At 37.6% G+C, this 65,103-nt stretch overlaps 4 protein-coding genes and 2 long non-coding RNA genes across 6 annotated transcripts; 3 read left to right on the top strand and 3 right to left on the bottom strand.

The window, feature by feature from the left end:
* The first annotated feature begins 10,543 nt into the window (after positions 1-10,543).
* On the top strand, positions 10,544-26,935 carry LOC131019423 (dynamin-like protein ARC5). The gene is made up of 18 exons (XM_057947965.1): positions 10,544-11,033; positions 11,947-12,111; positions 12,186-12,308; positions 13,447-13,668; positions 16,864-16,997; positions 17,095-17,187; positions 17,587-17,650; positions 17,841-17,889; positions 18,139-18,221; positions 19,191-19,348; positions 19,450-19,510; positions 20,721-20,783; positions 20,915-21,015; positions 21,984-22,041; positions 24,094-24,435; positions 25,297-25,458; positions 25,543-25,618; positions 26,697-26,935. Exons 1-17 carry the CDS (start codon positions 10,686-10,688, stop codon positions 25,597-25,599), a joined length of 2,283 nt encoding a protein of 760 aa, XP_057803948.1. The 5' UTR covers positions 10,544-10,685; the 3' UTR covers positions 25,600-25,618; positions 26,697-26,935.
* Positions 26,936-29,004: 2,069 nt separating this feature from the next.
* On the bottom strand, positions 29,005-31,911 carry LOC131019422 (uncharacterized). Its single transcript, XR_009100257.1, has 3 exons — positions 31,754-31,911; positions 29,834-29,900; positions 29,005-29,230 (listed from the first exon to the last, which is right to left on the bottom strand). It is a non-coding gene; the product is annotated as an uncharacterized LOC131019422 (long non-coding RNA).
* A 6,859-nt stretch (positions 31,912-38,770) lies between these two features.
* On the bottom strand, positions 38,771-41,676 carry LOC131019421 (uncharacterized). Its single transcript, XR_009100256.1, has 3 exons — positions 41,520-41,676; positions 39,600-39,666; positions 38,771-38,996 (listed from the first exon to the last, which is right to left on the bottom strand). It is a non-coding gene; the product is annotated as an uncharacterized LOC131019421 (long non-coding RNA).
* A 14,405-nt stretch (positions 41,677-56,081) lies between these two features.
* Positions 56,082-58,123, bottom strand: LOC131023157 (uncharacterized). The gene is made up of 2 exons (XM_057952701.1): positions 56,944-58,123; positions 56,082-56,899 (listed from the first exon to the last, which is right to left on the bottom strand). Exons 1-2 carry the CDS (start codon positions 58,121-58,123, stop codon positions 56,082-56,084), a joined length of 1,998 nt encoding a protein of 665 aa, XP_057808684.1.
* A 3,555-nt stretch (positions 58,124-61,678) lies between these two features.
* LOC131023156 (uncharacterized) lies at positions 61,679-63,220 on the top strand. The gene has a single exon (XM_057952700.1). The coding sequence runs from the start codon at positions 61,679-61,681 to the stop codon at positions 63,218-63,220; it is 1,542 nt and encodes a 513-aa protein (XP_057808683.1).
* Positions 63,221-63,304: 84 nt separating this feature from the next.
* Positions 63,305-64,529, top strand: LOC131023155 (uncharacterized). Its single transcript, XM_057952699.1, has 2 exons — positions 63,305-63,991; positions 64,041-64,529. Exons 1-2 carry the CDS (start codon positions 63,305-63,307, stop codon positions 64,527-64,529), a joined length of 1,176 nt encoding a protein of 391 aa, XP_057808682.1.
* The last annotated feature ends 574 nt before the right edge of the window (positions 64,530-65,103 follow it).

Here is a 65,103-nt window from a genome sequence, read left to right as displayed (position 1 = left end):
GAGGCATTCATTCTAGCACTTCACTTGTAAAATGTAAACTTTCTCGAGTCATAGTGAAAAACTCCGAAGAACTCCCGTGGATGTAGATCTTATGATCGAACCACGTAAATCTGTGTCTCTTTTACCGTTTTATTTGAGGGTGAAGTTTTTGATTTTATCACTATGTAGAAAAACTCGAGAGCTTATACATGGAGAAATCACTTGCCAACAAGTTATACTCTAAGCAACGATTATATTCTTACAAAATCACATATGATAAGAATATATTAGAGCAGCTTGATGATTTTAACAAAGCAGTTGATGATCTGAAAAATATAGAAGTTGTTATTGGCGATGAAGACAAGACAATTGCATTACTTAATGTCTTGCTTAAGTCGTATGAACACATAAAGGATGCCATGTTATATGGCCGTAAGAAATCAATCACTTTGGATTAGGTGGAGTCTGCAACTAAGGCAAATGAATTGCAGAAGGCAGCATGGATTAAAAGTGAAGCTCTTGCAGAAGGGTTAACGTTAAAGGAAAATTCAAGAAGGACAAGAAATCTAATAAACCACATGAGTCTAGAAAGAAACCATACAAGAAATCCTAGAAAGGCGAGGGAGAGAAAGAAGAAAAAAAAAGTGTTTCTAATAAACCACATGAGTCTGGAAAGAAACCATACAAGAAATCCTAGAAAGGCGAGGGAGAGAAAGAAGAAAAAAAAAAGTGTTTCTATTGTGGTAAACTAGGACATATATTGAAGAATTCTTATTCTTGGAATAAGAAACAACAAAACAACCTAAGGAATCAAATTCGGCAGATGTAGTAGAAAGATGTGAGAATGATGAGATTCTCAACATCATGGAACAAGACATCGGTGATGAATGGATCATGGATAGTGGGTGCACCTTCCACATGTGTCATTTAAAAACGTGGGTCATAAACATACAGTTTGGGGATAGAGGATCTGTAGTATAGGGGAATGATAACTCGTGTCAGATGACAGGAAAATGGATTATAAAATTCAAAACTCATACTAGGCAGATCAAAGTTTTACAGGAGGTAAGATATATTCCCAAATTGAAGAGAAATATGATCTATATAGGTATGCTGGTGAAAAGATGTTAGGTCCGGAGGGTCTCGAATAGGTGATGGGGGGAATACACATATAGGCTATTTTTAATGAAATCAATCAAGATCTCAATACAGAGATCAAAAGCGAAACTTCAAACACAAACTCAGACACCTGTTTACAGAGAAGAGTTTTGACTAAAACATGGTTGACGACTGACACTGAAAGACTCTTCAGTAAGGAGTTATTAGTTAAGTCACAAGTACTTAACTGATGCACGTAAGGCTTCAGTCGAGTTTGATAAACAGAGATGTTATAAATCTTACTGACTATCAGAAGATAGACCAGTCAAACTGATAACACACGCAGCGGAAAACTTTTGTTTCACAATAGCCTAATGGGTTGAGCACGTTGTTAGTCTTAAGTTTCTCTTTGTTGTTAATCAGTTTTCAGTTTATGAAAGGAAGAGCACGCGTAACAAATGAACTACTGAAAGCTGTAAATAACACAAAGATTTTTACGTAGTTCGGAAAACACTTCCTACATCCACGGTCGGTGATCAGACCAACAACTTCACTCTGCAAGTGCTTACGGGTGCACTGCAAAACGATGCTCGTGCTTACGGGTGCATAGAAAACCGAACCGTGTGCTTGCGGGTGCACACAATCAAAACAACTGAAGATCCAATCTTCAGTACCAACACATTTTTTTGGATTTATCACTCCTAGCACGAACTGGCACTAGGATCTCACGGAGTCAGAGTACCTTCCTGAACTCCTTTGCAACTCAAACACTCGATTCTATCGGTCGAATGGAGGTTTGAAATCTTGCCAACTAAACTTCAAAGAACAAGTTCTTTGGAGTTAGTTTGACCTAGGCTTTGGATATACAAGGTTTGCCTAAGGTCTAAGAGAATATATGTAATCAACAGTGACTGATTTTTGGCTTTGGGATTCTCTTCTTCGATTCAAGCTTTGGGGAATTTGAGCTTTGGCTGAGACGCAATTTTGGCAGAGCTTTAGCTTGTGTTGTTGAATCGGTGAAGATTGAAGTGATCCTCGAGCGCTACTTATAGGAGAAGTCTTGAATAGATCCGTTGGCGGAGAAGGTCTTCAATATTTCTTCCGTTAGAGAGTAATTTGAACTTGGGTTGAGGCTTCAATCTTCGAGGTTCCTTGTTTGGTGAGAACGGCTATGTTGAAGAGCAGGAGATGCGACGTCTCTGATAAAGTAGTCACCAAATAGGAATGACCTCTGCAGAGAAAGGACGATCCTGAGATCTCTGCATTTAATGTGGCTGTACTTCTAGAGTATGTGGCTTCCTTTGAACGTTGGAAGTTCAGTCCGAGGAAGAATGTTTAACTAATACTTGACTTTAGTATCAGTCCGTTGATTCCACGTGGCACGCATTAAGTAATCAGTTCCAGACTGATTCTTCGACTGATACTTCAGTCGGCAACTTCATCTTCAGTCCTTCGTTCTTCAGTCTTCAGTCTTCAGTCTTCAGTCTTCAGAACAGCAACTAAACTAGAAAAAGAACTCTAACACTTGAGTTCGAGCAGTTCTAGTCTATTACAAATGAAACCTATGGATTTTGGTATCATCAAAACAAGGATTAGGATATTCCATTAAGTTCCCAACAAAAGAGGATTCAACTTCATGTCAAATGGTAGTTTTCTGTATGTGATGAAAACACAGTGGTGTTGAAAGGTGTAAGAAACAACATAATCTACTAACGGGATATAGAGGTTGACTCATGTTGGGGAAATAAAGGTCAATATCTCAAATGAGGCAGAAATATGGCATAGGAGGTTGGCTCATGTTGTTGAGAAACGGATTAAAGAATTGCATAAGCAAAACCTCGTGCAAATTCCTACTCAGTCAAGATAAAGATATGTGAAGGCTACATTTTGGGAAAGAGCAAGAATGCCTCTTTCCCAACTAGAAAGATAATCTCACAAAGGCCACTAGAATACATTTACAGTGACATATAGGGACCTGCTAAAACTAGCAGTCTAGCACCATGAATGGATGAAGATATTATTTCTCTCTTGTTGATTATTATAGCAAACACAAGTCAGATACATTCTCAAAATTTGAACAGTGGTGTGTAAAAGTAGGAAATGGAACAAGAATGAATGTGAAGTGTTTGAGGACAAACAATGGTCTAGAGTTCTATCTGAAGAATTTGAAAATTTCCATAAGAGGAAAGACATTAAAAGGCATAAATCGTGCCTACTAATTCCCAACGGAATGAGGTTATAGAAAGGATGAACATGACAATTAGAAAGGGTGATATGCATGCTCACAAGTTCTGGTCTGGCAGTGAGGTTTTTTTGTGAAACTGTGAATACTACATGTCATCTCATTAATAAATGTTCATTTTCTACCATTAATTTTAGAGTGCGTAATGAATTATGGAGTGGAAAGACCTCTAAATATGCACATTTAAGGGTGTTTTGCTACCAAGCTTTTGTACATGTCAAACAAGACAAATTACAACCAAGGGCGATAAGAGCTTGGCTGCGCCTACCAATGACGTTAATAATGATTTTCCAGAAAGTCAAGCCTCGCAACAACTAGAAGCCTCACAATAATTGGAAGCCTAAGCTGCGTCAAGAAGAGAGTGATCGTGCTAAGCAAAATCACTTTGCTCTTTTGGATACGGAGGAAGAGACTGATATTCGAGGTCCTGACTTATTGGCTGCAATTACAGTCCTGGTGACTAAGAAATGTTATAAGGAGAATCAGATTTTTGAGGAAGGAGTTGTTGAGGAAGATTCTGATGAGGAGGAGTTGGAAGACGAGTATGAGGAAGCAGTCGTGGTTGATGGTTCACCGAAGTCTTCGGCTGCGAGGGTTTTATGTGGTACTGAAGCTGGTTTGAAAGAGATGGCTGGCGTCGACTCCAGCATTAGAGTTATTCCATAGATTCAGAAGCTGTCGCCTAGCTTGGCGGATCGGATGGTAGATCAGCACGCAGAGGACAACTGCAATGTCGTCGATCAACAGAATATTGGCAGTAGCACGGAAGAGCAGATGCCTTCGGTTGAGGCTGTTGTTCGGAATCCTAAGGCTACAGAACATGCTTTGGAGAAGGCTATGAAGGTGCAACATGCTATGGATTTGGTTAAAGGGAAGAAGGTTGTCCCGTAGGCTAAAACTCATGGAAGACCGCCGAAAATTGAGTCGTCAGGGAAGAAAATTATGACCCGATTGAAAATAGTATTAAGGGAAGGCTCCATAAGACCTCGGAAGCTCTTCTTAGAGCGATTCCTAATCCGGAAGCTTCATCGATCATCCATAAGAAACTAACTCAAGCTTTGGATTTAGGACAGTCCCCTAGAGATTTCATGATTTCTCATGATGGAACGAGTGCTCGTGCTATGTCTAATGTTGCCTCAAAACGGTGGGGGGATGAAGTGGAAGAGGGAGAAGCCCTCTCCACGACATTGAGATAATTCTTATGAATTGTTTAGTTTGGAATGTCTGTGGTCTCAAAGATGAATCTAAATGTGTGTTGAAGGAGCATTGTCTCACCTTCTCGCCTATGTTGGTTGGTATTGTTGAGCAAGTCTACTTTTCACAAGACGTCTGCGGGTTTCTGGAAGTCGCTGAATTTTGTTCCTTGTTTCCAAAATACTAGAACTGATTTGTGTTTTAATATTTGGTTTTTTACTCATCGTGATGTTGCTTCTATTGTGATTTTCTCTTCTGATCATGTGGTGATTGTTGATTGCTCTTGGCGATAATTTCATTGTCGTTTTGCTATGGTTCATGGTGCTAATACTTATTATGATCGTCGTCAGCTTTGGATTGATATTTTGGACCATCTAGTGGATAATTTTGTGGTTATGGGGGATTTTAATGGTGTCAATGGTGCGCTTGAACGGAGTAGTGATTGTCTCTCTAATAATTCTTCTTGCCAAGAGTCGGGTTGTATTGAGTTGCCTTCTGTTGGGCTTCGTTTCACTTGGTCGGGTCGTCCTTTCATGCTTTCTCATGTGGAATCCTTGCTGGATTGTGCTCTTTTTTCTGATGGTTTTGCTTCTCTCTGGCACTCTGTTCATACTCAGGTGCTTCCGAAATTGACCTCGGATCATTCTTATTTGATTTTGATTTGTCGTTCTTCGCCTTCGGAGTTGTCGTTACTTCAGGTTTCTTGATATGTGGACTCTGCATCCGAATTTTTTTAGATATGGTGGAGCATTCTTGGTTGATGTCGACTTTTGTTACCTGTCCCATTTATCTTGTCATGCTGAAGTTGAAACGTTTGAGACAGGATCTTCGAACTTGGAATAAAGACACTTTTGGGAATGTTAATACTTTTATCATGGAAACTCAGCAGGAGTTGCTTGATGTGCAGATGGATATTGCCTCGAATGGTTATTCTGATGAGTTGTTCGATAAAGAGGTTATGGCCCAGGCTAAGATTAATGTGGCGCTTTCCAGGAAGAATGCGTTGTTACAACAGCGTAGTCAGTGTTGCTTGGTTGCAGGATGGTGATAGAAATACTAATTTCTTTCACAATATGTTCAAATATAAGAGAAAGCCTCATTTTATTCCTCAGCTGGAGATTCATGGTACGATAGAGTGTGATCAGGATGTCATTGGTCAGCATATTGTGGATTTTTTTTCCCAATCTTTTTAATGAAAATCAGACGACTCCTATTGGCATTGAGGCGGTGGAGGCGGTTATTATATGGTTTATGAGGAAAGCAATCTCCTGCTTTCTCGTATTCCTGATGAGGAAGAGATTACTGCTGCTATTTTTCAGATGGATGGTCATAGTTCTCCTAGTCCTGATGGTTTTTCGGGAAAATTCTTCCAGACTTGTTGGTCTATTATTAAGTTTGATGTCTGGCATGCGGTGCAGTCTTTTTTCCAGAGCTCTTATCTTATGAATGGTTACAATGCCAGCACCCTCATTCTGATTCCTAAAAAAGAGGTTGTTAATATTGTGGTAGATCTCAAGCCAATCGTGTTATCTAATTTCTTCTTTAAAATCATATCCAAGGTGCTTGCTGTTCGTTTGAGTCCTGTGGCGGCTGCTTATGTTTCTCTTAATCAGTTTGGGTTCATTAGTGGGCGATCGATCCATAATTGCATCATGTTGGGATCTGAGGGGGTTAATTATTTGCGATGCTCTTGTGGTGGTGTGAATATGGCTTGCAAGATTGATATTACTAAAGCCTTTGACACGCTTCGTTGGGATTTTATTATTAATATGTTGAAAGTTGGAGGCTATAGTGAGATTTTCATTTGCTGGATTGAAGTGATCTTGAGCTCGGCCAAGTTGTCTATTCTCTATAATGGACAACTTTGTGGTTATTTTGGTTGTTCCCGTGGTGTGAGGCAAGGTGATCCCTTGTCTCCTATTCTGTTTGGCATTGCGGAGGACGTGCTGAGTATGCTTTTTCATAACTGTATTGATTCGGGTCACCATGTGCCAATGCAATATAGTCGTGGGGTTGCTTTTCCCACACATTTGCTGTATGTTGACGATATTTTGGTTTTTTGCCCGGCTACGGAGGCTAATGCTCGAACCATTCATAATATTTTGGAGTATTATGGATCCATATCTGGTCAGCTGGTTAGTCCAGGGAAGTCTTAGCTCATTTTCTCGGAGAAAGTCTTTGTCTCCTTGAAGAGATCGATTCATCTGGTGCTTCGTTTTGCTATTGGGGCTTTGCCCTTTGTCTATCTGGGTGTTCCCATTTTCTGTGGGAAAGTCAGAGCTCTGCATCTCCGATACATTCATGATAAGATTATTAATAAGTTTGCTCGGTGGAAGGGTCTGCAGCTTTCTATGGCTGGCAGAATTTGTCTGGTGAAGTCTGTTATTCAGAGCTCTATTACTCATTCCATGATGATTTATTGTTGGCTGAGATCCCTTCTGAAAGATCTTGATGCTAAGTGCAGAAATTTTATTTAGTCTGAAGATATCCGCAAAAAAAATGCTTATTGTCCTGTTAGTTGGAGCAGGGTTTGTGCTCTTAAGGAGGAATGTGGGCTTATCATTATTTCGTTTTCAGCTGATGAATAAATGTTTTCTCATGAAGATGGCCTGGAAAATGATTGAAGCTCAGACTTTCGGCTATCCGTTGATTCGTGATCGGTATCTCACGACTACCTGTCAGGTTAAGCAGCAAGCTTTGCCTTCTTCGATTTGGTATGGGGTGAGAGAAGAGATTGGGGATTTGGTTCTCAATTCTTATTGTTACATCGGAGATGGTTCTTCTATGCAGTTTTGGTCGGATGATTGGCTTGGCTATAAACTCTCTGATCGGTGTGGCATTCTTTATTTTATGAGAGAGTATCTTGGGCAGATGGTTGCGGATTATTTCTATGAGGGGATCTGGCATTTCACCCAGGATTTTGTCAATCTTTTCCTATGGTGGTTTGCGATATTGTACTTCATCCGATTGACGATGAGAGCGATGTCCGTTTTTGGAAGCCTTCGCTTCATGGTCAGGTTATTGCGGCTCTAGCTTTTGCTAATCATTGTCATCGCTTTCCCAAGTTGTCTTGGGGGGAATGGGTTTGGGAACCTTTTATTCCTATTCATCATTCTCTTGTTGTGTGTCGGCTGCTTCACAATCGTCTTCCTACTTGCGATAAGCTTATTCGTCATGGTCTTATCACGCCGAATCACTGTCCCATTTGTTTTGGTGATGCGGAGTCTATTGATCATATTTTTTTGGGATTGTGGTTGTGTGAAACCGATCTGGCAGGCTCTGTTTAACTGGTTTAATCTTTCTCAGGCTGTTGATTGCGTCGATATTCACAGTTTTCTTGTTGCTGCCTAGACTTATGAGATGAGTTCGCAACTTAGTTGCTTTTGGAAGGCGGGCGTGATCACCATGATTTGGGCTATTTGGATTCATCGAAATCGTTGTATTTTTTAGGGGGCTGATTTTCAGGTGTTGCAGATCTTACATATTGTTAAAGTTGCTTTTCAGAAGATGGAAAGTAATTTTACAAAGTTGGATCATATGCATAACTCTTAGTCGGATTACTCTGGTCTTAGGGCGATTGGGATCAAGGGTCGGATTGCTCCTCTTCCAGATTTTATTGATGTTCATTAGTGGCCACCGTCGGCTCCTTGGATTAAGGTTAATACTGATGGTTCTGCTCTTGGTGCTCCGAGTTTGATTGCTGCTGGAGGGGGTTTCAGAGATCATTTCAGCTGGGTTAGGGGGTGTTTTCATTTTAAGGGTGGTACTGGGTTTGCGTTTGAGGCTGAGATCTTGGCCGTCACTTACGCTATTTAAATTGCTTATCAGATAGGCTGGATTCGCCTTTTTGGATAGAATCAGATTATTCCTATGTTGTTGGGCTTCTGCAGTCTCGTTTTGTGAAAGTGCCGTAGAGGTTTTTGGCGGCTTGGAAGAGGATTCTTTTCTGTTGTAGAATTTTCAGCTTCATGTCACTCATTTTCCGGGAGGGAAATAAAGTGGCGGATATTATGGCCAATCATGCTAGGACTGAGGGATGGTGGCCTCATGAGATTGTTGAGATTCATGATGCAGCTCGTCTGGACATCACGATTCATAGCCATTTGCATATTGTTTGAGTATGCCTCGCTGCTTGCTTGCTTTTTTCGGTTCCCTGGTTTTGGTTTTTTCGGTTTGGGATTTTCGGCTGGGCATGTTGGTTTGGCGTTCCAATTAACTATTTTTTAGGTTTCGGGTGCGCTCGAGCTTGGAGTTGTTTTGGTCGCACATTTTGGAAGACTCTGCAGCGGTTTGGTACTTCTCCGGTCTTACCGCTGGCATTGGGAGTTGTGGCCATCATTTTTGGTCGCACATTTTTGGAAGACTCTGCTAGTTGGTCTGTCATTGTTGAGCTGGTAACGGGTCTTGTGGCCGTTTTTTTCTTTCAAGAGATGGAGGTCTGTCGAAGGTCTATTTTCTCATGTCGGTGGTTTTTTTTCTAGACGAGCACTCTTTTTTCTTGTTAAGGTTTTTCCCTCTGGGTTTTCCTTAACAAGGTTTTAACGAGACTCAGCCCTTAGTCTGCTTTTCGGTGCTTTCAAGGGTTCTCTTAGGTTTTTTCTTTCTTTTTTGTATAAAATCGTAATTTAATTAACATTCACTATTTTTTTAAAATGTTATATATTTTTATTTTTATGTTGAAATTATTGAAAATTTAATTTACTTATATTTAATATTTATATTTATTTATTAAAAATGTTACTCTATTCGTCCTGCGAAACTTGAATAATATTTCTTTTTGAGTTGTCAAAAGTTTTCCCTTTGATTTACCTTTTTATTTTGTCATCTATCACATTTAATACACAAAGTAGTACTCCCTCCGTCCCAATAAATGTGGCCACTTTGTTTTCGGCACGGAGATTAAGAAAGTGATAGTTAAGTGTTAATCATGTGTGGCCCACTTTTTTAATTAAGTGTTATCTATCAAAATTAAAGAGCTAATTAAGTCTTCTTCTCACTACATCAGTTCCGTATTCTCGCCGGAGGCGACGCCGGCGACGATGACGTCGGAGCCGGCGACGAAATCGCAAACCAAATCCCAAATTGCAAAGCAGATCGCAAATTAACAGATCCAAATCACAAGAAGTGAACTAAATCAGATCGCAAATGAACAGAAATAAATCCCAAATCGCACATCGCAGATCCCAAATTGCAATTGCAAACCAAATCACAAGAAGTTGGGTCGGATTTGTTCGATAGAGATCTGAGCAAGGGAGAAGAGTCGAGCTTCGTGCCAAACCCGGGAAAGGAGAGGAAGCAGAGGTTGCAAGGGAGTCTGGAGAAGAGTGAGGAAGAGAGAGGGCAGTGGCTTGCCTGGAGCGATGGCAACGACGACGGCGGTCGCCGCTCACCCCTCACCTTCACAAGCGAGCCAAGAGAGGGAGGAAGAAGGAGACGCGACCATCCTCAGATCTAGGGCTCGCCATCCTCAGATCTAAGGCTCGCCACCCCCAAATCGCAACCACTCTCAGGGCTAGGGCTCGCTCTCTTGGCGGAATTACAGAGACGCGGTGGCGGCGCGACTCCGAATTCATGAAGACCAGACGTCGGAAGGCAGGAGGCGGCGACAGACATAAAGCTCTTTAGAGAGAGAGAGAAGCGATAGATGAGAAAGAGAGTCAGAGGGTGAAAGAGGGGGAGACAGAGAGAGATGCGAGAGGGTGAGGAGACGGCGGTCGTGGCGCAACGGCGGCGCCGCCGTCGACCGGAGGGTGCAGACGAGAGGGAGAGGGTGCGACGCTGTTTATCTGCGTGATGTGTGTGTGAGTGTGTGTGTTTGTTTATTTAATTAGAGTTTAGGTTTAGATAACTAATTAGGTTAATTAAATTATAAATATTTCTATTTTGGGAAAGTGACCATTTTTAGTGGGACAAACCAAAATGGAAAGGTGGCCACATTTATTGGGACGGAGGGAGTAATTTTTTAAAATTTGTGCCTAAATTTTTTTTCTCAAAATTCGCCGGATGGAGAAAATATTTAATTTCGATAGATAATGTACGTACTAATAGGGTTAGATATCGAAGTTTGGATTTTCGAAAGCGAGCGCGCGAGGTGGAGAGCTCCAAAAATCCAAAAAAAAAAAAGCTCCAAAACCGATTTCAGATAGAAACTCTCACCACAGTCACTCAAAACATGGCCGACTCCCTCACACAATTCACCAATGGCGGCGGCGCCGAAGCCGAAGATGGCAACTGGAAGCTGTACGAGGCCTACAACGAGCTTCACGGCCTCGCCCAGGAGTTCTCGACGCCTTTCGACGCGCCGGCGGTGCTGGTGGTCGGCCACCAGACCGACGGGAAGAGCGCCCTCGTCGAGGCGCTGATGGGCTTCCAGTTCAACCACGTCGGCGGCGGCACCAAGACCCGCCGCCCCATCACCCTCCACATGAAGTTTAACCCCTCCTGCCACGCTCCTCTCTGCCACCTCTTGTCCGACTCCGACCCCTCAATTCCGCAGGATAAATCTCTTCAGGAAATCCAGGTACTAATTCGAAATTTCCCCCTTTGAATAATCGATAATTGGGCATTTTTTTCCCACAGCCAACGGAAGCTGCATTTTGTGAAGTCCATTTATATGTTTGAGCTTTCTGGTGCTAAAAGTTGAATTTCGTTTTCTTGAAAAATGCAAGAACTGTTGCTGAATTTTGGGTGGAAATTTAGGAGGAATCATGCCGCGATGGATTCACGTTGTGAAAGTTGTTAAAATTTGAAGTTGATGCAGTAGAATTTACACTTTAGAGTTTGTTTAAGTGCGATTTACCCTTGAACTGAAGTTGATGTTTAGTGTTTCTATTAATGCAAACTGCATTTTTCATAGATTTTTTTCGGTTAATCATGTTTTCTCAACTTTTTGCCGTTTTCTAGAAAATGTCCTCAACTAACAAATCCTCAACTTTTGAAAGAGTTTGTTGCATGTGATGCTTTATTTCTGATGAGTCACCTTGCTAGATTCTTAGGTGGATATTTTTTCCACTTCACAACATTGTTTCACAAATAAAAATAGAATAAAATTAAAAATTAAACCTAAGACGAGAGAGAGAGCAGAACTCAGCCCAACAAAACTCAGCATATCTTGTTTTGTGGTTTAGTGGGTGAGATGGAAAAAAATGCACCTAAGAATCCGGCGGCAAGGTGACTATAATTCCGTTGCTGGACTCTGCAAAACAAACGAGATGTAAATCAAACTTTTCCAAAAGTTGAGGGTTTTTTAATAGAAAATGTTAGTCCGGGATATTTTCCCAAAAATGCTGAAAGTTACACAAAAATGATTAACCCTTTTATCAGTGGCTGATGCTTGCAAGAATTAACCCTTTTTGTTGAGGGGACAGTTGTTTGAAGCCTAGTTTTGTTCAAAGGTGCAGTGTTTAACAACTGATTTTGGTCCATCCATGTAGGCTTATATTGAAGCTGAAAATATGAGGCTGGAGAGAGAATCTTATCAATTTTCTTCAAAAGAAATAATAATCAGAATAGAGTACAAGTACTGTCCAAACCTTACCATAATAGACACTCCTGGACTTATCGCCCCAGCTCCAGCTCGGAAAAATCGTGCTTTGCAGGTATATTAGTTGGTTCCGGAAATGTTAGTTTTGAAACATTTGCATGATGAATGTTGAGGAGCTTCATGTCGCAGTCTCAAGCGCGAGCGGTGGAGTCACTAGTGCGGGCTAAAATGCAACATAAGGAATTCATCATATTATGCCTTGAAGATTGCAGTGATTGGAGCAACGCCACAACTCGAAGGGTTGTGATGCAAGTATGTTTCTCATTTGTCTAGGTTCAGTAGATACTGCCATTCCTGTTGGTTAACTGAAAGAATATATGTTCGTATATGATGTGTTCATGTCCGTACTCTAGCAATCACACTTGTAGGATATTACTAAAGCTAATGCTCACATTTTCAATCATGGCACTTCATAGGAAGTTTCATCCTATAGTAATACTTGAAAGAGCCCATTAATATAGATTATTTATTAGTCCTTTGAATCTATTGTAATGTAAGTTTATGATGTTCTCATGTTCCCACGAATACTCTATCTCAGGGGTCTTCCAGCTATTTCTGCCTCAAGCTTATGTTAGTGCAATTTTCATTCAACTAGGAAAATACTATCATGTAGTGAGTTCTATGAAAATGCTGTGTGTTGAGCCACCCTGTCTGTCCCATAATGACTTGGTAAAGATCATGTTGTCAATGTACTAAGTTGGATGTTAATATATTAAATTGGACAACTATCTCCCCTTATAAGGCCTTCTAAGGGGGTGATGGGCACAATTCTAATACTGTGTTTCTAAGGATGTAATGTTATTTCATAAACTAATATTACATGCACATCTATGCAATACGGGTTTTTAATGTTTTATAGTCATTTCTACTGGAAGGCTGCTGAAAATTTTATCAAATCTCCTTCCCCAACCTTTCACTTCTTTGTAATGTAACAAGCAAGCACAATGCAAGTGATTTTTTATGCCTGTAACTATTTTACTAGTCTGTTTGCGATAGGCACTTCCAGAAGTTGTGTTACATTGTCCTTCTTAGTAAAGCCCACTGCCCCCCAAACCAATCGCTTCTTCATCCATACAAAGAGAATCCATATGCAGCGCTTCTTTTAGTGTGACATTATGCTATCATTTTGTGCTCTGTTAGGAGAGATGATGCTGCCTTAGCAATACTTTCAAATGTCCTTACACCATTGTTCTGTTTGAAAAGGTGAAACTTTTGGACCAAGGCTGTTGATTACAAAATACAAACTTGAGGAAATAGTGGGTGGTGTTTAGGAGATCGGAACTCTAAAAATAATTTCCATAACTTTACTACTACAAGCTCTTCTCTTCTTTGGATACTTTCTAATGTTTGCAAGTTGTAAAGGACTCCTTTGTTTTGTGCTTCCATCTAGATTGATCCTGAACTGTCAAGGACTGTAGTTGTCTCAACGAAGCTTGACACAAAGATCCCTCAGTTTGCACGTTCTTCAGATGTGGAAGTTTTTCTTTCACCACCTGCAAGCACGCTCGATGGATTCATGTTAGGCGATTCACCTTTCTTCACTTCTGTTCCTTCTGGAAGAGTTGGATCTGGGCATGAGTCAGTTTATAGATCTAATGATGAGTTCAAACAGGTTAGCCTCTTCATTATTTTAAATGCAATAGTTCAGTCGTGTATGCAGTGAAATTTGTTGCTTATGATTTCATCTGATATATTTTGTAATACAAGTATGTTTCTTTGTATATATATATATCTACTTATCTATATAGACTTTATATGGTAAGTAGATTCTTTTAGTTTGAGATTAGATTGTAACCTAGTTTCTACTCTCTCTATATATACGAGTCATGTACTTTCATTATACATAGAATGATAGAATTTATGAACTTCAAGATTACTCTCTTCTATGTGGTATCAGAGAGGCGCGAACCCTTCTGTGACCTAAGTTAAAATCTAGCCACACCTTTCGCAGATCAAACTCGCCTTACTTGGGTTGAGTATTCGGTTCATCTATTGATTTATTGACTCTTCAACCAAACCAAACTAGAATTCCTTTGATAAGTGGAATCGAGCCGAAGAACTACTATGTTTTTGTTTCCAGTCGAGCCAAATTGTTTGGTAGTAGATATCATAAAGGATTGCAGCTGTATTCGCCATCATAGAATCAGTCACCTCACGGAAGTTGACCACAAATCACTTAAAGCAAGAAAGTTATTAAAGAAGGTGAAACACTATTTCATTTAGTAATTTTGACTTTGAATTTAGTGAAGAAATTCGAAGATATCATATTTTCATTCAACAGGTCTAGTCTCACGGTAGCCAGATTTCCACTAACATAATTGTGCACCTGTTCTCTTCAATGAGGAAGAATAAGTGCAAAATCCCACCTCCATTAGATTGAAAAGTAATAGCAATTTAAACAGAAAACTCAATTAGAGATTCTTGACATTGACAAAATGTAGCTTTGATCGATTAACAAAAAATCAGAAAAACTGGAGGGGGCGCACTGTGCTGCTTTTTGGTGATGAAAGAGTCGAGGATGAGGGTGAGGAGCTACCAAGTGAGAGGAAATACGTTTAACCAGGGATTCAGGACTATTGGATGAGAGTGAGGGTGGGGGTGGGTGACCCTAGCATAGGTGAAAAACCTAAATAAATTCTTGATTTCCAGTTTATTTGATTGACTCATGTGAAATTGTTGAGAACCAAAACCAGATTGTGTTAACTTTAATATCAAACTGAATATTCTTCTAAATAACCAAAATATTGTTGTTTTGAATTTCAGTTTATCTGGTTTTTGGTTTCCCTTGCCTTAATCATACTTCATCAAGTTAGCATTCTCTTTATTTAGTTTTCTTTTTTCTTTTAATACCTCTGATAAATGATACTCCCTTCGTCCACGATAAATACGCCACATTGCTTTTGGCACGGGTTTTAATAAAATGTGAGTAGAGTTGGTAGTGGAGTAATGGTCCCACTTTAAATGTGAGTGGAGTGGTGTGGACCCTACTACTAATGATAGAGTGAAGGGTTTGAGATACACAGAAAACAGGAAAGCTGAAAGAGAAATAAATTGAATAAATACTGAACAAGGAAATCAAAGAGTAACCCTCCTCTTGCGAGGCCTACAGCGAGAACGCTGTCCCGAACTCCTCTTGCGAGGCCTACAGCAGAAGCTGTCCAGAATAATACTACGACGATGATCCTAACCCTAACTCACTAATAATATTTAAAGACCTACAGAAACTTGAGGTCCAAGAAATATCTTAAAGCCCATACAAAAGCATGGCCCATTACTTTATTCTAGCCCTAAATAACTTAAGCCTAAATAACTAAATAAATTAAAGAAACAATATATAATTAATTAACTATAATTAAATACTGATCTGTATCAATTCCTTCGCTCTTCGAAACAGCCTTGTCCTCAAGGCTGTAAGCACTTCAAAAAACATCCCAAATCTGCCCTGTCTTCAAGCTATTTTGATTAGGAAATTCATATTCCCCTTGCTGCACCGTGGTCCCAGGAGAGGCTTTATATATTCTGCCTAAGTTTATCGTAGTGAGAAACTCCTTAGTCAATTGACTCAATTCCTTCCAATCTCGATGAGCAAAGCTGGCGTAAATCCTTGTTGGCGCAAGAGTCTTTGTAGAGAGGGAATCAACACTTGTAGAGAGGGGAGCAACCCTTGAAAGAGATGAAGTTCTTGTAGGGAGCGCCACAACAAGTATATTTGAAGGGGCAGAAGCCACCACGACAACTGTCTCTATAAGAGAAGTAGGTGTCGTCATGGAAACAAGAGGCGGCGGCGGCAGCGTCAGGGAAACAGGCGGCTGAGGTGGCAGACTTGTCGCTGAAATAGGGGGTGGAGGTGGGGGAGTCATTATGGAAACAGGATGTGGAGGCGGTGGAGTCATCACAGAAACAGGACGTGGATGCGGTGGAGTCAGCACAGAAACAGGAGGTGGATGCGGTGGAGTCAGCACAGAAACAGGAGGTGGATGCGGCGTGGCTGATTTGACATTATCTTGGCTACAAGGAATGGGAGAGGGCTTCATTTTTCTTGATCGAATTGCCAGCAACTCCTCAATGCGATTGAGTTTCTCCATTATTCGCTCAAATGTTGTCAAGCTCGAGTCGACAGGTCGGACCAATTGATAGAGTGAAGGGTTTGAGATACACAGAAAACAGGAAAGCTGAAAGAGAAATAAATTGAATAAATACTGAACAAGGAAATCAAAGAGTAACCCTCCTCTTGCGAGGCCTACAGCGAGAACGCTGTCCCGAACTCCTCTTGCGAGGCCTACAGCAGAAGCTGTCCAAATAATACTACGACGATGATCCTAACCCTAACTCACTAATAATATTTAAAGACCTACAGAAACTTGAGGTCCAAGAAATATCTTAAAGCCCATACAAAAGCATGGCCCATTACTTTATTCTAGCCCTAAATAACTTAAGCCTAAATAACTAAATAAATTAAAGAAACAATATATAATTAATTAACTATAAATAAATACTGATCTGTATCAACTAAAAATGGATGTGGCATATCGTGGACGGAGGGAGTATGATATTAACTTTATTTGATTTGTTCTTAGAGTTGTACAATAGATAGATGATCTTTGTTATTGTTTTGCTAAATCGTGCTGTTTATTTTGTTTATTAATAAATTAATGTTAATGGTCCTACATCAACAAGGACCCACCAATATGCCATTGGCAAATTCTTAGTTATTACGTATGGAATAAGGTGGAAGAAATGCTTGCAACATACAAAAAGGTTCTCATGTTATGATGTATTCAATTGATCTACGTTGAGTATTTGCCAGGCTATATCTTTGAGGGAGATGGAGGATAGAGCAGCTTTGGAGGAAAAGTTGGGTAGATCACTTTCAAGACAGGAAAGGAGTAGAATAGGTGTTAGCAGTCTTAAGTTATTCTTGGAAGAGTTGCTGCAGAAAAGGTACTGAAGTTGCACATTACTGAAACACTATTTTCCCGTATATGATCTACTCATTGATGCTATAATTTACGTATCTGTGATGTATTTTTCTGCTAAGGTATATGGACAGTGTACCTCTTATCATTCCGCTTCTTGAGAAAGAGTACCGAAGCACAACAAGGAAACTAAATGAAATTAATCAGGAACTCAGGTTGAAGGTTACCTTTTTTTTCTCCCTTGTTATCTTTAAGCATATTCATTTACTTTGTGTGATAATTAGATTGAAAAAACATTTGATTGGGTATGTAAAGGATTAGGTGATCAAACTTTAAAAATTAATTAATCAATCCATGAAAGCAAATGGTAGATTAGCCTTTATTATTTTGTTTATCTATATATATATCCATCCTAGCACTCACAATTAACACCCCCATAGAGTTCAGTGGAAGGAGGAGAGATCACTTTCAATTATCTAATTTCTCCCTTTTCTGCTTATGTGCATTGAAATGTGTGTCAATTTTTGTTGAGCAGACTTAGTCGAGCTCCTATTTTTTCACCTTTTCGGCTTTTATACTTTTCAACTGAGTCTTTTTTTTTTCTTTCCCTGCAGTACTTTGGATGAAGTAAAGCTGAAGGAGAAAGGAAGAAACTTTCATGATATGTTCTTGACCAAGGTCATATAATCTATTAGTCCTCTAGTTTCATGTCTGCATATAATCTTCTAGTAGCTACTGCTCAGGCTGAAATGTGACATCTGTGTTCTTTACTTTCAAAATTTCATGATTTCAGATGCATAAGAAACAAGTCTAATTCAGGTTATCTAAAAAGCACTGTTCCTGATTATATGTTCCTCTTATTGCTTAGTTATCACTTTTACTGAAAGGGACGGTTGTCGCACCACCAGATAAATTTGGTAAGTTCTCTTTTGCGCCTATCTTATTCTGAAAATACAATTCTCAACTGGCTATTTTTGACTTATGCTAAATTAGACAACATCCCTATGCATTTCCATCTTGTTTTGAAGCACCTATACATATCTCTATTTCACTTGAAGTCTTAACATGATGTCTTTGACCTGTTTACTGAGACCTTCCCATTTCCAATATCTCTTGCTGAAAATGAGTACACTACCTCATTATGAAGAATCATGTACTCTTTGCAGGGGAAACGCTGCAGGATGAGAGGGTTAATGGAGGTGCATTTATTGGCACTGATGGCCTTCAATTTCCTCACAAGTTAATACCGGTGAGTCTTCATATCTTTCACATATCATATCTTGTCGTACTGTGCCATTGTGCTTTGTATTGAAAAATTAACAACATTTTCATATTATTCTCTTCTTGCAACAGCTCTCCTAAATATTGTGTTGCTCATTGATGTCCGTTCAGATCTATTATCAAATCATTTGTTTTTCTCTGAGGTTTTGCTTCAATACATTCTAACTTGTTGGATAATTTTATCCATCCTTTTCTTCTTCTGCATTTCCAATTACTCGAATCTACTTAGATGATACATTGCATCATTTACAAAAGAGCTGTAGAGATGATATTTAGCTGTTCTAATTGTCCAGCCTATATTGTGCTTATGAGGTAACTAGCTTGCATTTCTCATGTATCCTACTAAGGTTTGATGCACCAATAGCGTTACATTTCATGAATCTCACACTGGTTGTGTCTAAAAACTGTTTTTTCCATAGTGGCTAGTATCTGGTCAATATGTGTGTTTGCCTCGTTGGAGGATGAGATCAGATCACTTTATGGAGTTCCGGAAGCTGTGTGTTGTTGAACTTTTCACTTTACATCAGTACTCTTTCTTAATAGTGAACATTGAACTTTTATAGGAACAGGTAGCTACTATGATTTTTGGCTAGGCCATATTCAGTTACACCAGAAATAAAACTTGCAATTCTTGAGTCGTCTGCTTCTTTTTTGAATGGAATATACATGCAAAAGAAAAAATATGCCAAAGCGAGGCATTAGAATGTAGCAGAGGAGTCCGCCGTTTCTGAACCACAAATAGGGTTTTTTATAGCCCACTTGAATCAGTAGCCATTTTACTTTTCTTATTTTATGGTTTCCAGATTCTGCAATGTAATAAACTGCTGTATAATTTACTTATTGTTCACTTAGATAGCAATCAGATTGCTTATGTCTATTATATTTGTATCTTCCCTCCAGATTTACTCAAGCTTGTTGCTCTCTTTCTGCTGTGCAGAATGCAGGGATGCGCCTTTATGGTGGTGCTCAATATCATCGTGCAATGGCTGAGTTCCGTTTTGTTGTTGGCGGAATCAAATGCCCTCCAATCACACGTGAAGAGATCGTCAATGCCTGTGGAGTTGAGGACATTCATGATGGAACAAACTATTCAAGGTATTAATGAGCTTTATTCTTAAATATGCAATTTACCGATGAACTTCTTTATTACTTTGTTACTCAAATTTTCTCTGTTTTTTTTTTTTTGGTAAATTCAGGACAGCTTGTGTAATTGCTGTTGCAAAGGCTCGTGATACTTTTGAGCCTTTTCTTCATCAGGTAATGAGCTCAATGTCATCTATGACAGTTCTACATTGTTGTTTTGGACTATATATGTGCAACCATTTTAAAGAAATTGCAAATTCAGGACCAAAATAGGCAGTCGAGTGGTAGAAAATAAATTTAGATCAGACATACATATCGGCCTATTTCATTTCAATGAACAAATCATGCCTCAGTTCTGAAATGATATGGTGGTATGCAGAAGTCAATAAAACATAGCCAATCTGAAAAATTGTTTGAATTTCAAGTGCATTTCCCCTTTCCATGTTCTTCAAGGGTATTCTTAAAAATGTAATTCTAACATCAATGCCTGTATCCCATCTGTTAGCTTGCAACACATATCTGCTTTGATAGCTCTACAGTACAAAGCTTTATTTTCTTCTTGAAGTCGCCACCGCCATTTCGCCAATGATCTTATAGGTTTTAAACAAATATTTCCAATACTCAGGCCCTCAAATTCTTCAAGTGATGTCACTTTTCCCAATAGACAAGATGAGAATGATTTTCTCCATCGAAGCTATGCTATAGAAAATTTCTCGTTATTTTCTACAAACTTGCAATTCCTTTTGGCACCTGGAATAACAAATTATAGATGATTGGTAAAGGGCCCAACCAACATTCTTGGTAGTAGGCTAGAGGACAGCCTTCATGACCTGGGGCTATAAAACCACCCATGAAAAATCTTGGCCTGTTAATTTCTTCCTCAGAGAACGATGATTTGAGTGTCATTCTGTCCACTTCACTAATAGAATAGAAGCCTACTCCGATTCATCAATCTTGCAACTACTTGCTTCATCCTTCAAACTAGGAAAAACCAGGTAATGATGCTGATTATTGAGCACAATGTTAGCAATGATGCTGACTGTCTTTTGCTTAAATTAAGTATAGCTAACTGGTTCTGTTTTGCGGGGTTGAAAATAATTGACAGATCCATCATTTTTACTTGCATAAGTGGCAGATTATTTGTTCTTTGTCAATTATTCTTCCAACATATTTTCAGACTTCTCAAATATACCTTTTGCCTCTCCACCCTCAGTAGTTGAAACTATTAAACTAAAGCTATTTCATAGAACATTAGAAAAATATGGGCTTCCAGTCAAATGTAATGTTTGATATCTCATTGTAAATGAAGTTAAAAATCTTGGACTTAAAGTTGTAGATTGAGATTATCTGACTCTCATATAATTCCTTCTTTGTGTTGTACCAGTTAGGTGGCCGGCTGCTGCACATTCTGAAGAGACTGGCTCCCATCTCTGTTTTCCTTCTTCAGGTAGCAACATTTGCCATCTTTTTGGTAACTAGTATGCATTATGATTAGGAAAATTTTCATGATTAAAGCAACTTGGTCTATACTTGTTTGTGTTCTAAAAACTATTGTTTGTGGCCTGAACCTTTCAACAGAAAGATGGTGAATATCTTAGTGGCCATGAAGTTTTTCTAAAGCGTGTCGCATCTGCCTTTGACAACTTTGCTGAATCAACTGAACGGTCATGCCTTGAAAAGTTAGTATAACTGCATGCAAAAATAGTGTAACTGCCTGCATTTTTGCATTTCTCTTTTAAATAGTATAATGGTCATAACCTTATCTATATACAGTTCATTTGTACTCTGTAAATTGTTGGGGCTAGCTGATCAAAATTGAATTAATTTTAAGCGACTATCTCTTTGCCTTGAATTTTGAGTTGTTTTTGATCATACAGTGTGGACTTGCTTTACCTGTATAATTAAGTGTGGGTGGGGTAAACTAATATGTTTGAAACTTTCCCATAATTGTCTCAATATAAAAAGGAGGCATTATAGGCCTAGAGAAGGTGGTATATCATCATTCATTTGGCCATGGAGTTAATAAGTCCTCGGTGTCTAAGAAGTTGGCAAGTATTATTTGGTTGTGACTTGGAGTTTAGGTTTGTTTGCTCATCAAAGTAGACAAATCTTGTGGGAATGATTTTACAGCTAGCTAACTATTATACACCCAAAGAGCAGGCAAGAAGTGCAATTCTCCATTTATATGTGTTGTCTAATGGAAATAGGTGTAATAAAAAAAGAAGCATCATGCTTGTTGTTGAAAACTTTCTAGTATTGAAATTGCTCAAGCATCATGCTGCAATAATAGAACAGTGAATCTTTGACTTCTCTACTGTTGTAAACCTAGTATGTAGTTGATTGTGCATACATTCTGTAAGGTTATCCGGATTGAAATTGGATAGGTATCAGATCTTTTTTCCATCTTGTTTTATAATTTTATGCATATGTTATTTAATCAAAGTGTATTCTCTTATATTTCACCAAACAGGATTAAAAACATAGGATATCCTTTCTTGCAGAGTATATGAATACTGCTTGTACTAATCTTAAATTTATCTTATAAAAGAGGTGTTAATTTGGAACTATCTCCTGACGATTCTTCATTTCCATGTGCCTCTCTCATCTTAGCATTTATTTAAATATAATTTGGCGTATGAACTGACAGGTGTATGGAGGATTTGGTGAGCACTACTCGCTATGTTTCATGGTCACTTCACAATAAGGTAGACACACTTGCTATTTTCGTCAGTCATTTTGTACTATATTCTTACTTTTGTTTGCTTGACTATTGAGGCTTTTTTGGATTCTTAGTTATACATCCAAATATGCAGTACGTCTGTCCGTGTCAAGTTGTTGGTCTTTGTCAACTCATTATCTATTAGAAATTAGAATTGGGTCCATCATCCCCTTAGAAGGTCTCATATGGGGAGAGAGTACTCCAAACTTATATATTGGAGACATGATCATTTCCAAGTCGATGTGGGACAGATTGAATGGCTTTAACACGCCCCCGCACATGTAGGCCGGTATGACTCATCGGCTACTACAACGTGCACAACAGATAAACCACATCGAACTTGGGTATGCTCTGATACCTTAAAAGGCCTCATAAGGGGAGAGGGTACTCCAAACTTATATATTGGAGACATGATCATTACCAAGTCGATATTGGACACATCCCCATGTATAATTGGGTAATTTTCCCCTTGTAACTTACAATTATTTACGATTAATACACTCAGCAATACCCTTACGTGGACTTTTTCTCCACTATCAATCTACTTGATAAATTTTTATTATAACCCATTCCAAAAGATTCCTTGCATAATTTTAGGGGACGAAGGGAGTATTTAGTTTCTTTTTCATTAGCCATGGTGGTGGAGTGCTAGACAGCTTGCTTCCTGTTTCGACTAACGTAACACCTAAAGTCGCTCGCAATAGTACGAGGTCATCCTAGTGTGGTAGATCAATTCAAGTCGTATTCATAAGAAAGGCTAAACATAGCTATTGATCATGTTACGCACAAAAAACAGTAAATCCTAAACACTCTAAACTTAGTTTTGGTTTGACGTTACTCTCTCACTCATTCTAGTCATAAAACGATGCTATGACGAGGCAACAATAATAATAAACAAAATAACTCAAGAATTAAAAACTAAAAAGCTAGACAAGATTACCAACAAAACAATTAATGTAATAACTCAAAACACTCTCAACAATTATTAATGACCTAAATAATCAACGAACATGCAATGTGATGAATTGGGAGCATGGAAATAATCATTAACCCTAAGACAATACTATGCTCAACAATAAACAATAACGAGTAATCAAATTTCATAAACAATAATCGAATACGTATTATAAACTTAACATAAACTTAACACTAATGCAATTAACCAATCAATTAAAATCAAATACTAAAGAGTAAAGAAAAACAAGGTAAAATCACATACCAAGAAAAAGAACTAAGTAAAAGCAATGTAGAATTTGGAATAGATAAAATTGAAACACTTCTTCGACAATTAAAAGTAAACAATAACTGATAGCAATTCTTACAGTACGGGAATGAAATGTTGAATCTTGTACATCCATATTGCAAAAGCAGATGAAAAATAATCCCCACAGGCCACAGTAGAAAAAGTATAATTCTAGCGTAAAAATTGGAATCCTACAATGACCAAGAATCTACCCTTCTAAAGCCTCGAAAGTTCTGTCAGAGAGAAAGTTGGACGCAGGATAGGGTGAGACCGCAGCGGCGCAGCCCCTTGAAAGGGAGAGACCGTGGCCTGGAGCGTGGAAGCGGGAGAGGGCGCGGCTGAAGGGCTCCACGGCGGCCACAGAGAGGGGCGCTGCCGCAGCATATGGTGCCGTCATGGGATTGACTTTCGAGCATAGACTTCGAGCATAGAGGGGAGGATAAGCGCGACTGCGGCTAGGGAGGGACGTGGTCGTGGGGTTGCTCTTTGGAAAAAACTCGCCAAAAACACCAAATTTTAATCATGCAACCCAAAACCAAGTGACATGACCAATCCTCACAAATATAACACACAATCCATGAAAATAAGCCAACAATGCATTCTTGCTAACAAAATAATCACGGCAAAACAGCACAAAACACCTGCTATTCCCACTTTAACCCTTCTTTAAAAAAAATACAGAGCTTTTCATGATCACCTACATTGCATCATTCTGAGCATATTATGACAATAGTTAAATGTTGTTTTCTTTTCTTTCATGTTCTTTTCACTCAGACCAACATTATTATGTTGCAGAATAGGGCTGGATTACGACAGTTCTTAGATTCATTTGGTGGGTCAGAACAGTCTAATGTTGGTGTCAATTCTTCCAGTCTTTCTACGGAATTATCATCTGGACTTGTAAGCAATGATAGGCAAGACGTTAAGCCCAAAGGAGATGTGAAACTCAATAATTTGGCTCCTGGAAATGATTCGACATCTAGTGCGCCAACAACAGAGACAAGGCTAGCTGACCTTTTAGATAGTACACTGTGGAACAGAAGGCTTGCCCCTTCATCCGAAAGGATTGTTTACGCTTTGGTTCAACAGATATTTCATGGAATCCGAGAATACTTCCTGGCCTCTACTGAGCTTAAGGTTTGTATATATCTTCCTAATATATATATTTGGTGATGTTAAGACAATAATTGTTATTAAATGTGCATTTACATAGTTCAGGGCATCTGACATTTTCAGAAGTTCGATTGTCTTGCCTTATCCCTGGTAAATTGAGGAGCAGTTATCCTGGCTTGAACTTATAGAATCTTGGTCTTCATGGATCAAATTATACCCACTGTCCGCACAACATTTTTTATATGGGGTTAATTGCCTATAGATACACAAAGTATACTTAAATTCTAATTTTTAGCCAACATTTTTTTCTTGGTAAAAGAATATGAACTTTTAATTTTTTGAAATTTGGCTCGAATTAGAATTTCAGTCATACTTCTTGGAAGTTTTGGCATGAAGATTTAATGGAAGTTCTGACTTTTGAATTTCCACATAATTACTTTCGGGCTTCCACATAGGATTAAGTGTGGCCGGAATTCTAATTCGGGCTGATTACCAAAAAAATTAAAAGTACATGTATTTTTTTATAAAGAAAATAGTATTGTTTAGAAATCAAAATTTGGGTATACTTTGTGTATTTATTTATAGGCAATTAACCTTTTAATTTATTATATGAATCTATGACTGATAGTTAGGAATATTAGTCTTTGCAAAATAAAATTTATGTTTTAGGGGGATTCCTTGTTTTAGGTGGATTCCTCACCCCTTAGTAATTTCTTCTTGAGTTTCTAACAAATTGGTTTCTTAAATCATTTATAAGAAGTTGACTTCTCAGTACTAGGCTATAAAGATTTGTATGAAATGAGCCACTTGTAACAGAAGGAGCAAAGTGTCAAGTCTTCCATATGCCTCACTCGTTTTCCTTTTCTGTGGCTTCTTTCTTTGCAGTTCAATTGTTTTCTGCTTATGCCTGTTGTTGACAAGTTGCCTGCACTTCTCCGAGCAGACTTAGAGTCTACTTTTGCAGACGTAGATAATGTCTTTGACATTAGTACTATGCGGCATTCTTTGGGACATCGCAAGCGAGAAACGGAGATTGAGCTGAAACGGGTATATAGTTACCATTCCTTCTCTTGATTTGTGTAGATATTTGCTCTACTCTTTGTCATCCCATTGAGTGGCCTCCTAATGCAGATACAAAGGCTTAAAGATAAATTCAGAGAAATTCATGAACAGCTTAGTTCAACTTAAACCATGTCGAGGGCCCAGTGTGAGTTGCCTTTTTTCATTTCCTTTATTAGTTGATTACTTAACAATTGCATCCATGAGAGTGGTTTCATTTCTGGTGTCTATGAAACTGTTAAAAGACTGATAAAAATAGTTTTAGTATATGCACTCATGTTTATGGACTTATTTTTGTCAGGGCAGAGAAGTTAGTCTTATGGCTTTTATTTTTGAAATTTGGAACTGTGGCACACTGAGTTATCTGTTGATTTTCTCGCTCTCGAACTTGTTACCTGTTGGTTGTACTCTGAGAAAAAAGAATACAATTATGGGAATGGTTAATTGCCTATAAATACACGAACTATACCCAAATTTTGTTTTTTTAATCAAATCTATTTCATTGATAAAAAATACAGAACTTTTAACATTTTGGAATTTGGCCCATATTAGATATCCGGTCACATCTAATCCTACATGGAAGCCAGAAGTTAATTATGTGGTATCTCAGCCAATAACAGATCAAGTCTAAAGAAAACAAGCTTGGATATCTGGCTACTGAACTACTGTCTTCTAACCATCTGGCTTCTGACCATGAGTTTTCTGACCATCTAATCATTTGACTTCTGAACCAGACTTCTGATTAACATCGAAAACTTGAACTTTTGAAACGCTGACTTCATGATCAATATCTGACTTTCACGTAGGATTAAGTGTGGCTGGAATTCTAATTCGGGCCAAATTCTAAAAAATTAAAAGTTTGTATTTTTTTAACCAAGAAAATAGATTTGGTTAAAACCGAAATTTGGGTATAATTCATATCTTTATAGGAAATTAATCCTTATGAGAAATAAAAAAACCTAATAAATTCTAATTCTCTTAGATATATGTGAATTGTCCTTTTGAAATACCTCTCATAATGTTTCTGCATCTTCTGTCTTTTCTTCATAAAACTTATATCACTTGAATTGTCGTTGCTTACTTCCATTTTAGAAGTGAATACAGACAGAGGTTCATGACCTTATATTCTCATTAGAATTGTAAATTGTAAACATGCCGGTTGTTCTCTTGCACATCACGAAGTGACTCGTCTGAAACAACGTATTGACGAAGAGATATTTTTGCAGAAAAGAAGAGAATCGACAAGATGAAATTGCTGTACCAGAAGAAATACATGAGAATGGAGGTGTCTCACCAGTTATGAAAATATTGATGAAAGGTTAGTCCAAGTTGGATTCTCTTTGTATATGTATTCATTTAGCAATGTCTTTGTGTGTATGATATGCTAAACATGAAGAATATTTTGCAAGTGAATGATTCCAAATTTGTACAAATTACACTAATCAAATCTGTCCCATTTGTTGTATGTTACTTTGTATTGGCCCACTCGTTGATTTCCAATTTCACCAAAATCTCGGTGGAACTTCATATATTGTGGCTTCATTGTGATGATTCGGGTGCCATCCCATATTGGTTAAGTATGGACTAATGATGTGATTTATAACACCTTAGGCACCATCTCTTCTACAGTCTGATTTTTGAGGATGAGTTCTACTTAGAGTGTTGTAACATTCATTTTGATTTCTTTCTTTGGATATTTCCTTTTTGCTTCATCCTCAATGGACTGGTCTTGGATTTCCACCATCACCCCTGCTTTGATCTGTCTTTATGTTTATATGTACTAAAACTATGTTTTTTTTTTTTTTTGTCCCCAAGGGGACACCAAGCGGTGCGATCTCCTGTGTGTGAACGGTGAGGTCCCGGGTTCAAACCCCACTGCTCCCCCTCCCCAACTCCCCCAAGTAAAAAAAAAACTATGTTATTTTGGACTATTATTGTTTAGCTTTGTTCGTTGTTGGATATCAAATGATGAATATTATTGTGTATTTGACTATATGCTACTATAAATTAATAGACATGTAATTATGTACTAAAGACTAAGAATATCGACGAACTCGTCTGTTTGGCCAACATTCGATATTTGACTACTAATTTAACGACTATGGCTCGACGATGGGAATTTCGTTAGTAGCCCGTTGTTGTGTGATGACGGAATCGGTATTTGTTGCCAACTCTTAAAAAAGTGTTTTCATGTTGATAATGTGGGTCGGCAATCCGGCAACTTCTACAAATGATGATTTTTTAGGGGATATTGATGGAATTCATTGTTATTTTTCGTGATTTTTGTAGTGACAATTATTAACGTCGAACTTAAAATCACTATTATAACGACGATACAAGGCTTTCCCTTGATGTATGCATTTCCGGGCCCAAATTATAGTAATTTCTAGTTAATTTTTTTTATTTAGTTTTATTTTAGGATTTCCATTCGTTTCAAAGTAGGATTCGTTTTAAATTTTTAGTCACATAAAATTTTTATTTTCAATTTTTAGGAAACATCTGTTTATATTATTTTGGAAGTTCTTACAAAATTTCATTTTCATTTTTGTCAAAGAGCATTGAGTAGATTTTTAAAATGGTCACTTTCATATTGTAAAAATAAAAAATGTCCACTGTTACCAAAATGCCCTTCACATTAAAAAGTAAAAAAATGTCCACTCATAATTCACACCTAAAAACACACACACAATTCACAAATATCTCCAATTCACGAACACATTTTTCTCTCTCTACTCAAAGAATCTGAGTTTTCTCTTTCCACTCGCACGATTTCACTACCAAACACGATTCTGTAGCATTTATTCACACACGAATTACCTTCAATTCAAATAATTACTACGTCGAAAAAAAAATTCTCTCACTAGAATTTTCGCACCAAAAATTGTGAAGAAACCGCGTCTCTGTTAGTTTCCTCAGAAGAAGAAAAGACGCAAGCCATCACATTGGAGAAGAAATCATACCGCCATAATTCCACATCCGAGAAGAAATTTCAGAAGTAGAGAAGAAAATCGCCAGAGAATCGATGGATGCTTCAAACAAGGAAGGAAAACCTTCGAAAACCACACAAGAAAACATCGAACAAACCGCTACTGAAATCGTGCAAAATCAATCGGAAGAAGCAGAGAAACCGATAGAAGGAATCGATAGTGAAATCGTGGAAAAATCGCCTTCGGATATCGTCAAAGATGAAGGCGCGGAAGAAAAAATCGCAGAAGATGCGTTGGAGATGAAAAATGATCAACCAGAAACATCAACAGCTTTGGTAGCACAAGAAGAAGGAGATTCGTCTCAAGTTGCGGTAAGAAATCTAGATCTAAATTTAAACACTGATTTTTTTTTTACAGTTAAACTTAAATTATTGTCATAATGTCACAGCCCGCCCTAACTATGGATAGTTAGGCCGAGTGATCCACGACTAGGGATGGGGTTAAAGAAGAAGGGGAAGAAAAGGGGCGTCATTTATAGCCGTAAAACTTACTCATCTTAATAAAACTCGTCATTTTTATTCATTAATACTCAATTGAAAACAGTCTATGAAAGACAGCATAAAACTTAATTAATATCATTAATCAAGTTATACATCGTATGAAACCATTCTCTTAAGACTCAAAGTATGACATAACATACTATAACATCAACAACATCTTGCAGCGGAAAGTAGCTAGACATATGTATGAAGACATATTCTAGACAGGTTAACTATTTATTAACAACCCTGGAGACTCCGCTCATTGCAGCACCATCATCACATCAGTTCAACCTGCACATTTAGAAAACATATGCAGGGCTGAGTACAAAAGCACTCAGTGGGCACGTATGCCTAGGTATAAAAATACATGCTTCAAAATTGTAAATTGTCATGCCATCATAAACAGTACAGCAAGGGAGTTTTTCGCTAAAAAGGCCCAAGCTTACTAAGTTCATTTGTGATTCTTAAAGTTCGTCTGATCAGACTAAGTTCTTTGTAATCTATCATATCTGAAACTGTGTGCCGGAGAGGTGGCCACCTCTCACGGTCACTTGACCGGCCAACCCGCTAGATGACTCACGGTCACTGGTGTACACTAGTCAAGGCAGGATAGCTATCAACTGCTCAGGACCCGAATTCGATTGCATCATTGGCAAAGCCAAAGCAGATAGATATCATACTAAAATTTAAACATTTTATGGCAAGACAATACTTGAAATAACTTTAACTCAAAGATTTTGTCATGAAATAACTTGCTTGAACGTAACATTTAAACTCATTTGATATATATATGAAACTGAAATTAACAGTTAAATCATCTCATGCATTCATTCGTATAAGAGGCCTACGACACGCAGGGGATCTCTATATACGTATAGTTAAAGTAATGCCCACCTCGTTGTGTCTCTGTATCAATGAGTAACGTCACTCTCTCCCTCAAGTCGTTACTTCCCAAAAGGACCTTCATTGTTATGAAGAATTGATGAGAAGTTATAAAAGAAACCTCGATCAATAATCTAATCTCTTTTATGAAACATTAGTATCTCTAATGTTCATCTCTCTTGATTGTTAATCAATATAACAATTATTATCTCTCGTCATTACTCATTAATTATAACATCCTTATGTTATAATTAGCAGCTCTTCAATTAAAAGAAATATTTAACACATCGAAAAGTCCACTTTCTTAGCAGATCTATTCGCTCTCATCTCGTCTAATTAACCAATTAGAAGTTAAACTATCCATTAGGCATGTATTTGAGTCACGGTTCAACAAGAATTGACTATGCTCAAATCCTAATTTCACTAAAAATTTCGGCATGACCTATTCATATATAATGTCAACCACGAGATTTCAACGCGTGAATCTCACTACGTGAACTCGTCTCTCGACTCAAAACTTAACATCTTGACATCTTTTCAACGCAAACCAAACAATTCAAAATCATCAAAACTCTTTATCAGTAAACTATCATTTATACTCGACACCAATTGTTCGAGTGTCAGATACCAACATTTATGTGCGTTAATCATAACTCTCACAACTCACACCATTTAGTCATATCGTATCATCCATCAAAATAAATATAATCAAGTTGTTTTCTAGAAAGTTTTGCTGTTTTTGTGTCATCTTTAAAAATTCATAACAACCAACTCAATCATCATAAACTCTCATACCAATTGATCTCAAAAACTTCATGAAGTGTAGTTCACTCTAAAAATGGTAGTTAACCAAAAAGGTTAAAGGTTTTTTGGAGATATTGCTCTTTTAGTGCAGTCTGTCAAAGATTGACAGTTTCTGCCAATTTTGTTTAGGCCATTAGAAACCAAGGCAAACCTTAATAAAATTCCATCAAATTTAATCATCCAAAACTAAAGGTATCCTTGAAGATTTGGTTAAAATTTCACAAGAGAAAACGTTCATATGATCTGCCAAATAAACAATGAAACTCATACACTTTTACTGTTGGACAAATATGACAGCAGAACAGGGCATTTTTGAAATAATAAACTGCTCTGTTTCAGAGGTCATAAAAATCGAAATCTTATGTTTTTAGAAAAGTATTGAAGTCTAGTTTCGTTTAAAAAAAACGGTGATGCAAAATCCTTCATGGATTAATAGATATAAACATTTTTGTGAAGTCTACCAATAGTTGACAGATTCTGTCAAGGATTTTTCAAAATATCTTTAAAATAGCAAACATCATCCAAAAGACATGAAATTTTGCAGCAACGAAATACACATATCATAGATAAACATACTAAAATTTCAGAGCCATCAAGCAATGAAAACTCATCGAAACATAAGCTTGAAACTGCTGTAAAATTTTGACAGAATTCCAGTTTTAATTTCGTTCAACAATTATCATCCATAAATTGTAAATCAATTAGCATGCTCATGTGATATCGTAGAACACATATACGCAATAATATTCATTATGCAACGTCCCAAACTTCACGAATTTAAATAATCATACTCTAAAAACTTATACAATTTTCATGCTTGGAAAAATACGAATTTAATATATATCGATTCTAGCATACCCCTAAGCACAAATATCAAGTCAAAACGATCAAACAAAAATCGAAAGACAAGCTAATATGTGAAAAACGGGGCTGCCCTCATGGGTTTCATAGCTACGGTTCGTTCCGTTCTTACTCCCTTCATTAAACATGCTCAACATCTACCCAAGAACAACATACTAAAATTTCACGACGATCCGACGTCGTTTCAAAATAAAGTCGAGAATCGACGTTTTTCGACGTCGACGAAAATCGAAAAGAAAACCATCAAAACGTAGGTAGAGATCTGACCTACTTAGATACGTGATCGAAAAGATGATCGGCGCTCGTCTCGGTGCTCAAATCGGAGGTCAAAAGCTCCGTCCAAGCTTAAATGGAAAATGGCGTGTGTAGTGTGTGTTTTAGGTGTTGTGTGTGTGAATATGTGAGTTGTGTGTGTGGTGTGGGCTGATATAGCGTGAGTTAGGTGAGATAGAGGGATAGTGGGCAGTTGGGGGGTGGTTAGGGGTAGGGTAGGTTAGATATTTAGGATATTAACCCGTTAGTCGTTAAATATCTCGTTTCGTCTCGTTTTAACGATTAACTACCCATACTCTTCGTTACTCGCCCTCTCAACCTCTACTCACTTTCATTGCACTCGTAATTCTATATAAATATAGAAAACACAAGCTCGTTCTCGAAATTCTGATAAACGAGCTCGGTTCGTTTATCGAGAAAATCTAGTTCACTATTCACTCGTCGTCCAAAAATAAAAACTTTCATTATTGGACTCGTATCGAAAAACTAAGAATATTTTTCGACGACGTGCACGTAAGATTTTGAAAGTCGACAAAAAGACGAAATAGCAGTATTTTACTATTCATCGTCAAAAAGTCAAAATTTTCAAAAACGTCTTAACGGACTCAGATCTCACTTCCGAGTTCACCGTTCTCATTCAAATAATTATCTCGAATTATTCGAATACTCAAACTCAATTTCGGATATAAAATCTCACATCATCCAAACATCATCAAAAGAACATCTCAACATCTTAAAAATAACAAGGGAACTTCATATAACTCCTCATCTCTTTACAAAGTAAATCAAACAAGGGATCTATACCCTAATTACTCAAACTTAAGCAATTAAACACGTCATCAAAAGCCCGGGTATTACATACCCTCCCCCTTAAAATAAATTTCGTCCCGAAATTTGTACCTCTTGTAAATGTTTCGGGTACTTCTCTCACATCTTATCCTCAAGCTCTCTTTCCACTTCTTTCTAACTATTATATCTCCATTGGACCTTATCCAATGCAATCGACTTATTACTCAATTGCCAAATTTTATGATCTAGCATCATCTGAGGTCTCTCTTCATAACTCAAGTCTGGTTCTAAGATCATTTCTTCTTAGTAAACCACATGGTTTGGGTCGAAAATATATATCCTCTCAATTGTGACACGTGAAACGCGTTATGCACATTTCCAAAGCTAGGTGGCAAAGCCAACCTATACGCTATTGGACCTATCTTTTGCAATGTCTCGTAAGGACTTATAACTCTGGGTCTAAGCTGTCTTTTAACTCCAAATCTATTCATCCCCTTTGAGGGTGAAACCTTCAAGAAAACTTTGTCTCCTATCTCGAAACTTTGTCTCACATCTTATAGGCAAACTCAATTAGTGGCAACACATTCTCCCGATTTACTCCTCTATCAAGGATAGTAGTTCTTATCATATCTTCTATCGCCTGCTATGCTAAAATTCATCCTTGTACCCAACTCTTTCTGTAACTCATCCAAAAATGTGATGAAATTTATTTATTTTCTCTTTCTGAGGTGATCTACACCGGTACTCAATGCAATCTTATAATCTCACGAACGTACAATTGTGCTAACTTATCTGGTCCATACGTGATTAGGATCGGTATGAAATGTGCAGATTTTGTTAGTCGATCTACAATCACCCAAATTGCTGTATTTTCTCTTTGACTTTTGGGTAAAGCTGTCACAAAATCCATCGTTATGTGATCCCATTTCTACTCGGGAATCTCCAACGGTTTTAACTTCCCATAGGGTCGTTGGTGTAATGCTTTCACTTGCTGACAAGCTAAGCATCGCTCTACAAACAAAGCTATGTCTCGTTTCATTCCGTCCCACAAAAATCTCTTTTTTTTTTTTTTCACAACCTGATACATCTGTGTGCCTCCTGGGTGGGCGGTGTAAGGCGTGTCATGAGTCTCACTCATGATCGTATTCTTAAGTTCATCATCGCGGGGAATGCATCTTCTCCCCTCAAATAAGATAGCATTGTCTGATTTTTTTTTTTTTTTTTTTTTTTTGTAGCTCTTGAGATCTCCTGCTCTTATCCTTTCTCGTAACTTGTTCATTGTCTCATCTTTCCTTGTGCTTCAATCACCATTTTCCTCAAACTAGGCATCGTCTCAACAATACTCGCTATCGTCCCTGGTGGTTTTATCATCTCTATCCTCATCTTGTCAAAGTCCTTTATAAGCTCATCCTCTCTCGTGAGAAGACATCCTAACTTTGACGAGACCTTTCGGCTCAATGCATCGGCTACTACATTGGCCTTGCCAGGGTGATAGTTATTGTCGCAGTTAACATCCTTTACTAATTCGAGCCATCTCATTTGCCTCATGTTAATATCCTTATGCTTGAAAAAGTATTTCAAAGTTTTGTGGTCCGTGAAAATCTCACATCTAACTCCGTAGAGATGATGTCTCCAAATTTTCAGGGCATGCACAACGGCTGCAAGCTCTAAATCATGCGTTGGATAATTTATCTCGTGGGGTCTAAGTTATCGTGATGCATAGACTATAACTCTTTCTTCTTGCATCAAAACACATCCTAGCCCACTCTTTAACGCATCTGCGTAGATGGTATACTCTTTATCCATTTCTAGGACTATCAGCACTGGTGCTATAGTCAATTTCCTTTAAGCTCTTAAAAACTCTCTTTACACTCCTCTTTCCAATTGTACTTAACTTCTTTTCTCGGTCTTGCTATCATGGAAAATCCTTTAATAAACCTCTGATAGTATCCTGCTAAACCTAAAAAGTTGCGAATCTCGTTAGGCGTAGTTGGTGATCTTTACTCATGTACAACTTGTACCTTGACGGGGTCAACTTTAATTCCTTCAGATGATATAACATGTCCTAGTAAAGTTACTTTGTTCAACCAAAACTCGCACTTGGTGAATTTGGCAAAAAGCTTCTCAACTCTTAGTGTTTCCAACATCGTTTTCAAATGTTTTGGAGCTCCTGCTCATTCTTCGAATAGATGAGAATATCATCTATGAAAACTAGGACAAATTTATCCAGTTATTGATGAAAACTCAATTCATGTGATCCATGAAAACTACTGGTGCCTTCGTCAAACCGAATGGCATAACTATGAACTCATAGTGCTCATACCTCATTTGAAAAGCTGTCTTAGGTATATCATTCTGTCAAAATTTGAACTGGTGGTAATATGATCTCAAGTCAACTTTCAAGAAAAACTCGCTCCTCGTAATTGATCAAACAAGTCATCTATCCTCGACAAAGGATATTTGTTCTTGAGTGTCAATTTATTCAGCTCTCGATAATCTATGCACATTCTCAACGTGTCATCCTTCTTTTGACAAAAAGGACTGGTGCTCCCCACGGGGTTACACTACGTCTAATAAAACCTAACTTGAGCAATTCTTGTAGCTGAATCTTCAGCTCTTGTAGCTCCTTAGGCGCCATTCTATAGGGTGCCTTCGACACTAGTGCTGATCCAGGTTCTAGGTCGATAGTGAACTCCAACTATCTTGTTGGTGGCAATCCTGGTAAGACCTCGGGAAATACATCTCTATATTCCCTTACCACTACTACATCCTCAAAGTTTTTACTTGATTCTCCTTCATCATTCAAGTAAACTAGGTAAGCTTGTGCTCCTTTCTTCTTTACCAATTTCGATGCCTGAAGTGCCGAAATGATTGAAATTCTCTTCTTTCTATCAATGTCGTGAAAACATGTCTGTTCCTTCCCAGGTGGTTGGAAAGTTATCTGTCTCTTCTTACAATCAATCGGGCCAAAGTTCTCTGCTAACCATTCCATCCTTAGAATAATGTCTACGTTCCACATAGGCATTAAGTGCAAGGTTCTTGCTTTCATCTTTAGGAATCCTAACTCAAGCTCTAAGTTAGAAATCATGTGAGAAACTGTAGTAGCTCTTCCTACAGGAGTGATTACTCTCAACTCGGGACTAGCTTGTTTTGGTTCGAGTTTGAAGGTAACATGCTTCAACCAATTAAAGAATGCGAAGCTCCTGTATTAAACAGGATTCTAACTGGTGCATCCAATAACTTGCCCATACTACCTTAAAGTCCTGCCTTAAACCAGCACTTAAAACTCAGACATCTCTTCATCAGTATCCATCTTCTGATGAGCGAACGTGTTAGCTCACAGAATTCTCGATTATACTCTACAACCGATTTCTTTCCTTGCATCAAACTTCGATAATCAGCCTCTCGCTGCTTACTGTACTCCTCTGTACATACTTCTCAAGAGTAGTCTTCAATTGTTCTCAAGTGTAGTTTGCCAGTTGCTCAGGTGTTAAAGTCCTCTGACGTGCCTCTCACTAGTCTTATACATCAAAAGAATCTACTAGGATAACTCAAAAGTTGTAAGGGTTCAACCCTAGAATGACATCAAAACAAATTGTTGCAAACAAAATTGTTCAAGAGACTCAAATGAATGACCCGAGGGTAGAATGAAGTAACTACCAGGTCGAACAAAAATGACCTAGAGTAAGAACCCATCTGGCTTTTCAACCGAAAGTTGAAACACATGGGTTTATAAACCCAAAACACGTCTACTGAGATTTGGATCATGCGGACTGGCCAGGTCCAACATAATCACTCCCCAGTCACACGGGATATACTATCCCGAACTTGGAAATTCTGTATCTTCTAAACCCTCAACATACTATACATAACAAAACTTAAGTTCACACCAGCAAGCTAAAAGCTTAAACTCAGGGTCCTATGTTCTAGACTCTTGTTTCGAAAGTTCAATATTTTTTTACTCTCCTCTCATGTTGCGGTGGTGGTGGCGGAGTATTATCCCGCCTATCCTTCACATCACACTCTTGATGACATATTTGAGGCATTTTTGAAATCACAAAAGGAAAACTCAACTCGACCAACGCTCTAAGCATCCTCGAAACTCAAGTTCAATTTACTAACTCAACTTTAAGGAAACCCTCACGGTCACCTTAACATTCATCTGTAAGGCAATAAGCACTCACGAAATGTTAACAAAAAGACCAGTCTGGTCAACCTAATATATCCATCAGTAGAATGCCTCTTTTTAGAGGACTTACATAAAGGGGTTATTTAAACCCTACAAAAACCATAGTATCTATCGTAATGTCCCTTCTAAACCGACACCATTAATAGTACTATGTCTCGGTCTGGACCTCTTACAGTAATTGCTACCAGTTAACTCATCTAGTTGCTACTTTAGCACACTAGGAACATCCATCTATTTAACATCAGTAGGGTACTAAATTCGCATGCTTATCTATCATCATGTCAAAATCTCAAGTACCAGTATCTCCTAAGTAAGTTATATACATCGCAATGTAATTGCAACTAATCAAAAACGAGGGTGTACCGCGCATACTCTCAAAATCATCCTTAGCTCTAGCCTACATCGACTTCTCTTCTCATCCTCATCAACTCTAGCCCTCCTCGGCTACTTCTCATCCTCATTATCGTTTATCATTTTATCATCTTTGGTAACTGATACTCAAGGATCGACTCGATATCTACTATACTCTTCTAGAGTCCCTGGTAGAAAACAAGCATCCGGTCAGTAGATCCGCATAGAAAATCTGGGTATCTGTAACAAATCCCATCTCCTGTGGGTCCAATGCTCAAGACGACATGTCCCATCATATTGAGTGGCTTTCTTCCTTGCTCAATCCTACCACTCGATTGGTAGCACGGGGACTAGGTGCACGATGCCATCCAGTCTAGTAACAACCATAAGGCTTTCATCCTTTCATAGTCTATGAACATGTGTTTGAAAATCTGCTAGGGTATCTCTGTACCACATACTGTACGCCTCGTCCTCGTATCCGATCTTTCCTGAGTTCGATCTCACAACAGTCCACTTTCGTGCAGTGCCAACAGTCCTGGCCAACCTATAAGGAGAACTTAAAGGTGATTCTAGGTACTAACTCTACTTGGCTCCAGCAACAGAAATAAACAAAACATAACTTAGCAAAACTCCTACTAAGTAGTACTGTTCTCTTAAAACTCAAGCTCAAAACATCTAAATTCTCGTCTCGTCCCATCTTTACATAGTAGGTAACCTCTCTAAATAATGATATTAGATCCCTCAATCTAAATCATCGTGACTCAGTAAGACAACTCAACAATTCTCTCTCAAAGCCATCTCCAAAGACTATGGCTCATGATACCTCCTCAAGTACCATTAAGGTTGCGTGAGCAAAACTCGCGTCATAAAACATCTCAAACATATCGTACAATATCTCATTGCAGCATGTTAATAACTCATCATTAATCATGCTATTATACTCAAGCTCATAACTCAAACTCATAACTCATACAAACAAGTACTTAAAGCAATTGCTAATTCTCTCAAGCTTTAGCTCTAAGTTCTCATTTCATCCTTCTACTTAGTAGAAAATCTCTCTTAACAATGACATTAGATTCCTTCATCTAAATCATTGTGACTTATCACAACTGCTCAAACAATTCTCATCACAAAACATCTCAAATACATCACATCATAACTCATAATTATGCATCCTCAATCATATAACATCATATGATATAAACGCTCTCATGATTCATCATGTAACGTCAACATATGCTCTTACAACATAATAACTCATTATTAATCATGTTGTAATCCTCAAACTCAAACTATGCATCTTCAAAGCATAACATCATAACTCATCATATAACCTCAACATCGTGCTCTTCAAAATTTAACGTCAAATAAACTTTGAAATTTTACATACCTCGTTGAGCCTGGTGTGATGGTGTGCTGAGCTCACGGTTGTTAATAACTATTAGTCTAGTGACTCATTCTAGACTAAACTCAAGACTTCTAATTCAGAGCTTAACCTTCGCTCTGATACCACTCTGTCACAGCCCGCCCTAACTATGGATAGTTAGGCCGAGTGATCCACGACTAGGGATGGGGTTAAAGAAGAAGGGGAAGAAAAGGGGCGTCATTTATAGCCGTAAAACTTACTCATCTTAATAAAACTCGTCATTTTTATTCATTAATACTCAATTGAAAACAGTCTATGAAAGACAGCATAAAACTTAATTAATATCATTAATCAAGTTATACATCGTATGAAACCATTCTCTTAAGACTCAAAGTATGACATAACATACTATAACATCAACAACATCTTGCAGCGGAAAGTAGCTAGACATATGTATGAAGACATATTCTAGACAGGTTAACTATTTATTAACAACCCTGGAGACTCCGCTCATTGCAGCACCATCATCACATCAGTTCAACCTGCACATTTAGAAAACATATGCAGGGCTGAGTACAAAAGCACTCAGTGGGCACGTATGCCTAGGTATAAAAATACATGCTTCAAAATTGTAAATTGTCATGCCATCATAAACAGTACAGCAAGGGAGTTTTTCGCTAAAAAGGCCCAAGCTTACTAAGTTCATTTGTGATTCTTAAAGTTCGTCTGATCAGACTAAGTTCTTTGTAATCTATCATATCTGAAACTGTGTGCCGGAGAGGTGGCCACCTCTCACGGTCACTTGACCGGCCAACCCGCTAGATGACTCACGGTCACTGGTGTACACTAGTCAAGGCAGGATAGCTATCAACTGCTCAGGACCCGAATTCGATTGCATCATTGGCAAAGCCAAAGCAGATAGATATCATACTAAAATTTAAACATTTTATGGAAAGACAATACTTGAAATAACTTTAACTCAAAGATTTTGTCATGAAATAACTTGCTTGAACGTAACATTTAAACTCATTTGATATATATATGAAACTGAAATTAACAGTTAAATCATCTCATGCATTCATTCGTATAAGAGGCCTACGACACGCAGGGGATCTCTATATACGTATAGTTAAAGTAATGCCCACCTCGTTGTGTCTCTGTATCAATGAGTAACGTCACTCTCTCCCTCAAGTCGTTACTTCCCAAAAGGACCTTCATTGTTATGAAGAATTGATGAGAAGTTATAAAAGAAACCTCGATCAATAATCTAATCTCTTTTATGAAACATTAGTATCTCTAATGTTCATCTCTCTTGATTGTTAATCAATATAACAATTATTATCTCTCGTCATTACTCATTAATTATAACATCCTTATGTTATAATTAGCAGCTCTTCAATTAAAAGAAATATTTAACACATCGAAAAGTCCACTTTCTTAGCAGATCTATTCGCTCTCATCTCGTCTAATTAACCAATTAGAAGTTAAACTATCCATTAGGCATGTATTTGAGTCACGGTTCAACAAGAATTGACTATGCTCAAATCCTAATTTCACTAAAAATTTCGGCATGACCTATTCATATATAATGTCAACCACGAGATTTCAACGCGTGAATCTCACTACGTGAACTCGTCTCTCGACTCAAAACTTAACATCTTGACATCTTTTCAACGCAAACCAAACAATTCAAAATCATCAAAACTCTTTATCAGTAAACTATCATTTATACTCGACACCAATTGTTCGAGTGTCAGATACCAACATTTATGTGCGTTAATCATAACTCTCACAACTCACACCATTTAGTCATATCGTATCATCCATCAAAATAAATATAATCAAGTTGTTTTCTAGAAAGTTTTGCTGTTTTTGTGTCATCTTTAAAAATTCATAACAACCAACTCAATCATCATAAACTCTCATACCAATTGATCTCAAAAACTTCATGAAGTGTAGTTCACTCTAAAAATGGTAGTTAACCAAAAAGGTTAAAGGTTTTTTGGAGATATTGCTCTTTTAGTGCAGTCTGTCAAAGATTGACAGTTTCTGCCAATTTTGTTTAGGCCATTAGAAACCAAGGCAAACCTTAATAAAATTCCATCAAATTTAATCATCCAAAACTAAAGGTATCCTTGAAGATTTGGTTAAAATTTCACAAGAGAAAACGTTCATATGATCTGCCAAATAAACAATGAAACTCATACACTTTTACTGTTGGACAAATATGACAGCAGAACAGGGCATTTTTGAAATAATAAACTGCTCTGTTTCAGAGGTCATAAAAATCGAAATCTTATGTTTTTAGAAAAGTATTGAAGTCTAGTTTCGTTTAAAAAAAACGGTGATGCAAAATCCTTCATGGATTAATAGATATAAACATTTTTGTGAAGTCTACCAATAGTTGACAGATTCTGTCAAGGATTTTTCAAAATATCTTTAAAATAGCAAACATCATCCAAAAGACATGAAATTTTGCAGCAACGAAATACACATATCATAGATAAACATACTAAAATTTCAGAGCCATCAAGCAATGAAAACTCATCGAAACATAAGCTTGAAACTGCTGTAAAATTTTGACAGAATTCCAGTTTTAATTTCGTTCAACAATTATCATCCATAAATTGTAAATCAATTAGCATGCTCATGTGATATCGTAGAACACATATACGCAATAATATTCATTATGCAACGTCCCAAACTTCACGAATTTAAATAATCATACTCTAAAAACTTATACAATTTTCATGCTTGGAAAAATACGAATTTAATATATATCGATTCTAGCATACCCCTAAGCACAAATATCAAGTCAAAACGATCAAACAAAAATCGAAAGACAAGCTAATATGTGAAAAACGGGGCTGCCCTCATGGGTTTCATAGCTACGGTTCGTTCCGTTCTTACTCCCTTCATTAAACATGCTCAACATCTACCCAAGAACAACATACTAAAATTTCACGACGATCCGACGTCGTTTCAAAATAAAGTCGAGAATCGACGTTTTTCGACGTCGACGAAAATCGAAAATAAAACCATCAAAACGTAGGTAGAGATCTTACCTACTTAGATACGTGATCGAAAAGATGATCGGCGCTCGTCTCGGTGCTCAAATCGGAGGTCAAAAGCTCCGTCCAAGCTTAAATGGAAAATGGCGTGTGTAGTGTGTGTTTTAGGTGTTGTGTGTGTGAATATGTGAGTTGTGTGTGTGGTGTGGGCTGATATAGCGTGAGTTAGGTGAGATAGAGGGATAGTGGGCAGTTGGGGGGTGGTTAGGGGTAGGGTAGGTTAGATATTTAGGATATTAACCCGTTAGTCGTTAAATATCTCGTTTCGTCTCGTTTTAACGATTAACTACCCATACTCTTCGTTACTCGCCCTCTCAACCTCTACTCACTTTCATTGCACTCGTAATTCTATATAAATATAGAAAACACAAGCTCGTTCTCGAAATTCTGATAAACGAGCTCGGTTCGTTTATCGAGAAAATCTAGTTCACTATTCACTCGTCGTCCAAAAATAAAAACTTTCATTATTGGACTCGTATCGAAAAACTAAGAATATTTTTCGACGACGTGCACGTAAGATTTTGAAAGTCGACAAAAAGACGAAATAGCAGTATTTTACTATTCATCGTCAAAAAGTCAAAATTTTCAAAAACGTCTTAACGGACTCAGATCTCACTTCCGAGTTCACCGTTCTCATTCAAATAATTATCTCGAATTATTCGAATACTCAAACTCAATTTCGGATATAAAATCTCACATCATCCAAACATCATCAAAAGAACATCTCAACATCTTAAAAATAACAAGGGAACTTCATATAACTCCTCATCTCTTTACAAAGTAAATCAAACAAGGGATCTATACCCTAATTACTCAAACTTAAGCAATTAAACACGTCATCAAAAGCCCGGGTATTACACATAAATCATGAATTGTTTGATATAATCGCAAGTTCTTAGCATGCATGTAACTGTTGTAATGGTTTTTTGAAAAATGTAGGTATTTTTGTTTATAAATATTTTAGATGTTGTAGATGTAGATCTGTAACACCCCGTATTTAGTTACCTTTCAATAGTATCGAAATACTATCGAGAGTTAAAGACTAACGGACTATAGTCGTGAGGAAGTTATCGATGGATGGTGATATGAGTAAGATAGAGATGTTATGATAATTGAGAATGATGCTAGATTGAGATGGAGATGTTTGTTTTCGAGTTGAGATGAAGAACGAGAGATAGAGTTGAAGTAGTAATTGAGAATTTCTATAGAGAGGATTAAGCTAGAATGACCATTAGATTAATGGCGAGTGATGATCTGTTATAATGTGATAATTTTGTGAGTTATTTGTTTGATGTTATATGATTTAGATGTTATGTGCGCACTTATGTTATTTGAGTCAGTATGATTTTCAAAATCTTGGCTTATATGATTTTATTGCCGTCGCACACCCCTACACTCACAATCTTATTTATAATTCCTTTTCCCACATGTGTGATTAGCCGGATGAGACTTGCTGATTAAGGGGAGACAATTCACTATTCACGCATTTAATGCTTCTAATCCTTTGGGATAAGAATATTGTTAAAAACCGAAGCGTCTCTCTCTCTCCGTCATTTCTCATCAGTCTCAGCCCTTCAACTTCTTCCCTCTCTCTCACAATTTTTCTCTCTCCTCCATTGGAGACTAAGCTCAAAGCTTCACCAGTCACAACTGGAACCAAATACTCCGCTAAATCGAGTATTAAACACTTTCCACGTTTGTTTCAAGAAGATTTGTTGAATTCTAACCGGAAGAAATCGAGAAAAGACGTCTTTTTCTTGAAACTCTTTGCGTAAGTATTCTGTTTTTGGAGTCTAGACTTGTTTGAGAGGAGTATGTGGTGATTTATGTGAGTTTTAAGATGTTTTAAGCATGAGAAACTTCCCCTCTTCTCTTTCCTTCATTTTCGAAAAAACTTGGGTTTGTGCCCTGTAAAAATCCTTATTTTCTTAAAACCAAGTCGAGATGTGTTATATGTGTTGTCCTGTGTGTTATGTGATGTTTTGAAGTGATTAGCATGTGTTTTACAAAATTTAGTCTTGAGTATGAGTTTTTGCAAAACTGAGTCTGGAGATGGAGTTTTTACAAAATGAGTTTGATATGTGATTTTGGGAAAAATCTGTTTAGTGAAGTCTTGTATGATGTTTTGGTGTGGAGTAAGGATGTATGAAGGAGTAAATGTCTTTGATGATTTTGAGTTTGTAGAGTTCTTGAGTGAGTTATGTTGATGCATGCTAAGTTTTGATGTTTTTGAGTGTTTGATGATTTTTGAGGATGACAAAGTTGACGAGTTTTTCGAGTTGCTCTTTAGGGCACTGTTCTGCCTTGAGCTTTGTTCTCGAACCGAGAAGTCATTTCTCGGGCATGCCAGAGAATTCGTTTTCCCGCTGGCATGCCAGAGAAATCGTTTTCCCAAGTTTGCCAGGGAAGATGTTTTCCCGGGGTATCACAGAGAATTCATTTCCTCGCTGCCCTGCCAGCGAGTTCTTTTCCTCAGAGTTCGATTCCTCTGAGCGTGATTCCTCTGAGCGCGATTCCTCTGGAGTTTGATTCCTCTGGAGTTGATTCCTCTGGAGTTGATTCCTCTGAAGTGTGATTCCTCTGATATTCGACTCCTCTGACGATTGAGTCCTCTGATATTCGACTCCTCTGACGATTGAGTCCTCTGATATTTGACTCCTCTGACGTTTGACTCCTCTGGCGACAGAGAGTTCTCCATTCCTCTGGCATTTCTCCATTGCTCTGCCAGAGAGTTCATGATTTCGCTGCCCGGGCAAGTTGATTCCTCTGCCCTGGCAAGCATTTCTCCGCTGTTTCACCGAGCTACCCCGCTCTACTCGACTGAGTTTTTCCACTCTGACCACCGAGCATTCCTCTGCTCTGGTCTCCGATTCAACTTATGTTTCTTATTTGTGATATGTTTTTAAGTGAGTTATGTGCTTAAGTGTGTATGCATGCTTATGTGCCTGATTGCCCTTAGTCTAGCCTTTAAGAGTTAGGTTGAGAATAAGATTAGAGTTTTGTTATATAGGATTAAGGTTAAAGCTTTTTGTGAGGAAGTTTCTAACATATTCCTCGCAACTACAGAGACCAGTCGGGGACGCAAGTAAAGATCTCTCTGAGATACCACCTGCAACACGCCAAGTTACTACAGGTGGGCAGTATGTTGAGAATATGATGAGTATGAAATTACCGAGTTTTCTAAAATGAATTATTGATGTTATGAGCTTTACCAAATGTTGAGTTAAAATGATGCTTATGAACTGTTTGACTTGCCAATATTTCTAATGATGAACTTGTGTGTTACCCTCTACTGATGAGACGAATTCGGATCCTGCCACAAGCGGGGTTGTGTACACAGAGGTGACTGTGAGCCGTCTTCGGGTCGGCCGGTCACGGTGCTTGAGAAGGAGGCCTACTTCTCAGTACCTTGATGATGATAATTTGTAGATGCGGTACATACTTGTTGATTATTTGTCTGCAGACACTTTTATATGATGTTTGATTATGAAAACTGCATACACAGCCTCTTTGACGTTAACTTAATTTTTCTGTGCATTGCTGATGTTATGGCAAGCTTCAAACATATAGCTCTAAGAGCACTTTTCTTGTCTTTCGGCGCCTGCCCACTAAGTATTATGTACTCACGCCCTGCATATATTTCTAAATGTGCAGGTTAAGCATGGTCGGAGGATGGTATGGTGTTGGTAGGGATCGTTGTTTCGAGTGATCACCTTTTGATGCTTTTCCGCCTCTATGGCAGCATGATGTTTTGAAGTCATTCTTGGCTTAGTTAAGAAATATACTCTCGGCTATATGTCTCCATACATATAGTTCGATCACCTTTTGTTGTGTAACTCTGTATATATATTAGAATCCTTGTACAGGTTTGAATTACGACCTTTTGTTTATGTTAACCCAAAATTCCGATGCTTGACCTTTATAGAAATGCCAATGTTTATAATCTAGAAGAATGTTAAAATTGTTACGAGTTATTTACGCTTCCGCACAAAGACGAGATTAGTTTTCCAGCCTTCGTTTCCTACTTTCATTTAGTCGTATCGATACCCGGTCTACGCTATCAATGGCTAGGCGGCGGGCTGCGACAAGATCAAATTTCGAATAATTGACAATATTATCATATTATAGTTGTTCTTCCAACTTTCTGTAATCAATCTACTTAAAACTGTTCTAGAATTCACAAAACCTAAGTAGGGCTTTTAGTTGTGAAATGAAGACTCATAGCTTCAATTCACAACGAAAAGCACTATCTATTGGTTGTGAAAATAAGAAAAACACTACTGTTCCAGTCTTGGTTGTGAATTCAAGTTTCTAGGGCTTTTGGTTGTGAATTCAAGCTTGTAGGCTTTTTGTTGTGAATTAAAACTTAGGGCTTTTGGTTGTGAATTTGAGTCTTGGTTGTGAATTAAAACCTAGGGCTTTTGGTTGTGAATTCGAGTTTCACTTTTGGTTGTGAATTAAAACATAGGGCTTTTGGTTGTGAATTCGAGTCTTGGTTGTGAATTAAAACCTAGAACTATTGATTGTGAATTATAATTTGTTGGTATATAGCCCAAGGCTTTTGGTTGTGAATCAAAACCTAGGGTCTGGTTGTGAATTATATTTATATGAATTAAATCTATTGTGAATTCATAAAAGAAAGAAGGCAAAACTATACCTTCTGTTGTTTGTGAAATACAGATTGAAAAACCTACACTTTAGTTATGCATTGGAGATTTAAATCTCCTATTCACAAGCAAAAGGCCTAAATATTGTTCTTGAAATGAAGATTAATAAATTGAATTCACAGATACTATATTTGTGAATACATTGAAATGGTATATAGGCTGGAACATTTCCTCGTGCCAAAGGATCAATTTGTGATCTAGGTCTGGAATGCCACGTACTTTAAAATGTATTCACAACTAACAATAGTTAATGTTGTGAATTCAAGCTTATAAAATATAGTTGAACAATATTTTACAACTATTTTGTTAACACATTCTACTTTGATAAGAAAATGTACTAATACTAGTTTACTTTGATTTTCACAGAACAATTGGATCTACAAAAGACCTACTATGAAAGATGTAAAATGCAAAATAAATTTCTATTGCAAAGAAGGAATAGTTGGCGTAATTCAATCGGTTTTGAAGCTTAGAGGATCAGCGGCAGAAAACAAGTTCAAAAAGTCATGCTTTGGGCGTTACTTGTTGCTGCCAGACGTTATAAGGAAATGTGGCAGCGCAATTATGTATGTAATTGCAAGGGAGCTCAAATTTGGAGATGACGATGATGAGTTGAGTTTTCTGATAAATGGAAAAAGGCTGCGTTTTACAAGGTCTGAGTTTGCATTAATAACTGGACTAAGATTTGGAGCATCAAGTTTCAACAATGACGGCAATGAAGTGATTCCACCAGACTCGTTATTCACAAGGAAATTCTATAACAAGCCAATGACGGTTGACAGTTTGAAAGAGATGTTTGTCGAAGGAAAAATATCAAACAATCCAATGGATGATGTGAAAGTTGCAAAGCTACTGTTTGTCTACTATGTGCTACTTGGACTGGAGCCAAAGAAGACGATGACTGATCCATGGTTGTGGGTGCTAGTCGAAAAGGAGAACGAGTGGGAAAGATTTCCATGGGGCAGCTACAGCTACCAGAACTTACTCCAGTACATGAGAAAAATAAAGACAACTGCAACACCCAGATCAGCAAAAGACAAAGACAAATTGGAAGGAATACATTTTTTTGGATTCTCAACAGCTTTCATGGTATGCTTCTGTTTATAATACTATTTTAAACTATAAAATTAATTCATTTACTTGAAATACTGATAACTTTGTTTCATTCACAGGCTTGGATATACTTGGTAATTCCACAACTGGGGATTACATGTGGCCATCCAAAGGAACAGAACATATACCCAAGAATTCTCAAGTTTAACTGCAACAGAACAAACTCTCTTATAACAGAGGTGACGGGAGAGGTAAATTAAAATAAAATACTGAAACAAGATTTATTCATTGCTTATTATGATTTAGCATGTATAGGAGTTATAAATTGTTCAAATTATAGCATGTAAGAAAAATGATCTATATTTAACAACAATCATTTCTGTTGGTTGTGAATTGAAGCTTTATAGCTTTAATTCACAACAGACAGTAGAGTTGGTTGTGAATTAAGTGATTTATAATTCACAACCAACATTTACAGGCAATTCACAACCAACAATAATTGTGAATTCATTGAAGTGGGAACATTTCCTCGTGCCAATGGATCACTTTCTGATCTAGGTCTGGAATGCCACATACCATAAAATGAATTCACAACCAAAACTCCTGTGTTTTATGTTGGTTGTGAATTCAAGATATAAAGGTTGTCAAGTCAAAATTGTAAAACAGTTGATTAATTTTACAGATTTGTGTGTTTTATATGTTCTGAAGTAATGAACTGTTGTTGTATAATTCACAATTGTTGTGAATTGAAGCTTATAAGCTTAAATACACAAACACAAGATGTAAAGATTGTCAAATTCACAGCTGATGTTTCTGTTGGTTGTGAATTCATATGAAAAACCTTAAATTCACAACAAATAAAGCTTGAATTGAGAAGAGACAGTGGAATTGGTTGTGAATTGAAGCTTTATAGGTTGAATTCACAATATACACTAGAATTGGTTGTGAACTAACTGACATATAATTCACAACTAGTACGCTCTCCCGTGCGATGCACGGGTTACGATTACACTAAAGCATTAATATAACTAAATTAATAGCCGTCATTTAATATAATAATTTTGGCTCGTAAAAGTCCAAATCGTGTATTATTAAATTGTTATATAAATAAATAAATAATTTGTACACATAAATAAATTAATATATACTAATATTTTAAATTCTAATTTTAAGATATATAACTAATATTTTATTTACAAATTCATATTAAAATTAATACAAATTTCCTCCTCCTTAATTGCATTAAAAATTATTGTAGTTTAAATAATTATATTTAAAAATCATGTAAACTTTTTTAAAAGGAAAAAAATGACATATGCTTATGTTTGTCACCAATAAACGAAAATACAATGAAAATAGAGTACAATATTCAACATTATAGATAAATGAGAGCGAACAAAAATTAATTTTAATATTTTAATCGATCATAACTTAATAATCTCAAATTTAACATCCATTTTCATTATTTTTATAATAGAAATTAATGATTTTTTCAAAAGAATTATAAAAAAGATATAAAATTTGAAGGGAAAGTTTATGAGTAGAGAGAAAAATTGGAGGTAAACAAACTCCTTTTTTATACTCCCTCCGTCCCAATGAAAGCGGTGCGTATTCCTTTTTAAGTCGTCCCAACGAAAATGGTGCATTTTCTTTTTTGGTAATAATTTTACACTACAAACAATGTGGCCCCACACACCTTTACACATTTTTACACTACGATCTTATTCTCTTTAAATCCCGTGGCGAAAAGAAGAGCACCGCTTTCGTTGGGACGGAGGGAGTATTATATATAGATTATTTCAATAATGGTGTTATTGATGAGTTGTAAGTTTATATGTGCCAAGTAATTTGAATAAATATGACAATATTTATCTTTATATGCATTTAAATTTTAATTTGTGTTGCTTTACAAACAAATATATTTTTTTTATCAATCGATTAGTGGAAAAACATGGGTTGAACATGATATAATTGTCATTCATTTTTAAGTAATATACATGATCTTTTTAAATTTAAATAGACGTGCTACTATAAAATTAAGCAGTTCAATTTTTTTTTATTTTTAAATAGTAGCAATACTGATTCTCCAATTAATAATTTTTCAATGAGCCATTTTGATGCTTAATATATAGTAAATGTAAATCTAATTTAATATTTAATTAAAAATAGTAATAGTAGATATGTTAATACAAATAAATATAAAAAACAATACAAACATAATTAAAGATTTAATAAATTTAAACCATATCTGAAATATAATTTTTAAGATGATATAATTTATTATTCAACTATAAATTTATATTAAATTAATTTAAATTCTACTTTAAAAACAATACTTTTAAATTGAAGAGCTTTGAAATGAGCTAATATGATTTAAAAAAAAATACTAACGTGACTTCAATATTAAAGAAAAAAGAGTGGAGAGTGGAGAGTGGAGAGAGGAAAGAGGAGAGAGGAGAGAGGATAAATTAATTTTATGATTTCAAACTATTATAACTTTTTTATGTCAATTTTTTTAAATATAATTTTTACATCAAATTAAAGATATTGTCATGATCTTTAATTTAACATCCATATTGAATATTTTTCACGAAACAAATTTGATAATTTCTAGAAAATAATCAAAAGGAAAAAGAGAAGTGAGATAAAATTTGGTAAAAATCATATAATGAAGATGGTGAGAGAACGTGTAAGAAGATGAGAGAGAGTTAGGAGAGAGAAAGTGTGATAAAATGAGTGATAGAAGGAGAGAGAAAATCTGGCGGTAAAAAGTTACCGTTAAAAACTGGTGTTTCATATATATATATAGATTTACAACAAGTCCTATATAAATGACTGTTATTTATATATAAAAATTACTAACTAAAAATTGTATATTGCAGTTGAAGGAAAGACTAGAACCTGATGAAGTAGAAAAGAAACTTGATTATTGGTTATCTGTTGAAAAAGAGGGAACTCCACTTTGCTTTGGTTATGGGAAAGACAATTATATCTATGTTCAAGCACCAGACGATGAAAGCCAACCAACACAAGTTTCAGCAAAATTCTACACACCGAAATCAACACCAACAGAGGAAGACTCACAGGACGATCAGCCACAAGAAGTTGAAACACAGGACAACCAGCAAGAAGAACAGGAGGAGACACAGATGGATGTCGAGGAGAAAGTACCAAAGAGACCTACAAGGGGAAGAGAAAATAGAAGGGCAATGAGGACACCTGTTGTCACTCCAGTTGCCACTGAATTTTCAATCAAGCCAGAGGACATCGATAAGATTTCAAGCAGTGTTCATCAAAGGATAAGAAACGATGCTGAATTCATAAAGGGAATAGCTTACAACACGTCAACATTTATTATGACAGAATCGATACTGAGCGAGGAGATAGCGGAATTTGTCTCCAAAAAAGTCTCTGAAATGATGAAAGAAGTTCAGAAAATGGCAAGAAAAGGAAAGCACACAAGCACACAAGAAGAGGAAGAAGAGACACAGCCAGATACATAAGAAGAAGAAGAAAAACAGGCTAGTACAATTTTTTTTTATAATTTTTGTATAAAATTCCAACTAATTCTTTAAAAAATACTAATATAAACAGTGTAATTATTGTAGGACAAAATGGATGTCGATGAAAACAAAATGCCAGAAAGCACAACAAGGACATCACCACAGAGGACACCTACTAAAGAAAGGAACTCTGATGTCATGGACGAAGATGATGAAGATGGATTCTGGAGCCAGGCAATTGAAGTTGCAGAAGCATAATCAAGGCCTCGTGAAGATTACACACTACCAGAATGGAAGCGTCCAAGAATTCAAAGGGAAGATGGAAAATTCCCGGACAAGCTAGACTTTGTCACGGTGAGAGCACGAGCAACATCTGCTGCATTGTGCAGTCCATTTAGACCCTATGACAAGAGAGGAGCCAACTTCGATAAGTTCCTGAAGTCCAAAGACAAGTAAGTACACTTCTTATACATTTTATATAAAATTTCTACTATATCAGGTTAAATTAGTATAGTGTAGCATTTCATTGATAAATTCCTAAGGTTCAATTATGAATTAGAAAAAGTTTTGGTTGTGAATTTTGGCTTTTATAAGTTTTTAAGATTAAATTCACAACTACAAAAATCGTTGATTGCGAATATCACAATTTACAATTTTCTGAGGTTGAATAAATTTTTAACGTTAAATAGTTCATTGTGAAACAAAATTTATTCATTGCTTATTCTAATTTAGCATATTTCTGTTGATTGTGATTTAATTTGAAAACATTTTAATTCACAGGGAACATTTCTGTTGGTTGTGAATTAAAGCTATAAAGCTTCAATTCACAAATGACAAAATATTTGGTTGTGAATTAAGTGATTTATAATTCACAAACAATATTTATAGGAAATTAACAACAAACAATAATTGTGAATTCATTGAATTGGTATATAGGCTGGAACATTTCCTCGTGCCAAAGGATCAGTTTATGATCTAGGTCTGGAATGCCACGTACCTTCAAATGAATTCACAACTAAAACTCTTACTGCTTCTAAAGCTCCAATTCACAACCAACAATATACAAACAGTGTTTTCTGTTGGTTGTGAATTTAATTTTATGAACATATATTCACAACCAATAAAATGTAGGCGAAATGTTGGGTTGCCCATGGCTGTTACATCTTCATTCTTCAAGCATATTGCGGATCCGAAAAAGCAAATGGAGAACATACACCTTGATGCATACTTGGCAGTACTCTACACATCACCGGAAATGGCTGGACTGAGAAGTTTCAAAAGAAGAGTGACAGTAACTTCTACAACCTTCATGGTAAGTAAATAATAATATAAGTTGAATTTATTTATATTTTATTCTATTTTTTCATATTAAATTCAAAACTGGAATAAGTGTTATAGTTATGAAAACTTAAATTCAGAAATTCACAAAATATGATTTTAGTTGTAAATTCAAGTATATATAAAACTTAAATTCACTAAACCCTAAACCTAAACCCTAGTTGTGAATTCTTACGATTGTGAACTGAACTGAAACCCTAAACCCTAAACCATAAACCTAAACCCTAAACCCTAAACCCTAAACCTAAACCCTAGTTGTGAATTATTACGATTGTGAATTCACAGCTGAACTGAAACAGTTAATTCACAACTGAACTGAACTGAAAGACTAAACCCTAGTTGTGAATTATTACGATTGTGAATTCACAACTGAACTAAAACAGTAAATTCACAACTGAACTGAACTGAAACACTAAACCCTAGTTGTGAATTATTGCGATTGAGAATTCACAACTGAACTAAAACAGTCAATAATTCACAACTGAACTGAACTGAAACCCTGAACCCTAAACCATAAACCTAAACCCTAAACCATAAACCTAAACCCTAGTTGTGAATTATTACGATTATGAATTCACAACTGAACTGAACTGAAAGCTAAACCCTAGTTGTGAATTATTACGATTGTGAATTCACAACTGAACTGAAACAGTAAATTCACAACTGAACTAAACTGAAAGACTAAACCCTAGTTGTGAATTATTACGATTGTGAATTCACAACTGAACTGAAACAGTAAATTCACAACTGAACTGAACTGAAACACTAAATCCTAAACCTAAACCGTAGTTGTGAATTATTACGATTGAGAATTCACAACTGAACTAAAACAATAAATTCACAACTGAACTGAAACCCTAAACCCTAAACACTAAACCCTAAAGTTTGTGTGTATGAATTTACAACTGAAGTGTATTTCAACATTAAATTGCATTTTATATAAACTATGATTTAACAAAAAAACTAAACCCTAAAACCTAAAACCTAAACCCTGAACACTAAACCCTAAACACTACATCCTAAAGTTTGTGTGTATAAATTCACAACTGAAGTGTATTTCAACATTAAATTGCATTTCATATAAACTATGATTTAACAAAAAAATGTATTGAATTCGCAGGCAACTATCTTCCGAATGTGGATGAAGTGCAACCGTGAGGAAGACACGCCCGAGTCAAGCACGCAGAACGAACTTCAAATTGCAAACGAGGACTTGTTCGAGATGTCTCAATTCATCATTGGGGAAGAACCATCATGGGGCCATGTTAAGCCATGACATGATTATGACAAGGTAAAAACAAGTTTACTATAGATTGTAACTTCTGAATTACAGTTTATTGGAAATAACTAAAAACTGAAAATATGATTAGTTCTAAAATCAAAGTCAAAAGATTGAATTCACATAGAAAAATAGCATGACAGTTTATTCGAAATAATCATTTCTTCAATAATATTTTGATTTCAGGTTATTGCAATAGCAAATATCCTCAACCATTGGATAACACTTTGCATTAACCTCAAGGAAGCATGCATCACTGTGTATGACTCACAGCAACATGTATGGAACAAACAAGCTTATGATATCAGCAAGCAAAACATGGTCCCGTTGGCAAGGTTTCTCCCACATGTCCTCGAGTATACAGGTTTCTTTGACGCCAGAATAGACGTAACAAAATCTCTGAATCAGTGGAAGATTGATCATCCAGAAGAGGTCAATATCTACAAGCAAACTGATGACGTCAACTGCGGACCGTTTGCACTGAAGTTCGCTGAAGCAATATTGACTGGAAAGTGGGAACATGGATTTGACACAAAGAGCTTGAAGAAGTACAGGCATGACATGGCAATGAATGTCTACGGTTTCAGCACCAACTTTGATTGATTTTTTAATTTGCAGGTTTTAAATGGAGTTTTAAGGGTGGTGAATGAGGTTGGGAATTTGGAGATTTAACTGGAGTTTCAAGGGTGGTGAATACTCTTTTTTTTAAGGAAGGGTGGTGAATACTCTTAACTGTTGTCAATTGTTTTTATTTGGTTTGCTTGACTGATATGAATTACTGGTAGGTAAGTAACTACTTAAATGGTTAGAAATTTGAATGCTTGGGTATGCTTTTGAAACTACTTATACACTATCCAGGTGTTGCTAAAAATATATGATGCTTTTGATAAATTTTGTTGTATACGTTCTGCACTTTATTAGGTCTTCAATTCACAACCAGCAACTACAGTTGGTTGTGAATTAAAAGCTTAGGCTTCAATTGACAACCAGCAAGTACAAATGGTTGTGAATTATGAGTTTAGTTATTCAGTTCACAACCAGCAACTACAGTTGGTTGTGAATTACAAAATTAGGTCTTCAATTCACAACCAATAGTAGCCGTTGGTCGTAAATTCTACTTACATGGCTTAATTCACAACCAGCAAAACCAAAGGCTAGTGTTGGTTGTGAACACAAGCTTCAAAGCAAAAATTCAAAACTAAATTTCTTATTAGTTGTGAATTAAAGCTTTACAAGTGGAATTAAAAACCAACGGTTACTGCTGGTTGTGAATTGAAGACCTAAAGTTAGAATTCACAAACAAGGCCAGATGTTGTTTGTGAATTCACACTTATAGCAAGAATTAACAACCAAAACTAGCCACTGGTTGTAAGTTCTCAATTCACAATTATTAGTATTATTGGGTATAAATAACACATTTGAGCCATGAATTCACAATCAATAACTTTTGGGTTATGAATTCAAACTTAAAACGTCAAATTCACAACCAATAACTAATAATGGTTATAAATTAAAGTTTTATTGTTACTCAGTAAACTATAATAGTCATGAATTAGCAAGCAGCCAATTACTGATTAGGAATTCACACTTAAAAATTAAAATTCACAACTAGCATTCTCTTTAAAAATTTAATTCACAAGAACTAATTATAAACTAGTGAATTAACAACCTCTAATTATAATAGTTGTGAATTCAAAATCAACTATCAGTGTTGGTTATGAGATAAATACTAAGTCACAAATTCACAAATAACCACAACTAATGAGTTGTGAATTAAAGTTCAAAACCTTAGATTCACAGCCAAAGTTGTTCACAATTGAATACATCACCTGTTCACAATTCAGACTTTAAAAATGAGATTCACGACCTACATTGTTAGAAATTGAAATACAATAACAGTGAACATTAAAAATTCACGACATAAACTATTGGGAATTAAAATTCACGACATAGAAAATAGAACATAGTGACAATAACAAATGTCTTCAATGATAATAAGTCTTACAAAATTCAACCAACAATTTCTTTAAAAATAATAAACTCCAACAAAGACTACGAACCACTAGGATCAAATGACGGACACTTTCTCTTAGTATGTCCGGTCTCATGGAAAATACTGTAATGCTTAGCTCGACGAACACGAGAAACTTCTTGTTCTTCACTTTGAATTGGAATTGGAATTTCTTCCTTGCAACTTGACCTATAATGACCTCCTTGGTGGCATCGTGAACAAAAACTAATACGTGACTTTGTAGACGACTCTGCTGAAGAAGGAATTCTTGTAGTCTTTGGACGCCCTGCCTGTGAAGGATTGTTCGGTGTACCAACAACCCTTGTCCTCACATCAATAGGAACATCCCACTCATCTTGATGTGGAATAGGATTCACATCAAGAGAATACATGTCATGTAATGTGTCTGTGTAATAGTAACTAGACACATATGGAATACAAGACTGCTTCGATTTGTTGCAACATTAAAAGTAATCAATTAAAAAAAAACATAACAGTTGTTAATTCACAGACCATTATTACTACTGGTTGTGAATTTAAATTATTAAGTCTTAAATTCACAACAAAAACTGTTCATACAAAATCAAGTGAATTCACATCCAATATTTAGTAAACTGCTGTGAATTGAAACAATACTCATATATCAATTCAACAAACCAAAATATAGTAGAAAAATAACAAAAACTAGAACAAAATTAGAAAAACTTACAAAATAGCAGTAGCAGCATGAGGGCAAGGAATCAAGTCAAGATCAAACTGATGACAAGAACAACTCCTAGCACAAAGGTTAACAACATAACTCTGATCACTAGAAGAAACTGTGAATTTGAATTCATTAATGGGATTCACCTCCATTGTGCGACCTTCCTCAACTGAGATATCCAATTTCAATGCCGCCCACTCTGTAAGTGTATGAGATCTAGACAAAGCCTTGCTGCGCCTCTCTTGAAACCAATGAGCTATCAGTGTTCTTACAAACTCTAACAACATACATACAGGCAATCTCCTACCCCATCGAAGCCTACCATTGAATACCTCAGCACAGTTAGATGTCATGAAATTATATCTACGAACTGCAGAATGACTACGCGCCCATCTAGAAGGCTGAAGATACATTAACTTCGTATATGCACCTTTATCACGAACCAAGGCCAACTGACCAAAATGCAAATCATATTGTTCCCTCTTGTAGCTATTCGCAGCCCTCTGAAACATAGCTATAATATTTGCGCCATATCTTGCAAGATTCTTTTGCAAATGATAAGTGCAAAGGCAATGATGAACTCCAGGAAACACAGCTTCAATAGCATTCTTTATGCTCAAATGCTGATCAGAAACAAACAACAAGTTATTTGGAACACCAAAGGCACGTCTCAAACGTGTAAAAAACCAACACCATGACCTATCATTCTCCTTATCACCAAGCCCCACAGCTAGTGGAAAAACTTGTTCATTGCCATCTTTAGTCACAGCAACAAACATCACACCCTTATACTTACCTTTCAAATGTCTAGCATCAACAACTATAACATGACGACAGATGATAAGAAACCATGAATACATGCACCAAGAGCCAAAAAATAGTACGTAAATACACCATCTCCATCAGTCTCCAAATCAATAATCGAGTCCTTATTGCAGTGCTGCACCATATGTAAATAAGAAGGGATCTTCTGAAAAGACTTATCTGGATTGCCATAAATAAGGTTGATAGCGTGATTCCTCCCGGCATACGCAACTGAATAGTTGACATGAAACCCAAACTCTCGCTGCAACTGAGCTGCCATCTCCTTAGGTTTCAGAACTGCACCATCGTCCATCAATCTTGGTGCAAAAAAAACACCAATAATCTTTGACGACAAAGTACGGGGACCATGTTGCCTAAAATCCATCTGACATGTATGAGGTGCACTCCATTTAAACACCCTCCAAATAGTCCCCGAAGCACTGCCACGCATCAAAAAATGGCACTGATCTGGATACTTGCAAGTAGCACTAAACCTAGAAGGGGAAGACCGCTTAACAACATATTCGACTCTATTCTTCAAATGATATAAACCCAAAGCAGTCACCATACTATCCTTGTCCATAAAAGTCGACCCAACACACAAACCATCCCGTGAATATAAATCCAAATCAACAGCAACATCAACAGGCAAAGAAGCTTGATAGATTGCACTTGGAATAATCCACTGACGTCGAGCACTAGTATGAACACCAAAATTCTGATCCTCCACGACATCATTAACAGAAGAATGTGGCAAAGCAGGAACTATATGTTGACTTCTGATTCTAGAAGGAACATCATCCTCTAACTCATCATCCTCATCATCAAGACTATCACCGTCAGAAAGAAATTCAACATCATCAACATTAAATTCACCATCATTCATATTCTCATTCAAATTATCATCAACAAAATCACGCCCAATAGAAGGTCGAGCCAACGAAATAGGTGCAACAGTCACAAAAACTTTTGGAACTTCAGAAATATCAATAACATACTTCAAATCTAAATCATTCATAAGATTCATCAAAATCTTATCTCCATCAGGTGCTATAACAACAGAACTAAGCATATACGATGACGAGTTCAAATCAGCTCCAACTAAAAAGTGAATATAACTAATCAAACTGGAATACTGTGATCCACAAGGATGAATCAAATGCAATTGTCTTTGTCCTCCAATATACTCTTCATTCACCAATTCACCACCATAATGTATAATAATCCCAACTTGACTCATCTGTAAAACAAAAACAGTAAAATATAATTAATAATACATTAATGAAATAAAATATAAAAGACAAAAATTAAAAATTCACAACTGAAACAGTAAATTCAGAGCCAAAACAAATAATTCACAACTACTTATATAATTCACAACCAGCTCTAGTCCTAAATTCACAACCAAAATTATTACGGTTGTGAATTCAAACTGTGAATATATAATTCACACAAGAACCAATAATTGTGAATTCATTTACTTTCAACAAAAAATTAAAACAGTCGTGAATTGAAACAACTAGTCGTGAATTCGTAACCCTAGACGTGAATTGAAGAACATTCATAAACAATACATTCGAAAACCTCAAACCAAAATGTAGAAATTGATAAATGATAGCAATAACATGACAGTATGATAAATATAACAACAAATCTATAACAGTAAACGAAGATATCGAGGCAACACGATAAAAAAGAAAAAAAATAAAAAAAATTCAAAAATATGCAACGACGGCGACGATGGTAACAAACACAACTATCAACGCCGAAGAATAACGAAAAAACTAAGAAACAACAAAACAAAACCGGAGAATTGACGAAGTTTAAAAATTGAACCTTGAAAAATCAGCGAAAAATGACGCGCCGCAGCTCAAGGCGAAAAAACGAAGCGGCAAAGCTCACAGCAAAAAACGACGCAACAGTCGCCAAGAAATAGTTGAACGGCGGCGAAGCTCACGGCGAACGAAGCGCCGCACACCACCAGAGCAGAGGAGAAGATTCCAATTTGAAGTTTTCAAGATTCATTTTTGAAGATTTGAAGATGTGGTTGAAGGTTTCAAGAACCACTTGCGAAATTCCCAGCTAAAGTTTTAGGCGTGAATTTAGGATTTTAGGCTGAGGGGCATTTCCGTCCTTTCAACCATAAAGTGGACAATTTTTATTATTTTTATCTTAGTGGACATTTTTTATCTTTACAATATGAAAATGGACAGTTTTATATATTTACTCAAGAGCATTTGTATTATATATTTATCGTCCTATGTTATAAGTTGTAGGACGCTAAAATCTATGCTAATATAGATGAATCTCTTTAAGAAATTTGAATGGTTTGCATCACTGTGGGCCTCATAGCCATTGTATGCATCTAAACCGAATCCACCCAAGTAATGTGTATATTTGACGTAATTATTTACACGTATGTGTTGCATATGATTTTTGTGGAGCGAAAACACTGTAGGTGCTTACGCTATTCTGCCCCCACTACCTGTGTAGGAGTATTACCTAAATTTTCCCTATTTTTTCAATTTTTCTACATTCTCTTAGAAAATTTTCTTGAATAGGAAGATTTTTTTTTTCTTTTATGTCCTTAATGGCTATTCGACCGTTTTTAATTATTTTTTATTTTTATTTTTTTAAATTCCAACGATTATCTCTTTAATCTTTTCTTTTCAAATAAACTTTCATCTATTTAAACCCTCTTCTCCATCAAAATTATACACCCACAACTCAATTCTCTTCATCCTCTGTCTCTCAAACTCTTTCAATTTCAATTACCAAAATGGATCAGAATAATCCCAACTACTACTTCCCAAATTGGACCCCTGATCTTACTGGCGACCACCATCCCAATTTATCTAGATTCAACTTAGGGGAGGAACCCCCAACGGCCGATGAGGTGGCAGAGGAGGGCAGCACGCCGGCGGCCTAGAGTGAGGCGGCGGCACCGAAGTGTGGCGGGCGGTGGAAGACGATGACCTTCAAGAAAAATGTGCCGTCGACGGAGGGCAAGCTTCGTCATACTTACACCCTTGAGGAGACGAACCTCATCACTCGAATTTGGGTGGAGACAAAGGATGCCATCCGTGGTGTCAATCGAAAGGGCGAGGCCTATTGACAACGCGTCCTCGACCGAGTGAACACCATCATTGGTGCCAACCTCAACCACCGCCAAATAAAATCTCACAAGGCTCGTGTGAGTTCAGAGGTCAAGCTTTCAGAGGCGATTTGGGTCGAGACCAACTGATGAGCCCAAGTTTATGCTCTGTTTTTGTGTTTGTTTTAGGTCTAGATCGAGTCTTTTTCCTTGTGTTTGTGTTGTTTGGTCGCCTGGGAAGGCGTAGTTCAGTGGCAGGACCAGCTTGTGGGCAGAAGGTGCTCCAGGGGTCGAAAGTGTTGTCACCTCTCGTGAAAGAGGTATGCGCCGAAAGCAAAGGGGATTTGAAGGCAAAACCATCCCCTATGCCCATAAGTACCGCACGAGAGCTGGCAGGCAAGAGAAGGAGGGCAAGGGAAGAAGACGGAGGCACGACAGGCGGGCGAAAGAGGATTGCAAGTGGGAGTCCGAAAAGGGCGGAAGGCGGCAGCTATCCAAAAGAGACCGATAAGGCCAAACCACCGCCTTATCCAAAAGGAAACATATCTTCATGAAGATTAGGTCTGAAAGAGGATAAGCATCTCCATGCTTGCATAGATCCGGCCGCACCTCATGGGCTGGGCCTTTGTTGCCCTAATCAGTGTTTGAGAAGTTGAAGCTAGCCCGGGCTATGGGCATAATCTAGTACTTTCCGTTTTATGTTTTGCACGACACTTTTGGCCGTAGGTACTTCTATTTCCCTTTAAGTAATTTCAATTCCAGTTATGTTTTCCTTTACATCTTTTGCTTGTGTTATTTACTTTATGCTTGGCTAAGTTTTACATTCTGATTTGGGCAAGATGATCTAAGCATGAACAAATGAACTCGAGAGGTCTAATTTGGGCATAATAACTGCATGAGCATATTCCCGATACACTAGGTTTGATTCCAAAAGGGTTGTAACAACTTGGTTAATTAATTGATCACTAGTTAACTAGGAAGTTCTGGCCACAAGTAATAATTTGGGCATAAGGCGAGTTGCCATCGACCTCTAAAATAGTACAACGAGTGTTGGAGCTGTGACTGCTGTGAAATATCGGCGTAAGAGTCAAGTGGGTCTATCTAGATCTTAAAGCATTCTGGGCAAAGCACAACTAGCGATAGGCCATCGTAGAGAGCGTGGATGTTGCCCGGAGTAGTTGATTTCCATTAGCTGACCCTTCTAAGGGATCATGAACTGAAAGGATAGATTGGGCAAGGGGTTTTTGTGTGATTGACAAGTGACAATAGGGGCACAACAATTCTTATGCCTATAACCACTGGTATGCGAGTATAGTGATTTATCTTTGCACCAATGATCGAGTGTCTAGTTCATGTTTAGTGATTCAAACCCAAGTCAGGATTGTTTTGTTATTTGATTTATCTACGTTGTTATTTCAGTTTTAGTTGGAAACCCCGTTCTGCCCATAAGCACGTTGTGGTCAGAACACTGCAGAATACAAAACCCTTTTAGTGACACCCTTGCAGGAGAAGTTACTGCTCAGTTCCCTGTGGATTCGACTCTGGACTTACCACTAGCTAGTCTAGTGGTGGGCACAGGATATTTTATTTGCGCGAAGCTAAAACGACGGCTTCGTCAAATTGGCGCCGTTGCCGGGGAACTGAGAGCGCTAGTAAATTCTTTTATGATTTTAAGTTTGAGTTTTCCCTTAACGTTTGTGTATGCGTCGTACCAGGAGTGCAGGAAACGAAGATCTTTTGTTCAACGCTGAGATCGAGCGACTTGTCCGACTGAACAACGCTAACAGACGTAGGGCAGAACAGGAAGCACAGGCAAGAGAAAGACAGTTAGAAGCGGAGAGAGAGATGGCAGAAAATCCGGAACCACCGAATGACAACACCAACAAAACTCTTCGAGACATGATGTTCCCGAACAACTTGAACCTCCGGCCATCAGCCATAGTACTACCGGAGATCACTGGAAATTGGGAGCTGAAGCATACTCTTATCCAGATTTTGCCCAAGTACAGTGATATGCCCGGAGAGGACCCTCAAAGGCATCTCCAAGACTTTGAGATGGCATGTGGAACGGTGCGCACCGCTAGTCAAGCCCTTGGCGAGTACATCCGACTCCTCACTTTTCCGTTCTCTCTATTAGAAGAAGTGAGGGAGTGGTTGTATGATTTGCCCGAAGGAAGCGTTCGGACCTGGCAGGAGTTGCAAAGCAAATTTTTGGAAAAATACTTCCCAGCTGCCCGGATCCAAAATTTGAGGACTCGAATAAGCAACATAAAGATGGGATCGGGAGAAGTTCTCTATGAGTACTGGGGAAGGTTCAAGCAGATGTTGGCCAAATGCCCACAACACCAAATACCGGATCATGATCTTATTCGGTATTTCGTGGGAGGACTCCGAAGGCAAGATAGGCAATGGTTACACGCTGCATGTGGAGGATCGATCCTAAACAAGTCTGCAGCGGAGGCTTTTAAGCTCATAGCCGATATGGCTGAGGAATCGAGAGATGAGGAAGGGACTATAGTCAGAACTACTCCGGTGCCGGCCCCTTCTGCCCAAGACGACAAGTTGGACAAACTGCGCAACATGTTTAAGAAATTTATGACAAACCAAGGAACACCCAATCAAGGGAACCCCAACATCCGGAAGCCTGTGAAGGCATGCCAACTTTGCATGGCAAACTCACATGCAACCGACGAATGTCCACAACTTTTCGAAGAGGAAGAACTCAATGCTGTTGGGCAACAGCCAGGAGGAAACAACGGTGGGCAACACCAGAAACCCTTTGAGCCTTATAGGCAACAGTTTAACAATCAAGGGTGGAGACAACATGAGAACCTCAGGTATGGCAACAACAACTTTTTGGGGCCAAACCAAGGTCAGACGAGTAATCCACCACCATACTCGCAACAACCTCAACAGGCAAGAGGATCCTCCCTATCAGAACTTGTGCATCAAATGGCCCAACAACAAGTGAAATTCCAGCAAGAGACCGAGAAGTTCATAATGGAGACAAGAGGAGGAATGCATAATGTGAACTGTCAACTATCACATCTTGCCCAAGCAGTCGCCAGACTTGAAAGCAAACAAGGGGAACTTCCTTCCCAAGTAGAGGTGAAGAAAGTGAATGCTATGACACTAAGAGGGGGAAATGAGTTACCCGAGGTGGTCAAAAAGAAAAGCCAAGAAGAGACAGTAATCAACGAGGAAGTTGGAATGGGATCGGCAGATGAGGAGGAACTTGCCTAAGAGAAAGAGGCCAAGAGAAAGGTAACAACAAAGAGCAAAGAGAAATCAGGGCAGACTGAGCCCATAATGCCCTTTCCAGGCAGAATGGCCAAGGAACAAGAGAAGGAAGAACTAACCGAACTGGTGAAAATTTTCAAAAAGGTAGAGGTCAATATGCCCCTGTTGGTCGCGCTACGCTCTATGCCCAGATGCGCGAAATTGCTCAAGGAACTCTGCACTCGGAAGGTCAAATACACTGATGATGCCAAATTTCAAGTGGGCGAATCCGTATCCGCGGTCTTACAACGGGATATGCCCATAAAGTGTGGGGACCCTGGCATGTTCTACATCCAATGTGTAATAGGAACAATGAAGGTGGAGAAGGCAATGCTCGACTTAGGAGCATCCATCAACGTTATGCCCCTATCCATGTACCAGGACCTGGAGATAGGACCACTAAAGCCTACCCGAGTGGTAATCCAATTGGCAGATCGATCAAATGTCTACCCAGATGGGATACTAGAAGACGTTTTGGTCAAAGTGGAGGAACTGATCTTTCCAGCGGACTTCTATATTCTCGACATGGGAAAGTCAAAAGCACGGGATCCGGTTATGCTTTTGGGCAGACCATTTCTAAAGACTGCCAGGACTCGCATTGATTGTGATACGGGCAAGCTAACATGTCAATTCGAAGGGGAAACAGTGACCTTCGACATATACAATGCCATGAAACATCCAACCGATACAGAGATGGTGAAAAGTGTCGACATAATCAAGAAGGTTGTTGAGGAGGTTTTTGCCCAAAACAGCATTCAAAGAGCCATACGATATAATAATCCAGAATGGCATAACCGAGGAGGACTTGCAAGAGGAGCATTTGCAGGAGGCGATGAAAGTACTAAATGCATGGAGCGAAGGGGTCAACCACACTGAGGCGTTGAAAATTCCCACCCTGAAGGAGGAAGACCGACTTATTCCCTCGATCCAAAGGGCACCCAAGCTCGAGCTGAAGTCTTTGCCCAAACATCTCAAGTATATCTTTCTGGGCGAGAATGACACTTTGCCCGTAATCATCAATTCAGAGTTGACACTCGAAGACGAGAACAAAGTCAAGATGACTTTGGGAAAGTACAATGAAGCAATTGGATGGACCCTGGCCGATATTAAGGGCATAAGCCCTACCGTATGCATGCACCGCATATTACTAGAGGAAGATGCAGTTCCAGTCCGGGACCCCCCAGAGAAAGCTAAATCCAGCCATGAAAGAAGTTGTGATGAAGGAGATACTCAAACTATTGGATTTGGGCATAATATACCCAGTATCCGATAGCAGGTGGGTAAGCCCAGTACACGTTGTGCCCAAAAAGTCGGGCATACAAGTGGTGGAAAATGAATTCCGGGAACTGATTGCCACAAGGTTGCAAACCGGCTGGAGGGTGTGTATTGATTACCACAAACTCAACCAGAAGACGAGGAAGGATCACTTCCCTTTGCCTTTCATCGATGAGATGCTGGAAAGGCTTGCAGGGAATCAATATTTTTGCTTTCTAGATGGATACTCGGGCTATATGCAGATTTGGATCGCGGAAGAGGATCAGGGCAAGACGACGTTCACTTGTCCTTTCGGGACGTTTGCCTATCGGAGGATGCCATTTGGGCTATGCAACGCCCCGGGCACATTCCAAAGATGCATGATGAGTATATTCTCGGATCTCCTTGAGAATTGCATTGAAGTCTTCATGGATGATTTCACAGTTTATGGGCAAACCTTCGACTCATGCCTAGCCAATCTGGAGAAGGTGCTAAAAAGGTGCGTTGACAAGAGTTTGGTGTTGAATTATGAGAAGTGCCACTTTATGGTCAAAGAAGGGATTGTGCTCGGACATGTGATCTCAGGCAGAGGA

Source organism: Salvia miltiorrhiza, chromosome 4, assembly GCF_028751815.1.
Source record: "Salvia miltiorrhiza cultivar Shanhuang (shh) chromosome 4, IMPLAD_Smil_shh, whole genome shotgun sequence".
In the NCBI taxonomy this organism is placed as follows: domain Eukaryota; kingdom Viridiplantae; phylum Streptophyta; class Magnoliopsida; order Lamiales; family Lamiaceae; genus Salvia; species Salvia miltiorrhiza.
The sequence above is the reverse complement of the archived record's forward strand: the minus strand, read 5'-3'. Positions and strand labels throughout refer to the sequence as shown.

Excerpts from the sequence above, each read along its gene's own strand:
- LOC131019423 (XM_057947965.1), top strand. The coding sequence starts at position 10,686 with ATGGCCGACTCCCTCACACAATTCACCAATGGCGGCGGCGCCGAAGCC. Across the intron at positions 17,188-17,586 it reads GAAATTAATCAGGAACTCAG|TACTTTGGATGAAGTAAAGC; the intron begins GTTGAAGGTTAC and ends CTTTCCCTGCAG. Across the intron at positions 21,016-21,983 it reads GAACGGTCATGCCTTGAAAA|GTGTATGGAGGATTTGGTGA; the intron begins GTTAGTATAACT and ends ATGAACTGACAG.
- LOC131023157 (XM_057952701.1), bottom strand. The coding sequence starts at position 58,123 with ATGAGTCAAGTTGGGATTATTATACATTATGGTGGTGAATTGGTGAAT. Across the intron at positions 56,900-56,943 it reads GTACTATTTTTTGGCTCTTG|TTGTTGATGCTAGACATTTG; the intron begins GTGCATGTATTC and ends GTCATGTTATAG.
- LOC131023156 (XM_057952700.1), top strand. The coding sequence starts at position 61,679 with ATGCGTCGTACCAGGAGTGCAGGAAACGAAGATCTTTTGTTCAACGCT.
- LOC131023155 (XM_057952699.1), top strand. The coding sequence starts at position 63,305 with ATGGCCAAGGAACAAGAGAAGGAAGAACTAACCGAACTGGTGAAAATT. Across the intron at positions 63,992-64,040 it reads TCAAGAAGGTTGTTGAGGAG|AATGGCATAACCGAGGAGGA; the intron begins GTTTTTGCCCAA and ends ATAATAATCCAG.